This window comes from Photinus pyralis, unplaced genomic scaffold, assembly GCF_008802855.1.
Source record: "Photinus pyralis isolate 1611_PpyrPB1 unplaced genomic scaffold, Ppyr1.3 Ppyr1.4_LG3b, whole genome shotgun sequence".
Classification (NCBI taxonomy): Eukaryota; Metazoa; Arthropoda; class Insecta; order Coleoptera; family Lampyridae; genus Photinus; species Photinus pyralis.
The window spans coordinates 27361418-27431643 of NW_022170510.1; the positions used below are offsets into that span (position 1 = coordinate 27361418).

The following is a 70226-nucleotide window of genomic DNA, read 5'->3' on the forward strand; positions in this document are numbered from 1 at the left end:
ACTTCTTTATATGAACAAATGTGTATTATCCAGGTAGAACATTGTTTCCATTAGATAAATTCTTTTTTACTTTGTTTCCCTGTTTCCAACCATTCACCAGAATTGTAAATTAGTTTTTGTAAATATATTGCTATTATTTGCATTGACAAATATTTGAATGTCATTACTATTCGAGTTACTAACAATGTGTGATTAAAATTAACATTCAGATATTTGAACTGTACTGTGCTTCAGTTCCGAGAGTAACCTTAGAGCTAGATATAGTATGAAAGTTAGTGTGATTGATAAAAAGAGTGGGCAGCTTATTTACCACAGTTTTGACATATGACGACGGGCAAGGTGAAGACGAAGAGGGCAGTCTTCCGCATCTTGGTGGATTTGGAAGTAAGCTGCCTCCGGGAATTCTTCCACATGGTCTCCCGCAAGTTAAAGAAGTTCAACCCGCCGTCACGGCCGTGGAGCAGGAACAAGCAAAACATGAAGTTAAAGAAAGTAAGAGTCCACCTCACATTTAGACCACAATGACCATATCCGCAACCTCAAATTATGATCAAAATTCTTGATTCATTAAAATTTTTCTGCAACTCAAATGAGTTGCCTTCTCAGGGGCGATGCATCGCACTCCACCTCACAGACAACACTTTTTTTCGGACTTGGCACTGATACGGCGCGAATTTCTTTAAACATTTTTTAATGTACTTATCTCGGTAGCTAAAATTAATTATTTGGGTACATGATGTAAAATGTAAATGATAAAAAAGTATGTAGGGTAGTGTACACCCCTAAATTAAACACTACAGTTTAAATGTTTATTGACCAGTATCAATGGCTTCATACATTGCTCTGATTTTCGTGTGCGGGTCGCGCGCCTTAGCAAGTCATAATAAAACGTGATGTTTTCATGTTTAACGAACTTCCGGTTGACATTTATTAAAGTGAAGTTACATTGGTCGGGGTTATGGTCACAACCCATCCACCTCAAAATGACACCTGTGATTCCACTCAAAATTTACAGTTCGAGAGCTGAGTGAAGAGGAAAAGCAGATGATTATTTTATCAGAAGACTTTCAACGGTTTGTGGATCGTGCTGGAAAAATTGTCGAGCGTGCTTTAGGTGAAACTGTCGATATTTATACTGATTACATAGGCGGTTCTGGCGAAGATGGACTGTAAGTTATAAAATGTTGGCTTACGCACAATTTAATGTTTTACATTAGTGACGAAAAATCTCATCAACGAATTGCATTAAATCGATGGTTCTACGATGAGAGATGGTCAAAAAATCGTTGTGTTACTTCGTTAGATTGGTGCCCGCAGTACCCAGAATTACTTTTAGCGTCATATAACAACAACGAAGAGTCTCCAAATGATCCAGATGGTGTGGCTTTAATTTGGAACACTAAATTTAAGAAGACCACTCCCGAGTTTATTTTCCATTGTCAAAGCGGTGTAATGTCAGCAACATTTGCGAGGTTTCACCCAAATTTAATATTAGGAGGTACTTATTCCGGGCAGATTGTGCTGTGGGATAATCGTGTACAAAAAAGAACGCCCATTCAACGAACCCCCTTATCGGCAACTGCGCATACAGTGCGTACACCTTCTTATTGTTAAACTGACTATAGTAATGATTTTCCAGCACCCCGTTTACTGTGTTAACGTAGTCGGCACACAGAATGCACATAACCTCATTAGTATATCGACAGATGGGCGATTATGTTCATGGTCTTTAGATATGTTAAGTCAGCCACAAGAGACTTTAGAATTACATAGGATGCAAGGGAAGGCTGTTGCCGTAACCTGTTTAGATTTTCCACATTCCGATGTAAATAATTTTGTTGTCGGTAGTGAAGAAGGCGCCGCTTATTCTGCATGTCGACATGGAGCAAAAGCTGGAATTGTAGATACGTACGATGGGCATCAAGGGCCAATTACTGGTATTAGTGTAAATGCTGTCCAAGGTGGCATCGATTTCTCTCATCTATTTTTGACTTCTGCAATCGATTGGAGCATGAAATTGTGGAGTTTGAAGGTGTTTTGTTTCAATAAAATAGCATAATCTTATTTTTGTATTTAGGATGCCAAGCCAATATATTCCTTTGAGGATAATAGTGATTATGTATTGGATGTCGCTTGGTCACCAACTCATCCCGCCTTGTTTGCGTCTGTGGATTGCGGCGGGCGATTGGACTTATGGAATCTTAATCAAGATACAGAAGTTCCTGCAGCCAGTATATACGTCGATGCAAATCCAGGTTTGAATAAAGTATCTTGGACGCCATCTGGATTGCACGTTACTGTTGGGGATAATCAGGGGAAAATTTGGGTGTATGACGTTGCAGAGGTAAGATTTCTCCCAACATTGTGTATGCATTATTTTCATGCAAATTTATAGAACTTCGCTCATCCTCGACATGATGAATGGAATAAGTTTTTGTATACCATACAAGAGCTACGGAATAGTCAAGTGGATGAAGAATTAGAAAAATTAAATCTTTCAGTTACAAGTCCTCCATTATCAAGTATGAGTTCATTATCATTACCGCTACGATAAATAGAAATTAATATTTGCTGTGAATTTCATTATTAAATGAAGATGATCTGTAATATTCATCTTTGTAATTAAAAGAAGAAGAATATTTATTTATGAAGCCAATGTTCACTATTTGTTAAGTAATTAGATAATTTGCAGCTGTACTAATACTACATTATAATATTTAGCAGTTGTGATTCCTCGTCTATATATTATGTATATATGGATTAGGTTGTAATAATTCTTTGTCTCAGTTATGCGTAACTCCAGTGCTAAATAAAACAAATTTGGTTTTATGCTGAAATAAACGTTTCGAAAAGTTCTTCATTCAGGGTTCGCGTGAATACTCTCAAAGCATTGTCACTTTATTTTTTACCTTTTTTGCACAGATTGGCATGTACATAGCTAATTTATTGTTTTGTTATATGGTATTTAATTAAATTTTTTTACTTATTTAAACATATTTTTTATTTCTATTTTGCACACATGCTTGGATGTTTCTTTGATTTTTTGAGAAAGCATGCATAATATATCGCATATTACATACCGCTTTTTCATAATGGAGAAATGTGGTGCCTTTTTAGGAGTAACAGCAGCGGGCATGTTATTTCATTTCATAATTCCTTTCCAGTCTTACCAAGGCAATCGAATGTTCATTCACATTATACACAATTCCACTTCTTTTTACTATGGGATGTTCTTTAGGGTTCCACTTTACTTAAACACTCGATTGACTGGATGTTATACTAATATTAATCGTAAGTTAATAGTATGAACATTCTGATAAGTCTGTAATCTGAAGGTCTCGACCACCTGAAATTATAGCATTTGTCAACTGGGAACTGTTTGGGCCATTATATATCAATATCGTTTATGAGAAACTAACTATGCACTGGTTTGATGCTACTAATTCTTTGCCTTGTATGTCAATGTAAATTGTGAAAAGTTGAAAGAAATAAAGACTAAAGTTTCTTTCTGTTATGTAAATGGCAGGGGCCCAATATGCTGGTAGGCCGTAATGATTAATGAAGCAGACTGCCCCTGTAATTATCTATAACTTTCCTTTACATATTGCTATGTGCAATGGCAACTGGATACCAAACCAGCCCCATAAACACCTGTCCAGATAGCTCAACAAAACACAGGTACTCGAAAAACCTCCCACACGAAATGATTATAATTTTTCCAGTGCATGTCCAGCGTCCGCTACTGCGAAAAATCTATAAGCCTTTACTTATTATTAATCTGAGAAAACTCGACAGCCTTGATCAACTCCACAATTCCAAAGAAATATATGAAACATTTTTATTTAAACGCCTAGCATAACTAGATACCAACAAAAAAATGTATCATGAAAACTCATATCTTGGGTCGTAATTTGGGCTCGATTAAACAACATAAAATATTTACAGAGGAAACAAATCTATTAGAAAAGATCAAGATCAATAGTAAATAAATAAAAATAAGGAGCCCACAGGGCTTATAAACAAAGTACCATGCATAAGCGATCGAATCACAAATTACTTATAGAAATCTTAATTACCTACTTGTGTTAATAATCAAAAATATCCGATCATATATAACTGTGATTTTCAACAAACAATGCACAACCAAAAACTAACTGATGTTGTTTTTGGAACTTACCTTCTTTACTTGCACTGAAATTTCGATTTAGATGACACCGACTTTGAATTACAGATGTACAATTGGCTCTGATGATGGAAAAAAGTTTTATCGCGACTTAAGTCTCTCTCTTCAAATTAATTAGCGAATATCGAAATTTATCGCACTGACCAGAGGTAACATTTTACAAAAGAATGATCTTTTAACACGTAAGTTCTTTACAATCAAATAAACAAAATACAAGCGATTAGTTAAACAATGAATTAACAACATTAAATAATTCTTAAACAAAATCACATTGACTTAAAATATGATCGAAATTGCATTCCATCTCAAATTAACGACAACATCTACCCTTAAAAATAAATGAAATTCCACATACAGGATGGCCCATTGTTATTATAGGTGCTGAAGCCAAACATAACGTCTGCATTTTTCAAAAGATTGATATCGGAAAAGTTGTTTTTACAGGCCTTTAAATTTTTCCCAAAAAAAAACAAACAAATTAAATTTGGTTTCTGAAATTGCAATTGTTTCCCCTGTTAATTATATCTTATATCCAAGTTTAAGGGGGAAAAAACTCGCCCTATGTAACCTATACAAGTAGTGGTGTATCCTCACCAATCTTCCCCTTGTCACTTCCTGCCCACACTGCAGAAGTTCATTCAAATGAGTAAACATTTTAACATTTAAAAGTTCATTAATTTTCACTTGCATAAAGCTAAACAAAAATAAGGATAGATACAGGGTGTTCAAAACGTCTGAACTTTTGAGATGCAGGGTGTTAAAGTTTTAAGAAAAAAATCATTTTTTATTGTTTTCATTCCACGTGTAAAGCAAGAAAAAATAAATCTAAAAGAGAAGGACGCAGTGTAACAGGCTAACAGCTAACTGAGCATGCGCCCCCCCCCCTCTGTCCCCGCGATTAATTACACAAATATTACTTAGGGTACTTTTGACTTATTATACTACTTTTTTAGGCAACCATTTCCAATGTTGTTTGTTTACATGCACTTCTACGTCACAAATTTCGGGTGGTTGACTCGTGTTGGCAGTGAAAGGTCTAGCTAAATAGTGTACACTATATTCAACCCTAGGATTTTCAAGGCCCTCGGGGTCCGACGCCCGAACAGTCTTTTCAGACCGAGTTGCCATTGCAATCTGACAGCGAGGGGTAAACCGCGATGGGAAATCAGTGTACACGTTTGAGGAAATCTATGAGAAATCATAGGAATTCCGGAGGAACTCCTAGGAAAGCTAAGAATTCCAAGGAATTCCATGTGTATTCAGGAGGAATTCCAAGGAAATCACAGGAACTCCGAGGAAATCAAGGGAACTCTAAAGAAATCAAAGGAACTCGTGCTGCATTTTATTATTTAATTTGGTCTTAACTAATTTTTTTATTTGTTTATGGTATTTTTCTCATTTAATAATGAGTTTTTCTCATTGCAAATAGGTCTATTAAAATATAAAATAGTGTTTCGTCTAAGGTCGTGTCTTTATCCGTCCGTCCGCTCGTTTTGCGACGCTACTAGTTCTTTATCTTAAGAGCTATTGTTCTACTTTTTTCGCTATTTGGTTCGTTATGGTGTCGAGTCTTGTACCAAGGAAGGAATTTTTCTGTACCGCTTACAAAAAAAGTTATTGTAAAAAAAACAAAAAACCGTTTTTTACATGTTCCATAATTTTACCCTTTTGCCGTTTATTAACGATCCTAGAGATCGTTTATAATTTTGCATTGCTACCTATCTGTCGCCTGCCGGTTGGTCTCTCCGTCTGTTCCTTTGTCTGTCTGTCAATCTATCTGTCCATGTGAACGATAACTTTGTTTAGAAATGTTCGATCGCTTTTACATCTCCGTGAGTTATGAACTGAATTGCATGAAATTCAATATGGGCATAGATTTAGCCATATAATACGCAATGCCAAAAGTTGGATCGAATCGATTTAAAATTCACAGTGCCCTTTTCGCATCTCGACCATTTATAAACCGAATTGCAAACTTTTTTACTTATAAAAGTATTTGAATGAAATTTGATACATAGGCACTTGGAATAAAGGAAAATCAAACGCCAATTTCAAAATTTGGTTTTGCGCATGCGCAGTGCCAACTTTTTTATTTATGGAAGAATTTAAACGAAATTTTATACATAGGCACTTGGGATAAAGGAAAATCAAACGCCAATTTCAAAATTTGGTTTTGCGCATGCGCAGTGCCAACTTTTTTATTTATGGAAGAATTTAAACGAAATTTGATACATAGGCACTTGGGATAAAGGAAAATCAAACGCCAATTTCAAAATTTGGTTTTGCGCATGCGCAGTGCCAACTTTTTTATTTATGGGAGAATTTAAACGAAATTTGATACATAAGCACTTCGAATAAAGGAAAATCAAACGCCAATTTCAAAATTTGGTTTTGCGCATGCGCAGTGCCAACTTTTTATTTATGGAAGAATTTAAATGAAATTGATACATAGGCACTTGGAATAAAGGAAAATCAAACGCCAATTTCAAAATTTGGTTTTGCGCATGCGCAGTGCCAACTTTTTTTATCTATGGAAGCATTTAAGTGAAATTTGATACTTAGGCGCTTGGAACAAAGGAAAATCTAACATTAGTTTCAAAATTTAGGTTTGCGCATGCGCAGTTTCAACTTTCTTATTTAGAAAAGCATTGAAATGAAATTCTTCTCATAAACTGAAATTGAAGTAGCACGTCAACAATGGATTGCCCATGTGCAACGCTATCTTTTATATTTGTGGCCGGATTTTTACGATTTTAACAGAAGTTGCATCTTACAAATGGGAAATGAATGCAAGTGGAAATGCGCTTTATGTAAATCGTTTACGATTACTTTTTAACTTGACACTTTTATATTTTTTTTATGGTTTTACCTCGGGTTTTACTTACCAGGAAATTGTTAAATCAACGGAATAACAATGAAATAATTAAAAAACTTTAAAAAATCAGAGGAACTCACAGGAACTCCAAAAGAAAATCGACGGAACTCCAAGGAAATCAGAGGTATTTCGTGGAAGTTGGAGGAACTCGGAGGAAATCAGGGAAACTCAGAAGAAATCAAATGAACTCTGAAGAACTCGAAGGAACTCAGAGGAAATCTAATATTTATAGGAAATCAGTGTACAAAATTTGGGTTGCGGTTTACCCCCCGTCTGACAGTCAATATACCTAGCCAATCAACGATAGGATTGAAAAAATATGCATATTTTATCCAAAAAAACGATTGATTGTCGCTTACTGTTTCACCGGAAACAATCAGACATTATCTAAAATACTATGTTTTTTTAACCTACTTGGAGTTGTTAGAAAATGAAAAATGGGGATATCATAACGGATAGAGCATAAAAATGAGGATGGAATATAGTGTAAGTGTAAATTGTTGGTATTAAACACGGATTTCTTATATGAAAAACGATCAAATTTTAAAATTGATATACTTAAATAAAGAAAAAATTTTTAAAACTAAGTAAATCCATTTTTCAAATTGTGTTGTCAGAGAATGCTATATAGTACAAGTACAATATTTTTTTACGTTATTCGAAAAGAGCAATCAATTTCTGTAGGACTACATAAAATTCTGTATTCTGCAGGAAGTGATGGAATTCCTTGTGCTATTATGAAGCACATCACTAAAGATATCACGCCTGTGCTGTGTCACCTAATAAATAAATCTGCGGATGGCACATTTCCAAAGGTACTAAAATCTGCAATTGTGGTTCCGGTACACAAAAAAGGTGCCTCAAACGAATTTGGCAATTACCGACCTATATCTTTGCTATCCGCTGTCTCAAAAATTCTTGAGAAAGCGTTTTATGAAAGATTAATGAACTTCCTACTACACCACAAGATCCTGGATCCGCACCAATTTGGTTTCCGAAGAGGATTATTCACCGAAGATGAAGTCCTCTCATCTGTAAGTTGTATCTTCAGAAATCTAGAATTAGGGAAAAAAGTCACTGGACTTTTTTTTTTATTATTCCAAAGCATTTGATGTGGTAGATCATGATCTCCTTCTATACAAACTACAACACTACGGAATCCGAGGTATTGCCTACGAATGGATAGTATCTTATTTAACTGGACGATCACAGCTTGTGTCGTCGTACTGTTCAAAGACTTGCATGTGCTTACAGCGCCCTCCGTTTATATTTTACAGTGCGCCATCTATGTTCGTAAACATAAAATTCACCTCTCCAGCAAGAAGCAGGAGCAGGACAAATATGAAATAAGGGGGGGAATGACCATATACCGCGACCGGCCCATAAATATACCTTGTCGGCAAAAAACTGTTACATATTATGCCTATAAGAGTATACAACAAATTGCATTTTATCTGCCTCTCACTTTAAAAATGCAGTGAGAAAGTTACTAATTGCGAAAAGTTATTATTCTCTAAAGGAATATTTAGAGGACGTATTATAAAGAAATTCGCATATGTATGTTAAATTCTTTGTTAATTGTTTTTACTTGTTGTATTTTGGGTTGTAATGACATATCCCACAACGCTTTAGTTCAAGGGACGAATAAAAATTATTATTATTATTATTAAAATATGGTTGATATACAACAAAATTGAGAAATACCAATATTTACAAAATGTATAAAATCAGCATGCTGTGTGCTGTCATAATATGTATGGTAGGTACCTGTTGTATTACACGGGGAGATGGTATCGTGCAGAAGTAAATCTTAAAAATGAAACATTGAACAAGTTATTGTAGGTCTCTTCTGTATGATATGGCACATGTCGTGCTAGATTTCACAAATTTTCTAAATATTGAATAACGAACATTTTGTATATCAATGATATCAACCATATGCATATTCTATGTAGGCGTACAGAAAATTGATTGCTCTTTTTAGATATTGTAAAATACTGTATTGCATTAGAAAAACAAAAGTTGCATCGATTTCCAGTTAAACCAGAAGTTTGAATATGCGATCAGATAGACTGTAATGTTACACACAATTGATTATATTTGACAAATTTATTGTGTGGCGCCAAATATAAGAGACATTGAGATAACCCTCTTATCTAGAATGCTGTATACCAAAGTTTTACTTAGGTTTTTGTGCGTGTCCCTTTGGATTTTCCAAAATACCTACCCTAAGATAATCGCTCTAAACGGGAGTGCGGAAAAATCTGATCTAGACAAAATTTTGTATCAGATGAAAACAATTAATCCAGTTAGTTTTAGATAAAAAAAACCATTAATGCTAGTCTAGTGTGGAATCCACTCTTTTTATTCGTTTGCATTTGAAAAACTCATGATCATACTATTTACAATGTCTCTTAACTTAATTAAATATGAAATTGAATGAATACATACATTATTTTATTATATTACTAAACATAATATTTTTTATTTCCCACTATTTACATATAGCACCTAAAACCTACGTTTTGGCTTCATCGGAGCAGTACACATTATAATAACAAACATTTTTTAACAATAACTTGGGATATTAAATGCTACGCATAAACCTTAGCCCCCAAGGTTCCTCGTGTCAGTTTCTCTTGTCGTCGTTGCTGTTGTTCCCAAGCTTTCTTCTGTCTAGCTTCTCTTCTGCTCTCTTTCAATGCTTCCCTAGCATCGATATCGAGTGTCTGGTCTTCCCATCCCCTTTCGTCGTCCCATTCTTCCAATTCTTTGCTCTAAGATTAGACAAATTATAATTTGTTATTTTTAAACTTAAGTCTCACCATCACGTTAATGTTTTCAGGAGCCAGTGAAAATTTATTAGACGTCTCACTTTGCGTAACATTTGGATTTATGTACACTTTAGTCTGAGCTGTAATAGTGGGCATCATATCTTCGAAGAAATTTTCTTGTGTCTCTTGAGGTTCCTCTTTTACTTGACGAGCTGCAATAGCTTGTTGTCGATAATATTCTATTTGTTCTTGTACAGTTGTTGGTGTCGCCACTGGCTCATTCCAGTCATTCCAACTGTCCATTTCATTTGGGATACTTTTTTCAGAAATAACACCAACCTGGGTTAGAGGAACAAATTCATTTACTCGCTTTCGTCTTCGAAAACAACACAGTGCCCGTTTAAATATAGAAACAATAAAAAAGAAAAGGGATTTGAACATTTTAAAAATTATTTCTATCATGCTAATAACATTTTGGTTGTAAAACTAGAACAAGGAGTTAAAAATTAAAATTGTTAATGTTTACACATTACTTTGGCTTCGTGGAATGTTAGTTTACAAATAAAAAAAATGTTTGGGAATATAAAGATAGGTTAATTTGAACAAAAATTCTTGAAAAAATGAAACGTCAAATTTTACTGTCATTATTCCCATTACTTAAAAACATCTTTCAGTTCTCACACACTCAAACAAATGCCGTTTGTACAAATGGTTTCAGTCGCATTCAATCGTTCAGATAGACAGATACATTAGTGATTAGAATGATTACAGTGGCACCACGCTCAGAAAGTCCCTGACAGGGCGTGTCCGAGGGCGCTAGAAATTTGGACCGTACATTCTGATACAAAATTTAAAAACACTTTAAGGGAATTACATACCTTATCAGATCGTAGATCCAAGCTATATGCGGCTTGAAAAAAGACGAGTTTGTATAAAACTGGAGACGGAAAACGTAAAATAAAGCAAATACAACAGGAAAAGTGTAAACTAAAATAACGTGAAGCGTCAACTGTCAAAACGGAATAATTAATAATTATGCCGCGGAATGTATCGCGTGGTTTTGCAAACTTTCTATTGGCCAGCTTGAATTATTTCAAAATTAGTTCGCATATTTTCCGGGGCTTTTTTGAGCATGGTGGCACTGTAGTGTAAGCTGTAAGGCGTGGAGCACGCCACATAGAGACACACGCGGCGCATGCAACCAAAGAGTATAGTTGTATACTCTTTGATGCAACACAACATAACCCACGGCCACACACACTTTGTGTACTGTTGAAATTACTGAACAATCTGCCATTGTGTCTCAGACACTGTGTGGCGTCAGATATGAGTTCACAAGAATAAAAAAAAATGTGCTACTTATATTGTTTGCGTTTCGTCCGTCCGTCCGTCCGGACCCACTTCTGCGATTGTGAACTATTTTTTGGGGAATGGGCCTCCAGTTCTGGATTTTTTTGCCTAATTCTTTCCTGAGATGCTGTTTTTGAAAGTAAAACGTGCATAGCTTTAACGCGCGACAACCAATTGGGTTAACCTGCATTTTTACAGAATATGGTTTGCTTCAAACAAATAAGAGCTCCATAGGGCCCTTGCTCATCTCATTTTGGAGGCATATGTAGTCATCAGGGAATGACTTTGCGTAGTACGTGTAATGTATCATATGAGAAATGGTTATATCTAAAAAACCAAGTAATTCATTGATGCCGACGTTACTGTATCAACAGCAGATGTTGTGTGGTTATAACCATCAAGAGCGTCGCCAGCTGATGACCCAGAGAGGGGCAAGTTGACATATGAAGAATAAAAAAATTATTAATTGTATGTATAGTGCAGAGCACATAAACTTTTACTCTTGTACTGTCTTACCTCTATAACCACAATAATTGTAATAAGGAATTATCGGTCAAGAAAACCAGGACACTTTGGTTTTTGGAATGGTTGCTTTGCATTTTGCTACTTTTTTTAATCTACACCTAAATCTCACCTGCCCCCCTCTGGTGACTCCCTTGGTTATAACATCGTACTAAACTCTAGAAGAGACGCTGTCAATTGTTAATATATTTCTCAACGACGATAATAAAGGGGGTTGTTTACGTCTGGTTTAAAATAGAAAATTCGTTAATCCGCTTGTAAGCAAATAGGCCAAGAGTACACTTTCAAAATTGTTTTTTTCGATTTCAATAGCCCCTATGGACATTTCATGCCTTAACGAGAATACAAACGTGAAATAATTTTTAATTTCTGATGGAATATGACACCAATACCAATACCAAGTCGGTAAGTGGTGTAGTTCCGGAGCCTTTGTGATTCAGGCAGACAGACAGACAAACATCAAGAGCGCAAAAGTACACTTTTTATTATTTGAAAATGAAAGTGCACTAGAAAAGTACATTTTCCTCACCACCAGCAAATATAAGCTGCAATATATAACATAATTTATGATGTAGCAAATCCACTAAAACAATTTATGATTGATGATTGCTCACGGGTAAGTAACACGAATAACCTTCACGGATAAATAATCGTATTTGTTTAATAGTTTTCAGAATAACAGAACAAAAAAGAGAACAACCGCAAAAACATAATTGCAGGTACCCCCACGACAAAACAGTTAAAGTAATTATAAAATGTCACGCTAACGTATGGTAGGTACCCAAAACTTAAATTTCCAGACAGGTGCCTAATCAATAATGAAAAAAGTGCCTACCACAAAGTAATTCAAAATATGCCTTGATATGAAAAATGTTTCTTTATCTTTATACGCATTTGTCGCGTTTCGTAGCGGGGTCCATTTTACATTTTTGGAACGAATTGCACTTTACATTTCCACAATAACTTCCAGCACCTCCAGCTTGAAAACAACCCCAAATTAACATCAAAGAAATTTTTTTAAAATTTTACTTACAACTACTGCCGTATGATCCGCCAGACGAAGATCCCGAATATTTCGATTGCGAACCTCTTTGATTTGCGGACGTGCACGATTTTGTGTTACATATGTTTGGGCAACATTTTTGACCAAAACATTGCGTGTCGTCCTTACATATGGGGGTGCATATGGTCATTTGGTTCGATACTGGACAAGATTCTGAGGCTGAAAAGTAGACCGTTTAAAGAAAAATTTAATAAATTAGTGGTCACATACGCGATACGCCCTGTGCGACGTACAATAACGTCGATAAAACTGCTAATGTAATAAGTATTTTCGCTAAAATGTCCTAATTAAATTGAATCTACACTACGCTAAGCCAACTTACTCATATTAAGGTGGTCGTAATTACTCGTCGGATCTGCGTGTACGATGGTAGAAAGTTAAGATTTGTATGTAGGTTTTTAAGATACACTCGGAGGTGGCATTCGTTTTTGCAATTTGTTTTGTAAGTAATTTATCGTAAACGTCAGCTCATTTTGTAAAACGAAATACTTCTAGAACGAGCTTACGGTAATGCAAATTTATATGGTATAGCAGCAGATTAGTTCTGTTACACTATCATGTTTGTTAATTGCCTCGGGTCCAACTTTGAATATCAAAGAGAAATGTGTCATAGGGAATCCCAATGTCGATAATTATATTATTGTTCTGTTGCATAAATATTTAAATTGTTTAAATGGCAAATAATTAAAGTGAAAAAACAGTGTGATCCTTTTATTACTGCCAGCTTTAGGTGATAGATAGGTATAATGCGCCTACTAAGGTATGTTAGCGCCCAAAATTTGGGATAGAAGTAAATCTTATGAATGTGTTTAGTTAATAAAGAACATTTTTTATGCTCAGAAACGCAGAAAAGTGCAAATGCTTCTAGCTTCTATGGTGTTCGTCTAGTTCAGAAGTCGTTCCATGAAACAAATTTTTTTAAATATTAACATATTAGTTGAAAAAAATTCATTGTTTTGTATACGGGATAGAACATCTAGAAGACCGCCAGGAGACTATATACCCAAATTTTCAGTAGACAATTGCACTTTTGGTTAGAAGCATGGATTTTGGCACACAGTTACAGGCTGATTCAAATTCTAGGGCCACCATGGGAATCTCGGGAACTGTAAGAGATAGGTAGGTAGTTTAAATGTGGCAAAGTATTTTGATGCTGAAAAAAATGCAGTTTTGAAACTGAAAAATTCTGACTACTTTTTATTATTATATAAAAAGGATATTTCGAAATAAATGACACATTATTATGTCCACTTTTTCCTTCTATAAGATGCCACTTTTAAATTTTAATGTTGATGTTGCGTCTAAAGTCAACCAACATCAACTTTGTTTTTTCTTATGGAAGTCATGTTAACTTTTGTGTCATTTTATAGAGAATTTTTTTCTGATTTCTGACGTTTACTAATCTTCGCACAAAATCTGTCGAGCTCCCCCCCCCCCCCCCCCCCATAAGCACTTTTTATTTTCTTGAACCTAATTAAGTTACTTGAACTAAGGAACAAATGTGCCCATTTTCAAAACTCCCGGATTTTTTTTCTTCGATTTACCTTTATTTATGTAATTTTACTGGCCTATTTTTGATCCGAAGGGCTTCACACAAACAATTCGCCAAAGCATTACATTCAGATTCAGTCGAAGATAGGCCGTGCTGCATCGTTCCTCTGTGAAATCTCAATATATTCTCTTCAAATACGACCAGTGCTCCTCTGAGGAGTTTGCCTGAAACCGGTTGAAATAGTACACAGCCGAACTAAGGTCAGGACGTTTAAACATGAGGTATGTCAAGCAGCCAATCAATTCTCGGTACGGCTTATCGAGCACCTGATCTTCCCTTGGCCTCTGCAACTGCAAGTTTGGGCACATGGGGCTAGTATCCGGTTTGCGTACTTCCATGCCAAACCGACGAAGAACCGCTTCAGTAAAGTCCGGCTGATTAAGCTTCATGATGCCGCAGTTTTTACGTTGTCGGACAATAAGGTTCTGCTGGTTTGCCAGGACGAGCATCATGCGAACCGTCCACATCCTGGTCACCGGGGAATAGGTCCCACAGTAGTCGAATCCATAGCGTTGGGTAAAACCCCTAGCTACCACCCTCGCCTTCGGCTTGTTGATGCTGGAGCCATCTTTGTTCGTCCCATTTGCAAACAATGGCTTCCGATCTTCCGGCCGATCGACCAGCTCCTACGTCTCGTTTTCGGCCAATGATTTTAACTTGGTGTCTATTGCCTCCTTTCGCTACCTTCAATCAGGTCGTAGCTTCAAGTTTTCGGTACTCTCAGAAAGTTTCTCGACGTAATTCTCGGCGTTTAACGCAAATGCACCACACGAATACTTGTTTTCATCCGACTCGATGTCTGCTTGACAACCGTCGAACTCAACCGCTTCGCCATTTCTCAGAATGTCGACACTATTTTTCCGGAATACCACTTGTATCTCCAATTATCCGTATTACCCATACTTATTACACGTTGAATCGAAAACAAATTGTACCTCAGTCCGGGAACGTCAAGAGCTTCGCTGACAACACTGCTAAATCTTCTACTTCCGACCTTTGCCACTATGTCCACAGCACCAGAGTAGTTGCTCTCAAGCGTCTGTCCAAAAGCCATTTTGATTAACACTGGTTTGTTCAATCTCTTCACGTCTCGCAAGTCGCAAATGATCCGATGCGCCCGAATCGAGGATCCATAGAACAACATTCTTCTATAGCCCCGTCGGGGTGTAAATATCACAGTACGTCCAACTTATGGTGGTAGGTATGTACTTAATGTACACAGAGTTGGGCAGTATTCGATTTTGTAAATACTTTTTAGTATTCAAATACTTTGTAATTAAATACTGTAACGGAAACGCTCCAGACATGACGTCGCCTTTGGCGCTCTGGAATTTTCTACGCGCGCGATAGTGGGATTTGTATAGGAATATTCCGGTAATTACGCGAATGTTCTGGACTTACATTGCTTGCGTGTATAAATGCTTGCGGACCGAACATCGCAGCAGTCTACTACCGAACGAGATCGAGTACGTATGAAACATCGAGCGCGGAAATATAAATTGCGAAGTGTGTGATATAAATAATCGATATAAATTGTACGGTTTTTATAGTGTTTTAGTTTTGTTTAATAAATATTGATATAAATCGAACCCGAATTTATAAATCACGTTACAATACTTTTATGGAAGCAGTAGTTGTACTTGTAGCTCAAATATTTTCACAAATATTTAGTATTCGAATACTTCGCAAGGTATACATTGAGAAGTATTCGAATACTTCGCAAGGTATACATTGAGAAGTATTCGAATTCTTCGCATAGTATTGAATAATTAACCTTCCCCTTGAAATTATGGATTCTACAGGCCACATTCTATAAGAAAAATTTTTTTCCGGGTAGATCTGAGACATTTTTTTTCGGGCCTCAAAAAAAGGCAGTGTATAACCTTCCTTTTTTACCAAATTTCTTCAATCTTCAAACTGTTTGAAATTATGGATTCTACAGGCCAAATTCTATAAGAAAATGTTTTTTCCCGGTCGATCTCAGACAATTTTTTTTCGGGCCTCAAAAAAAGGCAGTGTATAACCTTCCATTTTTACCAAAAATGAACTGCACCAAAATTTCTCGGGAAAACACTTTTTCTTATTAATTTTGGTGCGTAGAATCTAAAACAATTCGTACTTTTTCGATCAGACTTCTCAACCAAAAGTTATGGACTAGAAACCAATTTCGAAAGAAAATTCAAAGGGCTGTAACTTTTGAACTAGTAGCCCAATCTTCAAACTGTTTGAAATTATGGATTCTACGGGCCAAATTCTATAAGAAAATGTTTTTTCCCGGTCGATCTCAGACAATTTTTTTCCGGCCTCAAAAAAAGGCAAGTACTTTTAAGTTATTCAATTCATTGTCACAAAATCAATTATAAAAATCCGATACAACTGGAACACCGAACGATCCTGGAGTGAAACTTTTTGACTCGATAGTTTACGTAACTTAAATTAAAAACAATAGGGACCTTTCACCAATTTTCAAAGCGATCGCACGTTTCTAAACAATCTATCATGCACACGGACAAACGGATGGTCAAAAATGGATCTGTTCCAAAATCGCTAGGATTAATTTCAGAAAGGCGTACGTATCATGTGCACGATCCTTTGAAAACTGGTACACGTATTCTTAAGGATATAACTGGTATGAGAAAGACCCTGGTAGGTACCTCCTATCCTATATAATAATATAATAATAATATTACGCTTTTACTCCCCTTAAATTTGTATATAACAATAGAAATATAAAAAAAGCTAACCCCATACAAAGTATAACTTGATTTTTTAAGTAGTATTAAGACTTTTATCTAGTATACTATTTTAAATTTTTAATGTATTTGAGTGACAAGTATTTGAATACTTTTTACTGTATTCGAATACTTTTCAAAGTAAGTTAATGAAATACTTTTCAAAGTATTCGAATACCTTTGATAGTATTAGAATACTTTTGAAAGTATTCGAATACATTCTAAAGTATTTGAATACTTATTTTTTAAAGTATTTGAATACTTTTCAATGTATCTGTATCTAGTATTCGCTTGTGCTGGACGTAAAAGTATTTAGTATTCAAATACCTTTGATTTGTGTAAAGTATTTACTATTTAGTATTCAAATACTTTTTGAAAGTATTCTGCCCAGCTCTGTATGTACACATCGTATACATAAAATTTGGTCTTCCGAGCCAGATTGTAAGTTGATGGTTGTAGATTGAAGTTATAGAACATTGTGAGTTTGGTCGGCACCGACTTGATACGTTCGAGGTTCCAGTTCCAAGATAAGAGAAAACGCAGTTTTTTGGTGAGTTGTGATACAGGACAAAGTGGTAATCCAATCTGGCGAAATTGTTGTTAAGAGTGAGCATTCCTTTCTATTATTTTCCATAGTCTTTGTTTATTAACTATCCTCGAGATCGTTTATAATTTTGTATTGCTGTCTGTCTGTCCGTGTGCACGATAACTATGTGTAGAACTGTCCAATCGCTTTGAAAATTGATGCACATGTTCTTCAGGATATAAGAAAGGTGGCTATTGTTTTTCAGCTACGTAGACCGATGGGGCAAAAAGTTACAGCCCAAAAACTGTTCAAACCTCCAAAAAGGGTTTCTTTTACACGATATTGTAACACTTGTTACAAAAATAACATATGAATGTCTGGTTTTCTGTGTTAGTTCCTAAAACCTCAGGCAGATGCACAAAAAATTGCGCATGTGCATTCCAACTTTTGTATTTGGGCAAACCCATTTTTTTATTTAAAATTTGTATGTAGGCCCCTCGAATAAAAGTAAAATTAATGCCGAATCAAAAAATTTGTTTCGCGCATGTGCAGTCGGTTTTTTATTTGTTGAGATATTTGAATGAAATATTGTATGTAGGCACCTCAAGTAAAAGTAAAACTAATGCCGAATCAAAAAATTTATTTTGCGCATACGCAATCGGTTTTTTTAGCGTATTTTCCTCAAAGTGAAAAATCGCTATTGGCTGTACTTTGCCGTCCGTCCGTCCGTCGATTTTTTTTTATTAGTATGCTGGAAATTTTTGTATATAGACTAATAGACAGCTAGTCAACACAGGCATAGAAATCAAAAGAGGCAGAGAAGTAAAATTTCTCTGCCTGTTTTCCGCTTCTCTGCCCCTAGCAACGAAACGATACTTCGCTGTTTGAATATTATCAGCGAAATGTCACATTTGACGTATGTATAAAAAAAATTTGTTTGACAAGCCATGTTGATCTGGTGGAACAGAATCAACCCCTTAAAGTGTATTGTAAAAATGAGGTATGTGTCGAGGATCGTTTGGTATTCAGTTGTATCGGATTATTCAATGAAGGTAAGTAACGAATACCACTAAAATTCATTTGTTTTTTTAATCGATTTTGTTATTATTTAGTTTAACGAGTATGTGCTGCGCAAGCTGCGTACTATTGAAAATTAATTACTAACCTGCCTTTTTTGTGTTATTTGTTTGGACGTGAAACTTTTGGAAGTTGTGAGTTGAACCTTTTTAAAAGGCATACGCTTTTTCAACCAACATTTTCAAAAATGTTCAACGGTAGTTATTCTTCTCACAATTTTCTTCGTCTTGTGTTGTCATACGTTTGGGAGCTTACCTACCTTTTACTTGTCAGCCAACTCAGGTAAAAATAGGTTACAAATAGGACAAATTCAGTCGATTGCTTTCCTATACTGATATCTCATTAATCATCAATATCCCTCTGTACTTACCAGAACGATTCCAAAACCAAAAACCTGAAATACATTTATTATTACGCTTAAATGAGATAAAAAGAACAAATCCTTACTACAAACTCTCTAAAAAAACCTACTTTTAACTGAAAGAAAATATTCCTGAAAATCAATAATAGAGCTTATCTTAGAAATTAATGGCAACAAATTCAAATAGGTAATCAAATTTTAGTTTTTTAACGTTCACATTTTTTTCTTAGTTTTTTTCTAATAAAACCTGGCACAATTTTTATAGATTGTACATAGAAAAATAAGGTCTTTCGAATAACTTAAAAAAATTTTAGGTTGAAAAAAGTTCAATGCCGTTGCGGCGCTCCAAAATTTTTGTTCAAAAATCCGGCCCAAGCTAGGAAGCTAAAAATATAATTCAATTTGAAATGCATAAAATGTAACACGTTACAATTTGCTTTCATAATATTAGGCAGGTATTGATATCATCGATACGATAAGAGCACTTTTGGAAATCAATCTTATTCCTCATGTAAATTGGAAGAAACAGCACTGACCGTTTGCACAAAGTCTTCCGATTTAGCTTATATGTGGAAAGTAATCTCTTTTATTTTTTCAGTTCCTAGTTAATTCTGTAGAGGTCTTAACCTTTTGATGCATTTTCTAAAAAAGGTTTATTGCTTAATAAGCTTAAGTCAGATGGACTATGAAATTAAATTATCTCCACTGCAGTAGTTAAGTTTAACCACTACTTAACTCTGAAAGTCGATATGCACGTAACCATTGAGTTCAATTGAAAATTTACAATTTCTTGCTATCTACCACAGGCAGGTATGAGCCAATAGTCTATTTTTGTTTCATGACAATGACTACTAAACTACTTACTATTTTATTGTTTGCTTTTCTCATTTACACATTTACATCCTAGTACCTACAACAATATACCTCCTCAACATCCTTATGTAATCAATCCATGGGAAGCCCCTTACGTTTAAAATGCGCAATTATTATTATAATTACATGATCTATCCGTGTTCGCAGTGTTTTCATGTTTACGTAGCAACATATCTAATACGTAGATCAAAGGTACACTAAGTTACCCATTTCTGGATTACTGGCCAGACATGCATGGCCTTTATAAATACTTGCATTCTCCGCTGAAGGGGTATCTTTGTGACTGTGTAACAAAAGTGGAAGTGCATGTAAGTCCAAGTACGCATATTTACAATCCAGTACAATACCATCCTTATTAGGCTTCATATTTACGAAAAAACCTTGCTATTTCTAAACAAAAATATAAGTGTACCTATGCATCGATTTACCATGCTTACATCCTTGAAGTTTGACACCCGTTGTTACGGTCGCCTAATTAATATATACTTTAATTAGAAGTAACTCCAATTTTCAACCAATATTTCTACTAATTTCACGTTTTTGATCATAATTCTTAATTAAATATGCATAGTTTTAAATGTTGTAAGAGGAAAATATTTACATATAAATGTTTACGATTTATTTAATATGTAGCTATTTATGCACGGAATATTGTACCTAATAATCACTTAATAACTGAAGCGAAAGTAAGAGTCCATCATCGTATTGGAAAATAGTACTTGGTTGCCCACATGGGCTCACCAGTAACACTGTAATTTCAAGTTGTATTATCGGATAGGATTAGTACAAGTGAACGCGCCGCAACGATTTTTGCAACATTTTCTGGAACCCGGACAATGGCTATCGTTACTGCAGACACTCGTGCAAACCCACGGACCTGTAGGGGTGGATGGACAGGTTCCTGTCTTACCGCTGCCTCGATGTGTATCTGAAATAGCAAAAATTGCATTAGTATTGAGTAAATTGAACTTGTTCAAGATAAAAGTTTTGTTTTGCAACCACCTATGAAATTACACAATCGTGTCCCTCATTATTTAGATATTTGAATTGCAAAAGAACTTCTATTAACATATTGACCTAATATTCATGTTAACCTTTATACCGTAGGTTTTAACGCATAGTCCCACAAAGTTTATGAATAATATACAGTACACTGTTAACCTCGCCTTCAATTACAGGTGCCTTAATTCGAAAATATACTAGATTTCCAAAATGCAGATCAAAATACAATGTTTCTGTATAATTTTTATTGTTGCCACGACTTGGGGGAACAGTATCGAAGAACGCATTGCAGACTTGAAATACGAATGCAGTACCCACGCGAATAGCATTGAAGAGAATCTTCACCCATGGGTTACTTTCATCCCGTTGAAGACGCGCACGTACAACCCTGGAGCGAATGTTCAATGCATAGGTGCACTTATTAGTAAGAGATATGTTATAACGGCCTCCACCTGTCTGCAGTTTGTTGTGTAAGTCAAATGTAGCCCTTTAAATCAGCTACTACTGATCAATTGTCAGCTCTGAAGTTTTCCTCGGTCATAATGATTCCAATACCTTGTCGGATATGGTACGTGCTCCCGTAAAGCATTGGACCACCTACGACAAGGCAGATGTTGCACTATTGAAATTGGGTACCGACATTCAATTCTCGGGTAAGAAAACCACGCAAGAAAAAAGTTTTAAATTTGTTTTCCAGACACTGTAAAACCAATATGCTTACCATTTCAACAATACGGAAGACCAATCAGTGATACAATTCTCAACGTTGTCAGTTGGACGCGAGAAGCAGGTCTGTATCTTAATTTTTATCCGGTGCACTTATCTCAGATTGTTAGGGTCAACGTTAGTTTCCAAGAAGATAAATGAAGGTACAGTTACACGTTGTAAAAGCTCATATCAAGTGTGCCTTCACCCGACTGGGAAACAGGTGGCTTGTTATGGTGATGAGGGCAGTCCCATTACACATTTCGATGGGTCCAATTGGGTGTTACATGGTATATTGCTTAGCGTTTTTGATAGCGATGGATCACCTTGCGCGCGAAGTAGTCCGGCTGTTGGATTAAAAATTACGGACGATATTGTGGATTGGATTGTCGAAAAGATGGATGATTAAACTTTATTCAGTTTCTTGTATACATGGTATAATTAAAACTATCATTTGTTTGTTTTGAGATCTTCGCAAAGTTTATGCTTAAATTATATGAGCTTATTTGTTTAAACTATACTCATTAATAGTCCCTGCAAAATAGTTAATATTTATATTATTCGCGTACCAATAATTCCTCTTTGAAATTGATCGTTCTAGTAGTAAGAGAGCTAGCAACGTCTACAAATTTTAGAAAGCTGGTTCTGTAATGTATTTTTAGCGCATTTTTTAAGACTTAAAAAAATGTGCTATTGTTTGCGTTTTGTCCGTCCGTCTGTCCGTGCGTCCGGATCCACTTCTGCGGTTTTATGGTCCTAGAGTGCTGGAATTTGTTGCTATTATGCCATCAAATTTCGCTGTCTAAGTGTGCCAGACGGCCATCAAATTTCGCTGTTTAAAAGCCCCCCCCCCCACGAATTATTTCCTGAGACGCTGTTTTTGAATGTAAAACGTGCTAAACTTTAACATGCGACAACCGACTGGACTTGCATACGCTGCCTTTAGCGGCGACAAGTAAAATTTTTGTAAATGGGGGGGGGAGCTAGCGTTCTACCTTTCAATTCTAAATTCTCTATAGTTTAATGAACGGTATCACCGAAATGAATTGGTTTGTATAAACTATAACTTTTCTGTGCGACTCCTTTCTGAGATCAGTAGATGGCCGGGGGGAGGGGGGAGAGGGTAGAATTTAATATGATCTTTTACGGTATTCCAATTAAAGATCTCTTATCAGGGCCTAGGGCGGGGGTAGTTGGGTAATTGGTTTTATCCTTCATGGTACTCTAATGAAATGTCTCAACGAAAGGTATTAATTTCTACCAACCATACCCTACTCCTCAACTCTTTATCGTGATCAGATATAAATAATTCCTTATATCTCAAGAACAGACTGTCGGAGGATGGTACTCACAAAGGGCGATTGGGGCGCCTGTAAGAAATATATCTATTGGTTATGTCAATACTTTACGGGCGAATATCTTTGTCGGAGGAAAGTACACACAAAGGCAAAATGAATTGTCTGGACGAGACATCTATTGGTGAAGTTTCCCCATTAATCATCTAACAAGAAAGAAATCATCGATAAATATAGCATGCTACAATCTTTTAAAAAAATGCGCTTTATCGGATGACATCGGACATACCTACCTGTAAATGTTTGATGCGGAATAATAAATGCAATTTCTCGAAAACGTGGCTGGCTTTTAGACTATAGGTTTTGTTTTGGTTTTCATTTCTATTGTCGATTCTCCACATTTGCTGGAACAATCGACACTTTTACCGTTCATTGCGCTTATAAATTCTATACGCTAAGGTGCTCCTTATAAAAACACATTTTAATGACGTGTCAAAGAATAGGTTGTGCCTGCATACTGCTAACTTTCGTATTTGTGCACGGATTTTTTGGTTAAACGGCTGAAAACGAATGTGGTTGGAGTCTATTAACGTGAAAACTACGATTACTTTTTGTATTTGTTAGAAATCAACTCATCTCGCTCCAAAAGGGCCCAGAATCTATTAAATTCACAACAGTCCCAGAAAAATCTAAACACATCTAGGGCCTTTCCAGATGAGAGAAAGCAATCTAAAATGAATGCATGCTTCCCAGAAATGGCTTTCTAAAGCAATCAAACCAAACCCTTCCAGATGCTTTCCCAAATCATTATTATATCATCTCTACAAATCATTTTTGTGCCTTAACAAGCTCTTCAAGCCATTTATATCATGTTGGAAGCCCCTTCAAAGACTAGGCTCATTCTAGATCTTTTTTGACCCTTTCTAATTGTTTCTTCCTTCGACTAGCTCTGGGAAAGATTAGATATGACTTAAGATCTAGAAAGCTTTCAAAATCTCTAGGAATGGTAGTATTCATGGAATGCACTTAAAAACTCCGAAAATGATTATAAAATTCTGAGAAGCTTTTTAAATGATTTCCAGGGTTTTATAAGCAGAAACATGCTTCTCCAGAGTTTTATAACATTTTTCCAGGGTATCCGATAGCTTTCTCAGAACCTTTTAAGCGTTCTCAAGAACTTTGAAGACGCATTCATAATTTCGTTTAGGGAACCTTTCAAAGATTTCTAATCCTTTGCTGAACATTTTAAATCAGTTTCATCGCTTTTCTCAGCACAAATGGAAATGCTCCACTCACTCCAAAGGCCAAAAAGAGAAGAACGAGCATGTCATAAATCAAAAGTATGCTGATTTATTATTAGACATCGAAAAATTTGAATTTAATCTATACCTTTCACCCCGGAAAACTTTTCGCTCGGAATATTCGTCGCCTCCAGAAATGGCGCCTCTGCCGAAATAATTTCTTGTACTAAGGGAAATTTACATTAAAGAAAGCCTTATTGGATGTATCTTAAGAAACTTGTTTTTGAAATAACTGTTGAGTGCTTTGCTGCATTCATTCGGTGTTCTCATAATGAAATGCAGATAATAAAGCAATCGCTGATGAGTAAAGTTTGAGGCCGGGACATTTCGCCGAATGCCCACAACGCCGACACGATTTTTTGAAGGTCCATATCGCCGACTAGGGACACTAGGCCTCTCTGTCGTGTCTGCCAAACGCTTGAACCTATTCGGTACAAACTTTGCACAGTTGACCTATATGCCACATCAAACAAGCCTAATAAAAATGGGTCAAATCCAACAGGGCCTGGTTACACCAAGGTGCTTGCCGCTTTTTTAGATCCGCTTTAGGAGTTTATTCTTTTCTTCATTATTGTACTGTATTGTCAATCTGATCATTGCTTTCTACAGAATTTTGGATATAGCAATATTGCACAAGGAAGGTTAATTGGAAAATTCCACCCCCTTTCTGTGTCAAATTACGTACTAGAGTAACTACGTTTCATATCCTTTTTGAATTGTAAATTAGTTTTTGAAGTTACCGAGACCTAGTCTGAAACAGATTCGATTCTTACTTACTTTACTTGTGCCGTTACGAAGAATTTGCTGGTGTTAGGTTATTACTTTCGAATCAATTTAATTACATTTGTTGTATTAGTTGTTTGCGCCACGTAAAGTAGTTTTCTTGAAGTTAACGTCACGTTTATGCTTTTATTTCACCGATTTGTACGGACAATTAGTTGTCGATCAAAATTTTGTTTAGTTAACGTAAATTGAATTATTGTTTCTTATTGAGTATTAATTACGGTTTTAGTATACGAGATTAGTGTCAGACGTTCGACATTGCTACCGTAATATTTATTTGCGACGCTATTCACTATCTCTCTTGTTTGGTTGTTTGTGTTGTTATCTGTTACAGATATAGCAGACAAGTGCCCTTCTGGGCTTAAAAGGCCGTCCCGACCTGTAGTTCAAAGTTAATTTTTTTAAATTTTCGACGACAACTCCTTGGTATAACGTGTGATTACATACTGGTTTTCGATACAATCTAATTGTAATTACTAAATTTGTTTGATAATCATTTAACAATTTATTATAGCTCCGTTGTTTTCTGCGTAAGCCTATTGTGATGTTGATAATTTTCCAGACTACGAGTTTATCCCTTTTCGCTGAAAATAGGGTGTTGACATTTCAGATCTACATAGATATTACAGTGACCTATTTGCAATATTTTGAGACCATTTATTAAATCGCCCTCGATTGTGACAACAATTATTGTTTATGTCAAGACCAAAACAAGGATCTCTTAGCCTGCCTTGTTCCCCTTTTTGGTAAGTATTCTCGTTTTTCTTCATTTAGTAAAGACTAAGTGGCGCCTGTCCGGTTTACTATATTCCGTTTTTCTTCGTTTCGACTCGAACAACATTTTTCTAACGCTGTTTAACAAGTTTGTCTAATTCCTAAAAATGCCCTTATGAAAATTGGTTTCATCCTAATTTTTGATTAAGGTTGTACTTTAGTTAAGTATTGTTACAGCACCGTTTTTATGTGGTCTGGCGTTGGAAGATTCGCTTTGGAAAATTCGTCCCCGTGGAATACTTCTTCGCAAGGAATTCGCTACAAGGAAAATTCCCGTTCGGAAAAGTTCGACCCCAGCGGATTGATCTTAAGAAACTAGTCTTAACCTCAATATTTATTCACAGGTCTATCTCAAATGGTTGCGTTAATTCAGTGATCTCATGATTCTCTCATGATATAGGTTAGGTCCATTAAAAAGCAAACAGTAACGAGTAAAAGTTCCACCTAGGGGGGTTTGGGTCCATAATGGCTATTTATTTTTGACACGTGATAACACTCAACATGTGTAAAGTCTAGATGAATAACAAACGAAATGCTACGTTGACTAAAATATTTCATGAAATAGATGCACTTTAAATTATGCAAATGAACAGTGACAAGAGAAAAGCAAATTTACTTTATGAAACAGTCCCCCAGGTGAAATTTTTAATTTTTAATTTAGCATGCGATCACTTTTAGTCGAAGGGCTAAACAATTTACCGTCAACCACAAATTTTTAGAGCGCTAATTAAAAATTGATTTTCACACCAATTTTTCCCAAGCGTATGGATTAGTTAGGCCCTTATGAGAGCTGACGTAGCGACGCCTACGTTACTTTTCGGAAGTGCAAGACGATATGGTGAGGTTCCCTGGTGCGCATATACTGCCGATCGATAAATATCCCGCGCGCGAATCTTCCATCAGGAACAAATTTTCCGGGGGTGGATTTTCTGGGGCGAATCTTCCCGTCTTCTTGTGAGTGAATCTGCCAGGAATTGAATATACCACACACTCTAATTTTCTTGTTTACTTTAAAGAATATCGTTTACCGTTTATCTTGTTTGTTAGTTTAAGAGAAATGATACCCAAGGCTACTTAAGATCAAAGTTTGCAAATCTTGTAGTCATTAATTCAATTTTATTAAGATACGGTGTTTGGGCAGACATGAAGTGTGTACAATTATATATTTTTGTGATCTACGTTAGCATAAGCTCTTCTAAATTTCTTGAACATCGCGTACTACAGACTGAGAGAAATAATATAATCAAAGTGTCTACCTGAAAATATTTTAATTACAATAAATGTCTTTTTATTTGCCTCAATTAGTTATCAATTTATGACAATAATCTCATATACTGTGTTAAGTACAATCGATTTTCTAGAAGTGGTGGATAAGGGCAATTAGACATATTTGCTAAACGCTTGTAGATTTTCATAGGTACAATAACAGCAGATAGCGTTTTCGCTGCAGTTATAAAACTGATGCATTGAATTTGATATTCTTGCTTAATTAGGTTTTTGTAGCTGCCACAAACGTTTAGTTTAGTTGGCGTTATGAAATACTAATTTATGGCGAGTAAACATCTACTTGTAGCAATCGTCTTCAGAAGCCGTTTTCGTTCGTTTTTTGACGACCATAAAAGCTGTAGGTATACCAATTTCTTAATATACGCATGCAGGTATACATTGTGCTGTGCGGGTGTAAGTTTATGTACCTAGTGTACCAAGAGCTGAAATTTACGCCATACCTACCCCAAAATGAGCGAATTTAAGTCATTACTTATTAAATGGGGACTTGATGTATATTTCGACTATTTCTTAGGTAAGTAGAAAGAGTTATATTTTTGCTACTATTGCTGTCTACCGAAATTATTTTTTAAGTTTTTAAGCTACTGAGACCCAGTTGCACCAAAAAAATTAAGCCTTGCTTAAAGTTAAGTCGAACTTAAAATCTATGGCAACGATTATTAAGACAATCGTTGCTATGGTATTTTATTTAAGTTATGCTTAACTTTAAGGGATACTTAATTTTGACGGTGCAATTGGCCCTCACTGATGAAAATTGTTCAAATTGTATGTCGTGATGTGTTCAAGGTGGAACGTACAGACACGACCGAGTATATTATGCTTTCAGATATTGTTTATGTCAATCAGTGCATCATTGTAAATAATGAATATTACATCACAATTTATTAATTGTATCCTAAGTGGCATTTTCATTTGATTTTCATTTTTTATTGTTAGATAGGTATAGGATTGTTGTTTTTAAGTGTAATATGTACGTTTTTCATTTTTTTCTAATAAATACCATTGTGAATTACGTTATTACTAATTCCAATTGCCCTTAAGGAATAGGTTTTTAACACAATTAAACAAGTTGTACTGTAGTAAGTCAATTAAAAACCATTCTAATTTAACTACGTTTCTACAACACCTCGCTTTGCTACCTACAGTTATTTTGCGGTTAAATCTTCCTAAATATATTATATACTTACAACAATTTAGTGTACTATTTAAGGTTATTTAACGTACACTTATTCTAATTAAACTGTATATTATTCATAATAAATGCCTTTAATTGTCTCTAAAGAAAGTTTATGTCTGTTGCCAGGTTTTCAAATACCTACGGTAATTGATGTAATTACAAATAAAATTAAAATTTGACTGTAATCAAACAGGTACAGAAAACTCTGTTTAATTATCGTGAATAACAAGTTGTATAGTCACATATAGTATTAAATTTTTTTTATTACTGCTAACAGATTTTTCTCTCAGTGTANCTGTATTGTCAATCGATCATGCTTTCCTACAGAATTTTGGATATAGCAATATTGCCAAGGAAGGTAATTGGACAAAATTCCACCCCCTTTCTGTGTCAATTACGTACAATAGAGTATACGTTTCATATCTTTTTGGAATTGTAAATTAGTTTTTGAAGGTAAACCGAGACTAGTCTGAAACACCGATTTCGATTCTTACCTTACTTACTTGTGGTTACGAAGAATTTGCTGGTGTTGGTTATTACTTTCGAATCATTTTAATTACATTTGTTGTATTAGTTGTTTGCGCCACGTAAAGTATTTTCTTGAAGTTTAACGTCCACGTTTATGCTTTTATTTCACCGATTTGTACGGCATTAGATTGTCGATCAAAATTTTGTTTAGTAACGTAAATTGAATTATCTGTTTCTTATGAGTATTAATTACGGTTTTAGTATACGAGATTAGTGTCAGACGTTCGACATTGCTACCGTAATATTTATTTGCGACGCTATTCACTATCTCTCTTGTTTGGTTGTTTGTGTTGTTATCTGTTACAGATATAGCAGACAAGTGCCCTTCTGGGCTTAAAAGGCCGTCCCGACCTGTAGTTCAAAGTTAATTTTTTTTAATTTTCGACGACAACTCCTTGGTATAACGTGTGATTACATACTGGTTTTCGATACAATCTAATTGTAATTACTAAATTTGTTTGATAATCATTTAACAATTTATTATAGCTCCGTTGTTTTCTGCGTAAGCCTATTGTGATGTTGATAATTTTCCAGACTACGAGTTTATCCCTTTTCGCTGAAAATAGGGTGTTGACATTTCAGATCTACATAGATATTACAGTGACCTATTTGCAATATTTTGAGACCATTTATTAAATCGCCCTCGATTGTGACAACAATTATTGTTTATGTCAAGACCAAAACAAGGATCTCTTAGCCTGCCTTGTTCCCCTTTTTGGTAAGTATTCTCGTTTTTCTTCATTTAGTAAAGACTAAGTGGCGCCTGTCCGGTTTACTATATTCCGTTTTTCTTCGTTTCGACTCGAACAACATTTTTCTAACGCTGTTTAACAAGTTTGTCTAATTCCTAAAAATGCCCTTATGAAAATTGGTTTCATCCTAATTTTTGATTAAGGTTGTACTTTAGTTAAGTATTGTTACAGCACCGTTTTTATGTGGTCTGGCGTTGGAAGATTCGCTTTGGAAAATTCGTCCCCGTGGAATACTTCTTCGCAAGGAATTCGCTACAAGGAAAATTCCCGTTCGGAAAAGTTCGACCCCAGCGGATTGATCTTAAGAAACTAGTCTTAACCTCAATATTTATTCACAGGTCTATCTCAAATGGTTGCGTTAATTCAGTGATCTCATGATTCTCTCATGATATAGGTTAGGTCCATTAAAAAGCAAACAGTAACGAGTAAAAGTTCCACCTAGGGGGGTTTGGGTCCATAATGGCTATTTATTTTTGACACGTGATAACACTCAACATGTGTAAAGTCTAGATGAATAACAAACGAAATGCTACGTTGACTAAAATATTTCATGAAATAGATGCACTTTAAATTATGCAAATGAACAGTGACAAGAGAAAAGCAAATTTACTTTATGAAACAGTCCCCCAGGTGAAATTTTTAATTTTTAATTTAGCATGCGATCACTTTTAGTCGAAGGGCTAAACAATTTACCGTCAACCACAAATTTTTAGAGCGCTAATTAAAAATTGATTTTCACACCAATTTTTCCCAAGCGTATGGATTAGTTAGGCCCTTATGAGAGCTGACGTAGCGACGCCTACGTTACTTTTCGGAAGTGCAAGACGATATGGTGAGGTTCCCTGGTGCGCATATACTGCCGATCGATAAATATCCCGCGCGCGAATCTTCCATCAGGAACAAATTTTCCGGGGGTGGATTTTCTGGGGCGAATCTTCCCGTCTTCTTGTGAGTGAATCTGCCAGGAATTGAATATACCACACACTCTAATTTTCTTGTTTACTTTAAAGAATATCGTTTACCGTTTATCTTGTTTGTTAGTTTAAGAGAAATGATACCCAAGGCTACTTAAGATCAAAGTTTGCAAATCTTGTAGTCATTAATTCAATTTTATTAAGATACGGTGTTTGGGCAGACATGAAGTGTGTACAATTATATATTTTTGTGATCTACGTTAGCATAAGCTCTTCTAAATTTCTTGAACATCGCGTACTAAACATCGAAAGAAACTGTGGTGAACAAAACGGTAACATTTATCCATGGGTGGCCTTAATTCCCTTAGAAACAAGGACTTACAACCCTTCGGCAAAAGTTGAATGCATTGGAACGCTAATTAGTGAACAATATGTCATTACTAGCTCTTCGTGTTTGGCATTCGTTGTGTAAGTTTGAGAATGCTTAATTAATTACCTATATAATTATTGAATTTTCAGGTCAAAAGTGCAGTTTTGGTCGAATCTAGAGCTCTTAGAAGTCGAGGTGGAAAGGTGGGTAGTATATCAAGCAACAAATTTGGCACTTTTAAAGCTGAAAAAAGCTGTAGATTCAGGTATGTGCTTCATAACGTTTGATTATTATAACTACACGAAGTCCACTATTTCAGATTTTTTCAGTCCCATATGTCTACCATCTGATGATTTAGCGCTAATTGAAAATATTGATCCGTATACCGCAACTTGGATGCAAAACTCTGGTTTAATGCGAAGTTCTAACTCCTACAGGTTTACATATCATATTTCAGATGATACACGGATCAAAAAGGCAGTTAAAACTACAATTGTAAATTGTCAGAAGAGAGATAACGGTCTCATCTGTCTTCGTCCTAATGGAGGAGATACTATTTGTGACCGAGACGAAGGTAGTCCGATCATGTTTTCTGATCAAAATAAATGGACGTTAGGTGGAGTTTTGAACTATGCCTACGATATCCATGAGAGCATATGCGTGAACTCGTCTTCTGTTACGGGGAGTAGAATAACAAAGGATGCGCTCAAATGGATTATGCATGTAATAAAAAAAAATTAGTTTCTTTGTCTTCATCATCATAGAGTGTTTATTATAAACAGTATTTTTGGAACACATAAATGTAAAATAAAATGTTTGTTTTGTTTTCATACAACTGGTACATGGTCTCTGGTTTTTCAACATTATAGTGCTTTTATTGAGTTGGTTATACCAACTCTCGCTCGTAAGCCGATCAAATTTCAAAATGCCGCTTCTCAAAATCTGTAGTGGTTATGAAAATTATTACTACTGATTTGTTCGTGAAAATACAAAACGCATTTGCATTTGCAATTTTCTTATATCTCTCATAAAAATTAATGTGTCAGCATTTGAAGAAAGAAGTCGAATTTGGTGTTTCGTCGGAGATTTTCAGTTTCTTTAAATAATCATAAAACTATAAACAAGGCATCTACCGGACACATTTCAATCACATACATATCAACGCCAAGTTTTGTTGTACAGCATCTTCGCACATACGCTTCCAGTGCAGCCTACCGCCCCGCTACGACCACTCCCGTTGCAGGCAATTTTTCCCACTCGTCAAAAAACGGAGCCATGTGCTTCGACGAGGCCACCCACTTTTGAAAGGACGAAATCGACCAGCTCAGCGTCCGGCTCCAAAGAAACAGGGACACCTTTGCTACAGGGGGAGTGCCATCACCATTGGCGGTACATACCAATAATACGAGGCCCTGTTAACGGATCGCATCGTCACCAAGTCTCAGGGGCGGTTTTATACATCTACTCAGGGGGGGAGGGGCGAAAATAAAAAAGCTACAGAATTGCAGATGCAGAGGTGCGCGGGAATTTTTTTAAAGTAGCTTTGACCCAATTTCAGCTTTTTTTTTGTTAAACTGTCTATTGCCGCATTCCGAATACCCAACATTCTGTACCACCAAAGAGTAATTATTATTAAGTATTCTTTGGTACCACATTCAATTAACTTAACTTGCCAAATATTATCCCAATCCAATTTAAGCATGAACTTTAAAAAAAAAGCAACAAATAGTATATTAAGATATCGGGCGATCAAAAATGAGTGACTTTCGAGTCGCCTTTGGAAGTTCGAGTTAAGTACGATTTCCCATGTAAACAAAAATTCCAAAGGTGACTCGACGGTCACTCATTTTTGATCGCTATGTACAAGTGTATAATCAAGTCTTTAAAGCACGCGCAACGAGTTTAAGGGCACGACGCAAAGCGGAGTGCCTTTAACGTTGCAAGTGCTTTAAAGATAAATTATACACGTGTATCATATAGTATTTTTTATTATACCTGCAGTATAATTTAAAAATAGGAAATACAATGAAATCATATTGACGTTATACTCGAATACATGTCTAATTAAGTGGACTGGGTGTTCGTAATTTCACGATTGCCATGGAAATGTCACTTGACGTTTGCTTATAAAAATCATCGCCTTTGTGAATTAAACGATTTCCATTGAAAAAGATAATACACCGTTCATTAAATCGCTTGTAAAATCTAAACAAACGTTGGTAGGTGTAAAATCCAACTCCAGTAAGGCCTATTATAAAGAATATGAAAAGTTGTTTCCATGGATGAATAGGAAGTTCTTACGAATGCAGTCTTAAATGCATCTATTGCTGGCATATATGAGGAAATGTCAAAGGTATTTAAATCTTCTATATTTTGGTGCATTCATTCAAAACTTCAAAGCAATGCTGCGATTAAAAAGTGGAACAAATTTGGAAGCATACCCAAATTACGCGCGTTTGTGAAAGCTTCAACCAAAGGATAGGTACAAAAGCCAAAGAAATGTTCTGCATTTACAGAAAGCGACCTAAGAGATTTTTTATTTCATCCTGATGACAGTTTCAAAAGTCATACTTGAAGTATCGTTACTTAGCAACTTTAAAGCACGTGTGTTTTAAAGGCCCTTTTTCGCACGCATTTGAGTGTTTAAAACGGAGATTGCTGATTCAGGTATAATAAAAAGTACATTATATAATCAAGGTAGAGAAGTCCACTATTATTGCCTGAGCACCAAGATTACATCTCGAGGCGCTTGCGCGAGGGGTGTAAGGTCGAAGCAAATAATAACTTCTCTACCGTAAGTATATATACTATTTTTTCACACTGCACTGAAATCCTCTAAATTAACATTTATATTGATAAGAGTAACGGTTGGACAGAATTGTTTGTTCTTAATTTAACATGTCAATCAAGTACGTGGAAGTACAAGTCAAACAGGCCGTATTTTGTTCTGTCATTGAGATTTTTCAAAGAGTTTTCGTTCGAATTTTAGTATGTTAATTTCTCTGGAAATTGCGAATGGTGGCAATTATTCGTTTTAGAGAACTTGTCTAAACGTTCATTGAGCGAAATTTCGGTTGTGTTTTCTAAAAAGTGACAGCGTGACAGTTCTCATTATTGACTACTAGTTATAATAAAAAAATTATTAACCACTTTGAACAAATGCCGAGAAAGCCTACTTTACAAGTGGAAAAAAGGTTAATAATCATGTCATCAGACGCTAGTAGTGAAAAAAGCATTTAAAGCGCCATTGTTCAAAAAAAGCAAATAAGGCAAAATAAAAATAGGCTCACACGCTTTCATTTTTCATGAAACGTATAGATCCAAAACTAATAACCCTTACATTCTGCATTCAAAATTACGTATAAGCAAAATGCCATAAATCCGCACCATATTCATTATTATGCGGTGGTAATCCGTGCTGAGTGCAGTCTATTTAATTCGATTATATGTAAACTAATGAATAAAAAAACAATTGAGCAGTATGTTTGGGGGGGGGGGGTCGCCCCCCCCCTAAAAACCGCCCCTGCGGCAAGTCTAGTTGTCGCATCATAGAAAAGTGCGAATCCCAATCGGCTTCACCTGTGCTATTGGTGCACAAACCGGACGGATCCACCTGCCTCCGTACCGATTACCGGAAGTTAAATACTGTCAATCTCGGACAGCTACCCTCTGCCACACATCGACGCCTACTCTCCAGTAATGTCAACTACAGGCAGACTATTGGCAAGTCGCCTTCATGGAAGGCGCCGTTATAAAAGGATGCAATTTGGGTTACGGAATGACCCCGCCATCGTCTAGCGCCTCATAGATCACGTAGAGTCCCAGGTAGTCAGCGTCATAATGGATTGTCTTTTCATTATGCCCTCAAACGGCCTGTCAAATACATTGACGGGGGTTATATTATGCAATAAAAACGATGGTACTTGACATAAAGTTGGTAAACAATAATCATTATATTTGTATATTGGAAATGCATTATTTGGAACGATGAAAAATTAAAATTTTGTATGCACCTCAGGCATTACTCGATATTTAACCCTCGGGCGACTTGCATACCTCGGGCTCTGTCGCCCTCGGCATAAATATCGCCTTAATGCCCTTGATACATAAATAACTATTATTTTGCCTTTATTTTTGAGTGGGCGGGGTTTCAGCCAACGCTGCTCTACCAAACAATCTTACATCTTACAGAGAGTCGAGGGGGGACGGGAGTTGGCGAAAAAAAATTCTTTTCGTCGCGACCTTTCATTATTAGAGTACTATAAAGGCCTAAGAGCATATTTATCCCTACCTTCGCCACATCTGTATGTGATGTAGCAGATTAATAGCTTTCAGACTAAGCAATACAGGAATAACTCGACAATACGAAACTAATGCTGAAACCCGAGGGCGCCGCCGCGGTAGTCCTATATCTAGATATCGGTAGATTTATAAAAGGCGGCCGAACGAACAGACAAACTACCGTTGTGTGTGACTTGAGAGATTGGTAGAGTAGGTGATGCACGTAGGCATGACACGATAATACGAAATAATGGAGAAAACCTGTAATAGACCGGGAGGCAGCGTACATAGTAACTAAACCATAAGCGACAAACCAGGTGTCAAATTCTTGACAGAATATAGCTTCCTAGCTGAAACCAAAAATTGCCAACATATGTACGCACTTACATCCGGGAAAAATTTATTCTTTAAAAGTTGCTTAAAATGATGTAAAACGTCGACATTTGATGTTAGCTTTTATTAAAAGGACCTACCATCTAAATTTCGTTAAAATTGTTCCATAAATAAGAAAGTTGCATTTCTGCGCATGCGCAACAGGATTTTTGCGCATGCATTTTGTTTGCTTTTATTAGAGGGACCTACCATCCAATTTTCGTTAAAATTGCTCCATAAATAAGAAAGTTGGATGTTGCACACGCGCAACTCGATTTTTGCGCATGCATTTTGTTTTCTTTTATTAGGAGGACCTACCACCCAAATTTCGTTTTAATTGTTCCATAAATAAGAAAATTGCATTTCTGCGCATGCGCAACACGATTTTTGCGCATGAATTTTGTTTGCTTTTATTAAAGGGAGTTACCATAGAAATTTCGTTTAAATTGCTTCAGAAACAAGATCGTTGCGTTTTGCACATATGCAACACAATTTTTTGACTTTGACAATTTTTTCTCCGTTTTTTGATAATATAACCTGGCCCAATTTTTGTAGGTTGTACACAAGAAAATAAGGTCTTCCAAATAATAGAATAAAAATTTTAGGTTGCTATTTGAAAAAAAAAGTTTGATGCCGTTACGGCGCTCCAAAATTTCTTTTCAAAAATCCGGCCCGTTATTTTTCTGTTCGGTATGCCTAAAACATATATACAAAATTTCAACAAAATCCGTCGAGCCGTTTTCTCAGAAAATTGCCAACAAACGTACGTACGTACGTACATACAGATGGAAAAAATTTTATTCATTAAAAGTTGCTTAAAATGGTCTAAAACGTAGACATTTGGTGAAATTTTGAAATTTTCAAAAAACGGCTATCGCAATAGCTACCTAGCACATGCTAGGAAGCTAAAAATTCGACAATACAGGCTGAAAGTACGTTGAAAACTAATAATAAAATCACTCGTCTGCCAGTGGTAAGTGGCAGCATTAACTTGGGGCGGCGCTGAATAGGTGACTTCTTTAGGTGATCAACTAAATTACCAAATTATAAGGGTCACGGAAAAGATTTGTATCAAGAAATCCCATTTTTTCCATAGTTTTCAAATATGCTATGGCAGACGATTTCAAGTGCAGCGTTGGTAGCGAAAGACGCCCTCCAATGTAGGGAAAAACACTCCTGAACTAAACCATGAGGACCGTATAAAAATTATACATAAAAAATTCCTCTTTTTGTCACTACTTTAAAATATATCCTGGCAGACGATATTAAGTGTAGCTTTAATAGTGGCAGACGTCTTAGAAATTAAGAAATTTAGGTATAGTAAATCCCAGCGAGTGCGCGCGTGTGAGAGATAAGCGCGCGAGAGCATAACCAACAGCGATAGCGATAGGATACTGACTACTGAGATCTTTCAAACCATTTGATTCTAAACTTCTGATTCACATAGTTCTCCATCCACTTCAATCAAACGGATTGTAGAAATTCAGACATTTTTCGGTGGCTCGCTCAAATTGCGATGAACTAAACCATGTGGACCATACACAAGTTATACATCCGATAAATGCATGGGAACCCGGTAACGCGTTACCCTGAGCGTTACACACATCAACACCCAAATTCACGAACATCTCTCGAAGATTTATGAATTTCTGCGTGTTATTGGAGAAGAGACCTACTTCCATCTACACCTTAATGGTAGCGTCAATTTTACATTTCCCAAAGCAATAACAGCAATATCCATATCGGAAGCGCTAATAATGACTTTGCTACTTGTTGGTAGTTTACCAAGATGGTAAATTATTCGAGAATCTGCCTCTTAGTGGCTGCAGCACAATTCAGTTTTTACCACATCATCTTCCCTTGTCACAAATTTATAGCACATCTTCATATGTGGCAAACACAACTTTCCTTCCAAGTAAAGCGCAACAGGTCTTTTTTGCCTATGAACGGTATAAGTAATCTATAAGAGAGGCTTTGAGCTATCATTGCGAAGTGGTTTTATGAAACTTACAGGCTGCTTCTGAGTGGAAACACAAATTGAGTAGGATTGTAATCTTTCCTTATTTTGATCCCAACGATCATGTTCTGCGTCCTTCATGGAATGGGTAACTATCAGTCAAAAGTAAGATGAACTTCTCTCGCTGACACAGCACAAATCTTGCCGAGGATGTGTTCAGAAAATCGCTCAAAGGTTTACCGGAGATCTTTTAAAAGATATAAAAAAATAATCCATAGATTAAAACAACATCTACAACTGGCGATGGACTAGGAGCACTTGAAGAAATCATACTTCCGAAAAAGTTTCAGCAAAACAAGCTTGTCGATTTTAATCATCGATCCATCAATGTTGCATAGAGACAACGGAACTGGAGTTAGAGGATAGTTTAGAACGAGCTGAAGATCTATCTTCTTTTCTCTTCAAGTTTTCTGTTTCTCAGTCTGAGAAGAATTCAAGAAATACCGACAATCTTATCGCGAAATAAACAATTTATTATTTCCCTAATTTAATTCGTTTGGTAACTCCAAGCGGTGCGTAAATCTATAGCTATCTCTGTTCGTTGTGCTCTCGCGCGCTTATCTCTCACACGCTCGCACTCGCTGGGATTTACTATACCTAAATTTTTTAACTTCTAAGACATCTGCCACTATTAAAGCTACACTTAATACTGTCTGCCAGGATATGTTTTAAAGTAGTGACAAAAAGAGGAATTTTTTATGTATAATTTTTATACGGTCCTCATGGTTTAGTTCAGGGGTGTTTTTCCCTACATTGGAGGGCGTCTTTCGCTACCAACGCTGCACTTGAAATCGTCTGCCATTGCATATTTGAAAAAATGGGATTTCTTAATACAAATCTTTTCCGTGACCCTTATAGTTTGGTAATTTAGTTGATCACCCAAAGAAGTCACCTAATCAGCGCCGCTCCAAGTTAATGCTGCCACTTACGACTGGCAGACGAGTGATTTTATTATTAGTTTTCAACGTACTTTCAGCCTGTATTGTCGAATTTTTTGTCGCTTATGGTTTAGTTACTATGTACGCTGCCTCCCGGTCTATAGGTTCTACGATTCTAGATTCTGTTTTCACGAGTTTTTAGTCTAAGTAGTCATGGACTATGATAAAAGAAAAACATAGTCCATGGCTACTTAAACTAAAAACTCGTGAAAACAGAATCTTTATAATTAATTTTTTCGCGTACAAGAAGAGGTAGAATGATTGTTTCACATGATTTAGATGCAGAATTTATATCTCTATAACTTTTATTTGAAGTATTTTTGCGTAAAATAATTAGGAAACGTTTGGGCAAAGAAAAAGTAATTTCCCATATTAAACGCCTATGTTCCACTTTTCGATTTACACCCTGTACAAAATTTCCCACTTTCCAAAAATTAGAAATTTTATGTTTACATCGCATTTCTTCAAGTTATTTAAGTATATTTTTTAAGAATTTGCGTACCATTCGAAAGTTCATTATACAGGATGACACTGTTAAAACATTCAATGGGCGATATCGTTTTTTATATTAGAGGTATCACAAAATGGCCAAAACCGTTTCGGTAGAATCGAGGGGGAAGCAAAATGGTCGTATAAAGAAGGAATCAACTTCAACCTCGTACCCCCCGCCACCCCCATGCCTAAATTTTGAATTGTGACGTATCACTTGTGATGCATCATTGGAAAGCTCTTAAAAAATGCTTTTCAGAAATACCATACACTGGTACATTTAAACTGCCCATTCACAATTTATTACACTAAAATTTGAACTTCGCAAATAAACAACTTTTATTTAATAAAATGTTCACCGTTTTGTTCTAAACAATACCACAAACGGTTTTCAAATTCATTTCTAACATTTTTAAACACTTCCCTGGAAAGTGAACGGCACTCCCTGACTATCCAGTAGCGAAGATCATTTATGGAAGCTGGTTCAGTTTTGTACACAACCGATTTTAAATGACCCCAAAGAAAGAAATCCAATGGTGTCAGATCTGGAGATCGTGCTGGCCATTCTATAGGACCTCTTCGTCCTATCCACTATCCCGGAAATTTCTCATCTAAAAATTCACGATCAGCCATAGAGTAATGAGGAGGAGCCCCATCTTGTTGAAAATGTATAAAATCTTCAATCAAATTCATGTTTCCGTCAATTGGATTTATTTGATTCTCTATTTCATGAGTGATGAGAGGCTCGACGGTATTTTGTAGCATGTTTAGGTAAGTATCTCCAGTTAAATTTCCTGCGATAAACAGAGGACCAATAATGCTATCACCTAAGATACCTGCCCAGACGTTAATTTTTTGGGGCCGTTGAGTATGCCCCTCGCGAAAAAGATGAGGATTTTTATCGTCCCAATACCGGCAGTTATGTTTGTTCACATTTCCATTTAAAAAGAATGTACATTCATCACTAAAACAAATGTTTTTCACCAGTTCCGGATTATTTTGAATATTCTCGGTCATTATTTCACAAAATTGGATTCTTCGATCGGAGTCGTCTTCGGTTAGTTCCTGTACAATCTGCATCTTATAAGGGTAGAATTTGTGCACCTTAAGAGTTCGTCGTACAGTTTCTCGCGAAGGTCCGGTCATAGTCGCTGCTTTTCGAATAGATGATGTTGGGTTTGCACCAAAATGACCTAAAACTTCAATCTGAGTAGCTTCATCCATTATTCTTGGTCCGTCTCTTTTCTTATTTTCCACTGACCCAGTTTCTTCAAATTTAGTCACTAACATTGCAACATAAGTGTGACTGACACGACGTTCTGGGTGTCGGGCATTAAAAACAGCTGCTGTTCTAAATGAAGATCGCGCTTCTGAACCATAGATGAAAATAATTTCAACTCTTTCGGCTAACGTGTACACCATTATGAAATCTTTAGTTAAATCCAAAATTTGTAATTTTCTTGCCAAGAAATACTAAAAACGAGACTAAAATAATAATAACCGATCAACAAATAAAGCAATAGAAAATTATTATTTACTAAAAATTGCTGTCATTGTTTTTCCAAAGCATCACTAGATCTAAGAAATTTTTTTTTATTTCAAACACTGACAAATTCATCAAATACTCAAATTACTCATTTTTATTACATAAATTGTGAATGGGCAGTTTAAATGCACCAGTGTATGGTATTTCTGAAAATCATTTTTTAAGAGCTTTCCAATGATGTATCACAAGTGATACGTCACAATTCAAAATTTAGGCATGGGGGCGGCGGGGGGTACGAGGTTGAAGTTGGGTCCTTCTTTATACGACCATTTTGCTTCCCCCTCGATTCTACCGAAACGGTTTTGGCCATTTTGTGATACCTCTAATATAAAAAACGATATCGCCCATTGAAAGTTTTAAAAGTGTCACCCTGTATTTGCCGTCTCTCAGAACAAAAAGAAAGTCAATGTTGTCTTTAACAACCACTCTATAAACTGTTAAAGCTGTATAATGTATATGCGCGAGAAGTGTAATAAAAATTTCGGTCGCAAGGTATTTTAGTTATTATTGAAGATAGAGACGAGACAAAATATGTATTATGTACCATGAAACACGCTCGGAAACACGGTAGTTTTTTTACTAAAACATTTTTTCAATCAAACAAACCGTTTAAGAAATATAATAGGTTAAAAATTTATAGAAATGTAACGGGAGCGCGTCAGAATAGCAATACTACTGATACCCGCTTTAACACGCACCCTGTCGCATAAATTCGTCTACGATCTACGTCGACACAAAATCTCGATCATATCGGTCTATCTGTCGGTCTGTATGTCTCTCATTTCCTACTAAATGGATGAATCGTTTTGAAACAAATTTGGTACTTACGCATTTTCTTAGACTTAAAATAAAGATCGGTAAAGCTTTTCGGCAGAATTTAATTTAGGCGTTTATTTATTTACAAATAATCTGTTCCACTTTTTAATCGCAGCACTGCTTTAAAGTTTTGAATGAATGCACCAAAATATAGAAGATTTAAATACCTTTGACATTTCCTTCATATATTCCAGCATTATGGATGCATTTAAGACTGTATTCGTAAGTAACTTCCTATTCATCCATGGAAACAACTTTTCATATTCTTTATAATAGGCTTTACTGGAGTTGGATTTTATACCTACCAACGTTTGTTTAGATTTTACAACAATCGATTTAATGGGCGGTGTATTATCTTTTTAGACGGAAATCGTTTAATTCACAAAGACGATGATTTTTATAAGCAAACGTCAAGTGACATTTCCATGGCAATCGTGAAATTACGAACACCCAGCCCACTTAATTAGACACGTATTCGAGTATAACGTCAATATGACTTTTTTTTCACTACTAGCGTCTGATGACATGATTATTAACCTTTTTTCCACTTGTAAAGTAGGTTTTCTCGGCATTTGTTCAAAGTGGTTAATAATTTTTTATTATTAACTAGTAGTCAATAATGAGAACTGTCACGCTGTCACTTTTAGAAAATACAACCCGAAATTTCGCTCAATAAACGTTTAGACAAGTTCTCTAAAACGAATAATTGCCACCATTCGCAATTTCCAGAGAAATTACATACCTAAAATTATCACATTTTGAAAAAAATCGAACGAAATTACTCTTTGAAAAATCTCAATGACAGAACAAAATACGGCCTGTTTGACTTGTACTTCCACGTACTTGATTGACATGTTAAATTAATAAACAACAATTCTGTCCAACCGTTAACTCTCTTATCAATATAATATGTTAATTTAGAGGATTTCAAGTGCTAGTAGTGAAAAAATAGTATATATACCACGGTAGAGAAGTCTATTATTGCCTTCGCACCTTACACCCCTCGGCGCAAGCGCCTCGAGATGTAATCTTGGTGCTCAGGCAATAATAGTGGACTTCTCTACCTTGATATATAATGTACTATTATTGTATTCCCTATTTTTAAATTATACTGCAGGTATAATAAAAAATACTATAAGATACACGTGTATAATTAGTCTTTAAAGCACTTGCAACGTTAAAGGCACTCCGCTTTGCGTCGTGCCCTTAAACTCGTTGCGCGTGCTTTAAAGACTTGATTATACACTTGTATCTTAATATACTATTTTTCTGACTATTTGCAATCCCCGCGACCATCGCGCCCTCTTGATTCAGAACCGGCATCTAATTCTGCACAAGATCCGCATTTTTCAAAATGTACATCTTTGAGTTCATGACATATATCATGTTCGAATTTTGACTCCCAGATTCCCTACTACGAGTATAATGAAGTTTTGCGGTGAACCTTATTACAAAAAATTAAGAGGTTTTTGGTATTTCAAGTGCTAAAGGTGGGTAGAATTTTTGAGTTCGATTATAGCTTTGGATGGTATATCAAGATAAGAAACTTTCTCTAATCAGGTTTCAGCGTGATAATAGTGACTATAGACTCTGGAGCGGATTGGAGTTCGGAGTACAGTTCTGGTTGTTATGAAAAGTCATTCAATTGGTCTAAAGTTGTCTGTAATTGCGTGTTGGTTAAAAGATAAGAGCATTTTTAATATTCCAAATGTCGAAGAAAATATTCAACATTTTTATACAAATTTTGAGTTCCGGTTAGTCTCGTCACAGATATAGGTACGTAACGTATATCTGTGGTCTCGTATAGCCCCGGAAGGAAACAAATAAAGTTAGTTGGAAATGCAATTAAATAATCTTCAATCTTTATTTTTACGATTTCGTGAAGAGGTAAGTGGGGTAGCCTATAAACCTATAAATTATTTTTCTGTATTTTCGGCGATGTTTACGGTATCTCAGGGTACTAACAATTTCGTGCTGACCATAGTTACTTTTTTTTCAGTTGTAATTATCATGTAAATACCAGAAATATTTAAAATGTTTATTCTAAGTATTTTGCGGTTTCGACGTGCCAATCACTTCCGTTAAAAGTTGGGCCGTTACTCGTGGTTAGGTTTTATATGGAACTAATCTTTTTTAGGAAAATTCGTCACAAATCAGGGCAAGATAACACAAAAGCTTGCGAAGTTTATTAGAACATCTAGAAATCGAGATAATTTTAAAATATATAGTTGGTTTCTCTGGTACGCTTTTTATTACACAAATGTATCAGTAACAAATGCACCGGGTGGCGAGAATTGTGTCACCAATGTCCTACTAATCTTACGAACTCACTGAAAGGGAATACAGCAAATCAGTGGTGGGCCAAAGCAGGGGGGGATAGTCGGAGTAGGATTTTTTTAAAAGTTTACCTTCAAATTGTCTTTTTGGTCAGAACTCTTCCGTAAGGTTTATCAAAAACTCTGAATCTTTATGAGGCTTTCCATAAGTTAATTATTATTGCAAAATTTTATAAATGAGGGGATCTTTTATTAGTGTTAATTAACAATATACAATGGAAATAATTAAGTTAATAAAATGTTTCTTCTTCCCTCCTGTAAGTAACTGTAAGGAAATGAGTAAAGCCACGCTTTGATAGGGGAAGCTCATATATTATATGCTGAGGTAGCTTTCCAAAAGAACATTCTGCGTACCAACTCCAAGTAAATTTTTGTAGAAAACATTTAAATTGTACCAACACCTACCTGCGACAGGCTGCACAACGGGGGGTGACTCTGGTTGTGATGGCATTATTGGCTCCGGTTCGACCGGCTTACTCACTACAGCTATTACTGGTGGAACACACACAAAACCACCACACTCATTTTTGCAACATTTGGCATCGCCCCTACAGTGGGCATCTTGAAAGCACGTATACCCGCAATGTTTTAAACTGTTCCTATCAGGACAATCTCCCAATTTTTGTCCGAAAATTGCAATGATGCTTGACGCAAAGAATAACAAAGCTAAAGGATGTTGACCCATTGGTAATGACTTTGGAACTGAATGCAGACGGTCAAGTTGATCCCCTTATATAGCTTCAGCCGTAAAAATTTAGCACACGTGTAACTTGTAAGGTACGCAGATATACGGAAAATCGCATATTTTACAGTTTTATCTATTGCGAAAAGGCAGTCTGAAGGGAAACGAGTTTATCATATTGGAATTTACGAGAAATGAAATATTCACGCGTTGATGTAATTATTTAAATAACATGTTTTTTTTTTGGTATCTTAAGATTAAGTACATAACTTGTGACGAAGACCGAGAATTCATACAAAACACAAGGTTGTGCAGTATAAACAAACTTATGAATAGTTAAATAACTTAAACTACGTCTTACTACTCTCAACATCTTTTAGTTGCTTAGTTTTGTGCAGACGTGCGCTCCGCAGCGATTCTTGCAGCATTTCCGCTTTCCTCTGCAGTCTTTGTCGGAAGAACAAGTGCTGGTACAAACCCAAGGGCCCGAAGGACTGGCGGGGCATTGTTGTTTAGAATTATCTGGAAACAAATAGAAGTAAACCACATACAGTACACAAAAAGTCGATTTTTTGCGAGATTGTTTGAATCACAAGATTTATACCCTATTCTTGAATCCACTAGAGCAATTTAATTACGGAAAAAATCAACCACAACGCTACACGGATCTACCACAAGTCATCTTTCTCACCAAGTATATGGGTCATGACAAGGGCGGATTTGGCTATGTCGCAAGGGATGAGTAAAATGTGTCGCGTCGGTAGGGAGTTGTTTAAATTTAATAATGACTTAGGGGATCATTTAATATCGCATTTGAAAGCAGTCATTTTAAAAAATAATCGTAATGTAACCGGTAAGTTGTTATAATGTATGTAAAAGAGCATAGATACATCCTTATGGCATCGAATACAATTGAAGATGCTGCAAGTAACTTAATTACTGAGTTGGTTCCAATAAAATCCAGAAAAAATTATTGAAATGTGTTCTGCTCCCGTGGAAAAGACATCGAAAATTATATTGAAAACGTGTTCTTGGCATATGATTGTGCAAATTTTATAACCATGCAAAAGTTGTAAGGATACATCCTTATCAATTTTAAAGTTGCCGAAGAACAATTAAAGAGAACACACGTGGGCGTGGTTCTGAAACGAAAACTTTTTGGCCTTATGGGTTATTTGGAAAGAACGTCTTTGGCCTACCCTACAAGAGGTGGTGTAGTGGTTGAGGTGTAGGCCTTGGAAACAAAAATCATGTTTTCCACCTTGGCACAGGAGCGCTCGCTCCGCCATCTTGGATGAAAATTACAACAAATCGGTTTTTTCAAAAAAAAAAAGGTTCAAATAAATGGTAAAGAAGATAAAATTCCTCTTTTTGTAATAAACTTTTATGTACTTCTAATACCTACGTATGTTCCTAGTTACAGCGCAGGGGCGAAAAGATGAACATTATTCCACAAAAAGTTGTAAAACTCACAATTTTTGTGATTTTTCGAATCGAACAATTTTGTCTCCATTTAGTGTTCCACACCACTATGAGGTGCAGAACGTGGCGCGTTTTCATTTTGTGGTAGTCCTAGTCTCGATCGACCTAATCCACAACGTCGTGAAATGACGCTTGAACCAGGTCAGGCGATTATATTATCAGCGTTTTCCTTTCTTTGATAATCCTGGCCAATTTATGTTGACGTCTTGATTGCTATAATCATGAGTGCTTCTGACAATACATTGTTCTTCCACTGCTAAGTCATTGTCATACTCGTCCTCACTGTCGAATCGAACTTCCGGTACATTTTCGTATGAGTGACCACTGCAGAAGTCACACACAACTGAGCACTTCAATCCAGATTTCCTGCAACCACATGCTGCTAGGCATCCATTTGGACAATTACATGAAATGAATTTCAGTAAGTTGTCTGCTGCTGGTTGCTCTCTCATGGCCAGTGGAACTCATCGCCGCGCATCACGCATATTTCAGGAGATGAGTGACCCACGAGTACAACCACATGTGTTATACACCATTTTAAAGAGCCCAACGAGTTCTATCACTTGTGAAAAAAAGAAAAAATCAACTTTTTCTGGTGGTACCGAACTTGGAAAATGTAACAAACCACAAAATTTAGAGCGCGCAGAAAAGCGTGTTTCCTGAAATATTTCATCCAGTTAAACAGAATCTACAAGAGCTATCTCTTCCATTAAAACAGCGTTGAATTCAGAAGTCTCTAGGGCTTCGAATAAACTTCATTTCATGTCGATGCGACAAATACTCTCCTTTTTGATATTAGGCATCGACCACAAAATTTGCTAATGCTGCATCGAAAACTTCGACATGCGAGCAGCTATGTGATTTATTCAATATTTGGACATGTATTCATAAACCGAAAAAAGTTCTTAAAAAAAGTGTTGGTCATATCTGGGTATTTCAGAAGATACGAACTTTTTACTGAATGAGTTCCGTGTGACATCGGCGCCGGCGTCCGCTCATGCACGTTTTTTATCGCTGCCTGTCGCCTACTTTGTAAACTTGAATAGTTATGTATTTATTTATTTATTTATTTATTTATTTATTTATTTATTTATTTATTTATTTATTTATTTATTTATTTATTTATTTATTTATTTATTTAGTTATTTATTTATATATTTATCTATTTATTTATTTATTGTCCCTTAACAGGCCTCCGCCCAATTACATAGTGCGCGCATAATACTTTTTAGAGGAGCTCCCCCAGAAGGTCTTAAGTTGTTATATACTTCTCCGGCAATGACCTTACGCATTAGGAAAACTGCAGGAAAATCTAATTCAGAGTAACCGGCAGAACGCTCGAAACTGATCTAAGGATTTTCCCATCTCTGTCACAGATAAAAAATTCTTACCTCGGCCCAGGTTCGAACACTCGACCTCCCTGCTATGTAGCCCAATGCTCTACCACTAAGTACACAGTATTTTATTATATGCTATACGACTTATTAACCAGCGACCCAGCTCGTTCATGATTTTGGACTTTTTGTCCGTCGAAACATGATAACTCGCGTAGCCTAGTAATTAGCAAAACATTAAATTCGCGAGCCTAGGGCAAACATACTGCAGCAATATAGTGACTGGATAGCAATCTTCATAATGTGACTTCGGTGACAAGAAGCAACGAGTTTTTTTGTTTGTTTCGGCTCAAAAGCCATGGTATGTATTTGTATAAGTACCCACGTTGAGTTTAAAGCATCTCTAATTGCGCAATGTAAGTCGAAAGAGTTTGACAGTTTGACAAATTTTTGAAATTATTACTATTAAAGGACGCTCCGAATATGTATATGTACTCGGCCTTACTGCTAGAGAAGTGGAGAAGTGAAGGCGCTTCTGTGTACTACAGAATGCAGGAATGGGACTTCGAAGATATAAGGTGTCTGTTTTTTCGCACTTTACTTTTCTAAACCTAATCCGGCGATTGCGCAAACGAATTTTAAAACATTCATTCATTGTCGTTATTCTACTACGTGTCTCCATAGTGTAAGAGATAGAGAGAAAGTGAGATTTTTCAGCGTACTAGGCTTTCATTTCTGAATGATAAAGTTTCGTTTAACCACATCTGTGGTTTAACTTACGTTTTGGAGCAGTGTGAGACTTTACAATAAAATTTTTACCTGGCGGTGATGGTGGTGATTGTGGCAGTGGCGGTGGTGGGGGTGGTGCAATCGCTTCTGCGTTTGGTTGCGTGCACACAGTTCCACCGCACTCTGTGTGACAGCATTTCGTATTGCCCGAACACGAATAGTCATTTGCACAAGTCGCTGTGCAAATCGACAGCTTCAAACGTGGCGGACAACTTCCGGGTTTTTGACCTAGGCATATAAAAAATGTTAGGGCAAAATCTGTTTCCGCTGTTAGATTTATTACTTGCTGGTGGCGCAGTATCCAAAATTGGATCTACGCACACAAGTCCATAGCAGTTGGTTCTGCAGCACTTTGCATCTCCAGCGCATTGATGGTCTCCGTCACATGCCTCTGTACACACAGGTATATTTAATCGTCCTGGGCACCTTCCGGGTTTTTGCTGTGCTGCAACTGAAACCCAAAAATTTGCAACGAGTGATCATTTTATAACAAGCACCTACTTGCTAACTGAGTTACTGTTTCCATTTTTGGTTGTACACAAACGGCGCCACCACAATCAGTTTTGCAACACTTTCCGTCACTGGCACATTGGTCATCAATGACACAAATTTCCTGGCATACCGGTATATTTAATCGTTTTGGACAAAAGCCAGGTTTTGCACCTAATAAATCCAAATTACTCAAAATGAATCATAATAAGTGTGGATTACCAGATGGAGGTGGGAGATTAAATATGGGATCTATGCAAACGTATCCGTTGCAATCTGTTTTGCAACACTTAGCCTCTCCACTGCATTGGTGATCTTCTTGGCACGTCGCTCTACATTCTGGAATACTCAAACGCGGAGGACAATAACCGAGTTTATTTCGTGTGATAACTGTAAGAAATGAAATGATTATACAATATCAAGTAAGTCTGTTTTACCGGGATGAGGTCGGTAAGCCTCCACGCAAACGGATCCATTGCAGTCCGTTCTGCAACATTTTGCCGTCCCACTACACTTTGAATCGTTGAAACATGTTTTTTCACACACAGGTATCGGTAACGGTTTTGGACAATCGCCTGGTTTTCTCTGAGCTTTACTGACAGTGGTAAGTAAAAGTAAGTAGAGGTAGCACAAGAATTTTTGACCCATTTCTCCTTGAGCGGTGTGGCAAGTGTGCAGGACCAGGAAATGAAGTGTGTTTTAAAAGATTTATAAGAAATGTAAGTATTTGACAGGAAACCACAGTGAACTTTATAATTAAGCGGTTGCAGCTATCGGTTAACTCCAAGCATTTTGTTAGACATCCCACGCAACATCAATTTTAGTTACTCCCACCTTTGCATGTTTTAAAAGTGATGACAAAACTTTTGCCGAAAATCTTTTCAACTGTATCCATACTTATTAATCAAACTATAGTTAAGGAGTTAACCTAGACGGTGGATTCATACTTAATAACTGCTAGAGAATCCTCAAAGTATTGAAAGAAAGGGAGCTGGGTTGAATAAGAAATATGGGATGCTTCAATAAATAAGCAAAAGCACGTATATGTACGGATGTTAGCTACTATTTTAGGATATTTACACATAATCCCTTAGGTAGCTCCCCTGGGTGCACACATACTTTTCACTTTGTTGGAAAACCTTAAGGTTCGTTTTCCGAATAAATTCAAGTTAGGTATATGTTTGAAAACTATTCCTTTCAGATGCCTACTGTGATTGAGACTCAATGTGTACAAATCAACCCTTGAATAGTTTCAACAAAATTTCTACACACTAATAAGAAACACTATAGAAACTATAACAGATAAGGTAGGTAGTTTAAATTTGGCAAAGTTGTGTATTTTGATGCTTAACAAAATGCCGTTTTGAAAGTACAAAAATTCCCACTACTTTAGGAGATATCCTGAAAAATGGAAATTGTCCAAAATCGTTTATATTTTTTACCCAAGTTATAAAAGATATTTCAAAATAAATGACACATTATTCTAGTTTCCAGTTTTAAGCCTGACGTTTCGTCTCCGTTTAACCATCATCAGATTTGTTTTTTCTTATGGAAGCCATTTTTTTTCTGATTTCAGCATTAGTTTTTAAATATTGTTAAAATATCTTCTTTTTTGCCTGGCAGACTTTGTCTTGGGTAGTGTATGTTGGTAGTTTTTTGTGTTTTTACGAATTAATTCTTATTAAAAATAGTGATATTTACATTTTTGAAATCACAATACAGTTTCTGAGATCCCCATGGTGGCCCTCGAATTTGAATCAGCCTGTATATTCTACATAATTATTAATCATAAAGTTGTTTTATGGTAAATATATGATCTTACGTACTTAGGCCTTTCCTGAAACAGCTCAGTGCTTCAAATTCTTGTTTTCCTGCAACATGCGCTCCCAGATTTTATTATATACTTTTGTATGCTTATTTTCCAGTAACCAGGAATTTTATTGCCGTTCCAGACTTTATTAAACACTTATGATTAGGGGAGACCGGGGTATAATGATCCCCCTAAGCTTAAAATTTCAATAGGTCGGCATCTAAGTGAATAACAAATGTTGTTCCCCATAAGAGTTATTGACAATACTTAGGGCGATTATAATAAGCATCATTTTTAGTTCACCCGAAAATCATTTTTGGAATTTACTAATTTTTTTGAAAGTCTATAAAAGGATCATATTACCCAATAGTGTGAGGTCAAATGATCCCGTTCATGGGTAAAAATGATCCCCCCTCTATATATATATATTTATTTATTTTTTAAACAAAGTAACACAACTACATTAAGTAAAACAAAAAAAACATGAAATTCTGTAAAGTATTTAAAAGGAAAAACGTAAACGTAATTAAAATAACTGCCTTTTGTACTTGACACTTGTACATGATTGGCATAAATCACACGTGAAATGGTCTTCGTCCTCTTCCACCCCTGCACATGCATCGTGGGCCCATCTTAAACATTTGCTGCACTTAATCCATCCTTCTCCATCCTTGGCATTGGTGTAGGTTTCACAACAAAAAATGCATTCAGCATCGGATGCATCACTGTCGCTACTTATTTCATTGACCTTTTCTTTCTTCTTTGTCCGTTGTTTGGGATTAACATTTTCTTTGTTAGCCAGCTTTGGTTTTTTATTTTGTTTTTTCTTTTCTTCTGCCTCATCTTTCTTCAGTTTTTCTTCCTCAAGCATATTTTTATAGGGCGTGCTTGTAAGCAACACCGTACCTACTGATTTTCTTTGGCGAACTTGTCGCTTTCCTTTTATTTTAGGGAGTGGATGACAGACCGTTGGTGCCATAATGAATGAACTTTCTCTGACCTCATCTGGAATAGGGGAATCTAATTGGTTACTTGGACCTGGAAGAGGCGATTTTTCCAACGAGTCACCGTGGTTTACTGTTTCTCTGGCAGGAGAGTTATGTGGCACCTCATTTAGAACAGAACTAGGAGAACTTCTTTCAGCAACTTCATCGTAGCGTTGATCAGTAACATCTGCAGCAACGAAATCCGCATCTATAAAAACATCGGGGTCGTAGGGCACTATTCCTGTCTTCTTGAAAGCATTAATTGCATTACTGGGCATTGCAGCTTTCAGATATGCTTCTGAAAAAATTTTTCCTATTTGGAACACTGTTACTGTTCGACCTGGGTTGTTGTTCATCCACTTCTCTAAAGACTGATCCATATATCGACTTAACGGGTACATTACCCCAACATCCAACGGTTGGAGTTTGTGCGTTGTATGTGGTGGTAGGCATAAAATACAAACACTATTTTCCCTTGCCTTTGTTACCACATTTAAGTTTTTGGTGTGGGACAAATGCCCGTCTAAGATCAAAAGCACAGGCTCCTCTTTTGAAGGTTTGGTGAAATTTAAAAAGTGATCAAACCACCGTTCAAACATGTCAAGCTTCATCCAGCCACTCTCGTTGCATCCAAATATACTGCCTGGCGGAGTGCCGTCCATTAACTCTAATTTCATACGTTTTCTACTAAAAATAAACATGGGAGGCACGAAAACTCCCCCTGCCGAAGTACAAATTACTGCAGTTGCCGATACTCCTCTCTCAGCAGACGTAACACGAGCTACTTGTTTTCGACCCCTTTTTGCGAAAATTTTTGAATTTTTTCCGGGGACAGTTGATACCGATGTCTCATCGACGTTATAAATCTTGTGAGGAGGGAAATTGTGTTTTTCAATAATATTCTTCAACAATTCGAAAAATTTCGTTACAACTTGCTTATTGAAACCTCTTGCCCGAGCTGCAGAGGTTGCTTCTGGATTTCTCAAGGCAATCTCAGGATGTCTTTTTGTAAATCCAGCTAGCCAATCGTATCCTGCTATCTGCTTTTCGCGCGAAAAGTGGTGAGGGATATGATTTTTTTCTGCAAGTTGAAATGCCAAACGCCGCAAATCTGTTGTAGTCAGACCATACATCCTGCTTTCTAAATCAAGAATGTGACGTATCAGCTCGTTTTCTTGATCATTTGTAAACGTTGTAGTCTTGCCGCCAAGGTGTTTAATAGAATCCTTCGCAATCACATTCTTGTTCTTAGCTCTACGCTTCAGAGACATCAAAGGGACCCCAAATATTCGTGCTGCGGTTTTAAAGGGCATCCCATTATGTAATACTTCTTGTAATGCAGTGTCCATGTGTTCTGCATTCCAATTTTGGCGATTACTTTTGCGGTGATAAGTGCGAGGCATTCTGAAATAAAATGACCTAGGTAAGTATAGTTGTTTCCCCAAAAATAATTTAACTACATGGGGCGAGATGATCCCGGGATCATTTTGCCCATTTCTTGGTGATCGTTTTACCCCACAAGCCAATTTAGTAAAGACCATCACCTAGAAATTTTACGAAATCAAATTTTCGCTACGCTAACATACTAATTACAAACTTAATCCCAGGGTTGAGCAAATAACCAGACGCACGTTTTAAAAAATGCTTCCCCTACGTTATGTACACATTTTAAAGTTGCACTTACCTTACATCAACAACTGCTAAAACAAAAATGGCTGCTTCCCTTCGTTGTACGTTATTCGAACTAACAAATTACATTTGTCCGGCAATGCGCCTGTAAATCAGTTTGTAATTATGTGTCAAGTTGGTAGATGGTGTTAGTGGAAACCTTTAAAATGGGAGGAACCATTTTACCCCGAGGGATCATTATACCCCGGTCTCCCCTACTTGTTTTGCTATTTTTCCTAAGTTCTTCAGCACCTTCGCTATACTACCCCGTCATCTTCTTTCTTTTTTTTCTGATTTAGTATTGCCCTTTCTACCTCTTTTATTTTTTGTTGTCTTCTGGGTATTCGTAATGGCTAACTTTTTCTATAACAGATTCTTATTATTTAAATTGGGCTAGCTTCGTTTTGGCAAGTTCATGAGAAGAATACTTTAAGCGTGACGCGAGATGAATTTACTCCCGTGCAAAACGTACAATCAAACCGAGAGATAAGAAGTAGTCACTTCAAAATGTGGTATCTAATTGCGCTTTTATTGAAAGATTCCAGGGTCTCTACAACTCTCAAATTAGATTTGCTCGAACGCACTGTACTATGCTATACTGTACTATATGTTCCAGTTCCAGTTGGAAACTCGTTTCAAATCCGCCACGTTTTAGTCAACCCGTATGTGGTCACCAAACCCTTGCATGCTCGATCAGTTGCCCTGTATGCGGAGGGCCTTAGTAAAACAATAAGCTCAAAATGCGTTAAAAAGTTCGCAGGGAGCCATGGTCTAAATTGACAGAAGAGCTCATCGTTCAGTATCATAGTTTAAAGACTGAAAAAATTATCGAGAATTTAAATAGGACCGATTTCAAGGTACTTGAATCTTTCTGAAACAAGGCCAGTGTCTGTCCATATGGGAAGGAATCATGGATGCATATAATGATCCTTACTTCATAAACACTTTAGACTTTTGCGTATTTTAGATGTATATTGAATAAACCAGTAATAGCATATTATGTGTACATATATATTCAATTGCGACAAGTTCACAAACTTTATAAAGTTATTGAGATCATTGATTACCTACAAGTTATTAATGTCGCATTGTTCTTTCATAATTACAATTATAATAAATGGTCAGGAAACGTAGGTTTTGCAATTGTACTTATTATGCAATCGCTATCGGTAATTTACCGTGTTATTAATTATCTATATTAAAAATTTTAAAAAAATCTACTTACCAACGAAAAAGTTTAACGTACCGTGACATATATGCTAAACTCAAAGACCTTACATTACTGTATGTTCATTATGATTTATTACGACGAACTTATAGTTGGGGGTGACATTTCTTCGGGCAGGGATGATTATATATTAGATTGTTTGAAATTAATTCTGTAGATGTTCGTTTTGTAACTGATTTTGAGCCGAAAACGTAACAATAGGTAAGCATTTAGATTTCAATTAAATTAGTAAATAGTTAGGTACTACATATACCTAATCACAGATTTAAGTGTATAATCTGGTAACCGGGAAAACATTTCGTAGAAATCCCCTTTCTCAGAATTTACAAATTATTGAAGGGGTAAATTACTTTTAGCTTCCCTTTTCACCTTGGCGAAAATAAGGTGTAAATTGGTAGCACACTGCAACCATAGATGTTTCAAAATTTGTTACTTAATGGTGTGTTTTTGATTTCTGTCACCAATTTTTGTGGACCTTCCGGAGAAGTTATTATTGCTTCCATCGTCATTAGTAGTGTATTGGCGTCAGCAATTAGAATATAAACATTAAGAATGGCGCTTGGGATATTTTGTGATATCATATTGCTGTGTTTATTTCGTCTGGCAGGATGAAATTTTTGGAAATCTTAATTAAGATGGAAGAGCGCGGTCTCCTTTTTCTAGAATTAAATTTTTAATTAAATGTTATTAATTTGTCGTTGGTCTATGTAACGGCATGGGGATTATTGTGTCATACGAGAAAGCAGTCAAGGTTGTTTTTGTTTACATTTTTATTTTATTTAACGTAGAATTTCTGGCAATTGTTGGGTCTTTCTCTGTTATCAATTCTAAATGCTTAATTTATTTGACAGGTGGATGTGATTTATCGCCTTTTCTGTGTAGTTAAAGAGATGAAATTTTATTTTTTCCTAGAATTTAAATATCTTAATGTCTGATAACAAATTGATTTATAAAAATTATTCGACCTCTATTTTTTGGTCTATTAACGTACGTTGAGGGGATAGTCTTTGTTGTCAACTGTGTATTATTGGTTTGGTTGTTGTAATTTAGATTTTAGGAAGAAGGGTTTTCGCTTTTAATAGGACGTTAAGAAGAAAAGCGTCGCTTTTAGCCAGAGTTTATGCCGTACTACGTTTCGTTGAGATTGAAATCGGCTATTAGCCACAACCAGAGCAGAGTTACGTCTCGTTTTAAATCAGCTTTTTGCTACGTTCGGCACCGAGTTACGTTTTGTTGGAGAATTTATTTCGCTTCTTGCGAATTCCATCGTTGATTTACGACCAGTTAGTACTCATTTGAAGCGACAACCAGCATTGACAATCTCGCCTAATGTGAGTTCGAAGAAAGTTCCGTTTGCGTAGTCGGAAGCCGAATTCGCGGCTAGTTTTTGTTCTACGTTTTGAAGTGTCGGCCATCAAAGGTTTTGCAAGGAGAGGTATTTGTCGGCGCCCCCATAAGTGTGTTTTCAACGTGAATCAGTTTGAAGTTGAGTTTTTTTTATTGGAACGTCCCTATCTACTAGAAGAGAAGATGCCGCCATTACCGATTAAAGTGTGTTAATTGAAAATTGTAATTTTTTGTGAACTGTGTCGGATACCTTTTATTTGGATTACAACTTATTCCCGGGCAAATAATGTAAGTAGTTAAGATTCAATTTTAGTTTTTTTGTAATAATTGTTTGTGTTTTTGTACCATTTTCCTTGTGTGTGTTAAAAATTAAATCGCACTTTTGTAATTGTCACATTAATTTTCCGTGTGTTTCATTCACAACGACGTCTTTTCTAATTTACCTCTGTTTTCATTGGATGCTTGCCCAAGGTTCATTTTAATTATTCAAAAGTTTGAAGTTCAGTTTGGAGTTTAAGGTAGGTATTTGGTTTGACCCACTATCTGTTAGAGGTTAACATTAGGTTAACTGAGAGCAGAGTCGAAACTCCTCTGTGCTGGGGAGAAGTTTTGTGCCGGTTATTTGTTTTGATGTTTTGTGTACGGTCCTTCTGGCCTACGGACCAGTGCACACAGCAATATTAATATTACCTTCTGGTAAAGAGTATGTGCAGATCAAGGAAGTAGGAACAGTCAAAAAGAGATATTTGGTTTTGCAGAAACCTATACTATAAGGTATGGCAGGAAAATTCTTCTAAAACGATTCTTCGAAAGTAAATATTACGAAAATAATTCTGCGAATACAATTCTTTAATTCAAAAAGTTCTTCGAAAATGCAATTCTTCGAAATAGATTCCTTTAATAAAATTTTTTGATCCGGGAAGTTCTCCCGAAAATATAAACCTTCGACATAAATTCTATGAACCCTAAATTTTTTGGGGCAAAAAACAGCAACAAATAAGTACCAAACTATTGAAATTATGAAAGATCTACGATCGCTACGGTTTTACGTACAAAATGGTCTTGTAACGGTCCTTCCTTACATAAGCCAAATAGTTTCTTTTTTATTCATTAATTAGAGTTCGGGACTCCTACCTGAAAGTTACAAATTCAATTGTGTTTTAGAGTACCATGAAGCATAAAACAGGTTATACAGTATAGTATATTAAGTATGGAGAACGGTAAGGGATTTTTACCGTTCGAAGACAATTGTTTGGAGGAGGAGCGAAGCGACGACTCCAATATTATTGTCTGAGAACGGTAACCCTTAACGTTCGACGTGCTTATAACATTTTTTGCGCGATCGAAATTAAAATTATCCAACCAATAGGTATAACTATGCACTAAGAAATGAACGAGCAGAATAAATCGAAATGATCAAAGTGGTATGGTGTACATCACTAGGCAACCAGTTTAAATGTCAAAATTGAAATTAATAATTCCATAAAAATGTGCATGTGTCTGATGTAGTTTACTAGCTTTGCACATCCTTTATAACTTTATGAGCGTCTTGCTATAGGAAACAACAGCACAAATTGTACGATTAATGTACCTAACAATAATTAAAGATTAAATGTAATGTAAGACTGTTGATTTTTAAAAAGGCGTCGGTAAGTATTTTTGTTGTTCTGTTTTTAGATCGGTAAGTAATTTTGGCGTCGTCGTAATCATAGCAACTGGTAAATTCTACGTACTGTCATGGAAACACCCATGGTAAATAGTCAGAAATGACCGATCGCGCAAAAATATTTATTAAGAAGTAGAAATTAGAATTTAGGTGGGTTTTTCCTTATGTCTACTTTTAAAAGACAAAATCTCTTCTGAACTTTTTAAAAAGAATAAACATCTGGCTGTCATATTAATTAGTTTGAATATTGTTGTTTTGGCTAAACAGAAAAAATGTTTTTGCACTCGCGAGGGTAAAAATCCGTTTCTATGATCACAAAACAGGGACAGAAATTGCATTTCAGTCCCTTGAGAAATAATGATAATGAAAACTCCCTGATATTTATATAGGTTATATTAACTCAAACTTAAAAAGGTACATTGTTTATATTTAAATTAAACGTTATATTTTCACATTTTGTAAAATTTACCGCTGGAATTTTATTAATCAATTGATTCGAATCAGAACTGGCTCCCGATGTTATATTGACATTTGAGGTAGTGCTACCTTGAATAATCTGATTTGCAATCTTCGTTTTGTTGGCCACAGAGTTCTCAATGTAGCTTTCCGCGACTGTGGTGGACTTCCACCCACCATGCCGTTTTATAGTGGTGATGTCAGCTCCAGCATCCGCCAATAGAGTGGTGGAGGAACGCCTCATGCAGTGCCCCGTATAGAGTTCTGGGTTTGGTAATTTTAAGTAATTGGCGATCATATTTGGCACCTTGCCAAGCGTGTTTTTCCCAACCGGCTGAGTACATTTTCCGTTCTTGTAGAAAACAAAAAATCGTCCATGGTTAGTTCCAGGTCGAAGGGACGTGTATTTGCGAATTATCTGAAGAAAATCCACTTTACCGCCTTCATTACTCGCTATAACGAACGTTCTGGATGTTTTGTTTTTTGTATGTGGCAGGGTAATTATGAAAGAAGACCCCACATCTTCAACGTTATCCAGTGTCATATTGACCAATTCGTCAGTGCGACATGCCAACTCAACGCAACCTAAAGAGGAAATGGTTAGCAATGTTTAATACGTTAAGTAAACGCAATTTTACCTTTCGCATAAGATGGGTATCATCGTCAGCTTCAAGCAAGAATTTTTCCACCTCTTCTCTATTAAATATTTTCGATTTTTTCGGAGAATATCCATCAGAATTCCTTTTTAAAAATGATATCAATTTTGGAAATTTGTTGATGTCAACATTGTCGTAAATGAGCATACAAGACCTCACCATGGAATATTGTGCCCATACCGTTGAACATTTGTACTTTTTGGCTTTTTCGCTAAAGTAAACCAACATAACATTGTCGGTGACGGTCGCGACATCTTTTTCTATGCACCAGTCTTTAAAACCTTTATATGCTGCTTCATACAACTTTTTCGACTTATCAGGTAGTAAATTCACAACAGCAGCGTTAGCGGCGTTTGTAATTTCATAAGGTTCTTCAGAACAACCCGCAACTTCCATTTTAATTCACGCACTTTTTCAACAGCAAACATTGTTTGTTTATCTGTTGCCATGGTTTATCTGAATTCTCGACTAACATGATTAAATTTTAATTTATTGGTTGCCACGGTTATACTTAATTCTCCACTAACCTGATTAATATGTGGTTATAATCTTCAAAGAACCATCAATTCATTTAAAGAGTATAGGTAAACGTCGACGCGAATGCAAAAAATAGTATATACACCTCTGGAGCGAAATGCCATTTTCCCTTGGTGCTTTGTAGCCCTCGGGCTCCGCTTCGCTTCGCCCTCTGGCTACAAATCGCACCGCGGGAAAAATAATGCATTTCTCTCCCTTGATGTATAATGTACTAATCTTTTACGCTCCTTTGTCATTTAAAAGTAGACATAGGGAAAAACAATACACATAAATCCCTATGTCTTATGTCTACTTCTAATGAATAGCACTGTATACCATACAGTAGGGTAAGCTGTGTTTATAGTGCACGCATCCTAAATTGCAAAAAAATTGCTTTGCATGAAATGGGGCGTTTTGCGTACTCAGTATAAATCGGAGCTAACCCAGAATTCTAACTTTTGTAGTTTTGCTGTTAGTGTTGCTAATTCAGTTGCAAATGTAGGGGGAAGAATTAATAGACAGGAAAACATTTCCGTTTTTTGATCCGTACTTATGTGATTCCTGATTTATCCATTCGACCCGAAATTACAGCCAATTTAGTTGTCTCAAGGACAAAAGTATTCATGTTTACATTTATCACGAGTCCAGACCAAAAGTCAACTGCAATTCGTATGGAAGATACTCATAGAATCATTTTCAAAATTTTTGCCAAAATTCATAACCCGACTTATTTATTTTTAGATGCCGGTTCACGAAGTTTGCTGTATACGATCATCTCGAACCAAATACCTAGGTACTTTATCTCGTTCCATGATGATTTAGGCAAGTTAACTCAATCTGTCCAGTTGAACTAAAGATATTAGCACAGATTTAAATATAATCTGTGATATTACTTACTTCTTTGGCAAACAGCTTTGCACACGACCTTTGAGGATTGATTGCGAGCGTTCTTCTGTCATTTTCCTTTTGCCTTTTATACCACGTATTTCTTAAGCGCGAATGCTAGCTTATCAATTTAAATTATCCAGAAAGAAGATTTTTTCCTGGCGTGCTGTTTGTGGAAATTACTTCTCCTGGACCACCTAGTGATGCAGGTTTTCTGTATATAATTACCTTATGCCCTCTAGTTGTGCAAAGTTTGGCACCGACATTCCTCTTACTTTCCATTTTTATTTATTTTAAACAGACTTCGAGGAGTGAAGTACCTAAAACTGTTAACAGTACTAGTAAAATGGTTATAAACCGGTCAGCAAGTTACCTTCGTCTGGAAGGTTTACTATTAGGATTAGGTGTACTAAAAGAAATATCCCATCGTCCAAATTTATAATACCCTACCGATCAGTTAGGTACAATGCGTTTTTCTAGAGTACAATCTTGCTTTGTATGAAAAATCTGCCGATTTTAACGCGGAAATAACATGTCATTTGACGAAATATGACCATGATATTGATATGCTAATAAGAAATGTCCTCACATATTTCTTTTACGTAGTTTTTCCAACACAAATGTTGAATTTAAAAAAAGCTTAATCCGACTCCGAGATGCGTGTTGGACAAAAAATGAGACCTTGTATTACAAAAACTAACCTTGCTCCAGATCAACCCATAGGTAGCGTAGGAAGAGGAAAATATCTTTTGATGATTTTTACCTTTAAAATGTATTCATTTAGAACTCCAAACGAGATTTAATAAATGTTTATTTGAAATCGATTGCTTTTATAATTTGTTGCCTCTTAGGCCCGGTTGTATAATGTCAGTTTAAACTTCAGTTTATAGTTGAATTGTGGGTTAAAGGATTTGATTGGCTAATATTTCACAAGCTGGCCAATCGTATTTCTCAAATCTGTCGGTTAAACCAAACTGAAGTTTAACCGGACATTGTACAACCGGGCCCTGAATTATTTTGCATCAGAAATAGGTAAATTGTAAATAAGAAAACATAGCATGTCTTACAATTTTCTTCAGCAGATGATCTGAAAACACTTACTATTATGTCGCATTTTTTCTAGTTCCAATATAAGATATTTAAAATTTTAATAACCTGCCAAATTATGCCCAGTGGATTTGCTTGTTTACTTGATATGAAATGAGTACTAATACGTGATTTATTATTACCTGTACAAATATATAAAAATTGAATACAAGAATACATACTTTTGAAATAAATTACGTGGTGATATAAAAAATAAATTAATAGTACAACTATGATTACAACTATTAAATGCAAATACGAATGCAACGTCAAACAACAATTAACTATTCACGTTATTTACTGACTCATTCGCGGGTGGCGTATAATTCATGTATTCATGAAATTCGTCAGTTTGTGGCGATCCACGTAAGGGTTGAGCGTTTGTGCAATCACCATTAGTGGTAACATCAACACCTTTGTTAACGCCTACCTGTGAACTTTCATGTAACAATCCTAAAAATATGCCATAAAACACAAATGAACCAAGCATTAACTGACATACCATTAACGGGTAAACCGGACGGTGGAAATTGGATGTAATACATGTCGTCTGTTGCACAGGGAGGTCGTGGTGTTGGCTGGGGTGGACGTTCCTGCAAAAATGTATTGCTAGATTGAACGGTATGAGTGGGAGTCGCTTACCTCTATCGTAGGGAAAGTATTTTTAGCTGAATATTTATTAAGAGGGTGAAATGGCCTCGGAGGTGGAGGTACAGTGTAGTTCAAGTTGATGATGGCTTTATTTAGATCATTTCGAAAGTCGTCATCATGAGATTGCCCCAAAATATTCTGAAATTAATCAAACTAAAGAAAAATGACCTTCCAAGACGTTGAATACCTTTCTTTCTTCGTGATCGGAATGAGTCCCACTATCACCCATACTACAACCACTAATAGTGCTCATACGTCCAGATGATCCAGAACCTAGATCACAAAGTATACATTTTGGATATGTCCATTTTATGGTATTTACTTACTTGAAGTACTTTGAAGGCTTAAGCTGCTGATTGGTCGATTATTTTGGGTGGAGGTAAACGGTATGCTTGAGGTAGGAGTGGTTGCAGGTGTAGAAACGGATATAGAGTTTTCGACTTTAGAGTCATCTTTAGATCTTCCTTTAAATAGTTTTTTAACCCGTTCAAAAGGGGTAGCTTTTTTCATGCTGGCCTTCATCTCCTGCTGAATTTTGTCGTATTTCATGCGCATTTCGTTTAGTTGCTGCTGTTTCTCCTTAAAAGACTTTTGAACATCATTACGGTTTTTCCACTCCTCAACCAACTTTTCCACTTGAGATATTGAATGCACGTTGTTTTTAAAATCGTTAATGATTTCCACAAGTTCCTTTTGTACTTTATCCTCGTAAACCTCAAAACTTTTTTGCGAAATCGAGGGGCTCGAGTCCTTAGATGCGCTGGGGGAGTCGTTTAAGTTTAGAGTTAGGTTTTGTAATTGCCTATCTGGACGAGAGTTGACTGTTATTTTTGCTAAAATTCGACGTTCAATAAATATTTATTTAAAAGGTGGTGTAACAATCGTACCGGGTGTACTATTCATTGCCATGTAACCATTAACCGGATGATGTTCGGGGCATGCCAAAAGCTGTGGATTTAGAGGTTTTGGTGGCGGGCAAGTCTTATAGATGCCATTTATTTCATTGGGCTGCAAGTACCCCGCTTCATCCTCTCCTGGAATGAAGGCATTTGTATTTGAATTTGAATTTGAAATTTTACCATCATTATTTATTTGCTGCTTGTTCTGCTGAGACATTTCCTTCAACTTTTCGTACACGTTTTTAAACTCGTTCATTTTCTAAAAATGCACAAATTAAACATTCGAACTCGTGCAACCCACCCTTACGTACCATGTATCCGCTTAATAAGTGTGCCAAATCATTGTGACCGGCGTATTGAGCAATTTCAGCAGGAGTCAAATCGCACGAATTTTTGATATCGCAAGCCACATCACCTCCGGGACACTCAAGAAGAGCCATTGCCAGTTTTTCTAAACCATACCTGGCAGCAAAGTGAAGTAAAGTTGGGTATTCTTCATTTGCTAAAGATATTATTGATTAGATAATTAAAGTTTGCAAATTATTGCATTTACCATGACGATGTGCGTATACGCTAGAAGCGAATATTGAAGATTGATTAAAGAGTACATTGAAATTGGGGGGTAAATTTTTCTGAAACGAATATACTAGGCAGTTGTCCATATGTTCCTTATCTGCCGGGCTAAAGCCTAACGCCTAAAAGCACACGTGTGTCGGTATCGCAGAGTTTGGAATTATTACATTTACCTGACACATAAATTCCACCGGGTTATCGTTAGCTCGCAAAATTTGTTCCAGTTCTCTCAAACGACTTTCACATTTTATTGGGCTGCTACCGATAATGCTGCCATTCTTTTCAACCAGAATGTGTACGATTGCGGACACTTCTGTACAACTGTCAGGTATGGTAATTTTCAACGTGTACGGATTGCGGCGTTTAACTGATTTTATTTCAACTATTTCGTTGTTGCGTTCAATGGACACCTTTACAATGTCTTCTCGTTGTAGTGGATGTGTTAAAATGATTACGACGCTTCCGTGTCCCTGAAATCCACAGATTTATGAAAACTAAGACGGTGGTGGCGAATTGCTTACCTGGCGAACTTTTTTGGGAAGCACTGAGAACAGTGATTTTTGTTGTGGAGCAATTGAGGTTTGTTGCTTCCATACTCTGGACAGTATAGAAACGGCGGTACTGAGAAATTCCTTAGAAAAATTCTCGTCTTGATCTAAACCAACGCTTAACCGTTGCCACTGCGTGTATGTTGGCAGTGCTGAAAGCAATACTAGGAAAACAGTTCAGTAACTAGGGGGTTTACCTTCTTTATGTACATTTGTAAGGTCGTCGTCTGTTACACCTAATAATAACGCTAGAGTGCGGTCAGGTAAAATAAGCTTTCCTAACTTTACTGCGGACGTTGGATTATTTACTATCATCTCCAAAAGACTTGGACATACGACTATTAACTGCAGCTTTACGCCAGATGTCCGCTCCTCAATAATTTTTACGTCCGTGTTCGTTGCAATTACCTCTTCAGCGCCCAAATGGAATATTCTGGAAGGATATTGCAGTACAGCAACTGATCCTTTTACCACCCCCATCACTTACTTGAACGATTTCCTACTGGCCTGTTTACATATATTTTGAAAATACGAATTAAAGTAATCCACCCATAGTTTCGCGGCGGGACTTTGCTTCACTGATATTATAAGTATGTCATCCATATCTCCACGTTTTGTTATGGGTTCTGAAAATAGATAGAACATTAATATTTAAGTCACAATGATATTGTTCTCTTACAACTACTAGTATTTTGAATACAATAGAAATCGAGCTGGTCAATACTTAATATTATTACGCCGTGTACGCAGATAAAGAGTAAAGAATGCTATTATTTATGTAAGACTGAACTGTGTATACTATATTTTGGGGGTATTTCCATTTATTGAGAAATACGTCATTATAATACCGGTAGTTTATCTCGACAATGGTCGATAATAACATCCTCTCTCTTGCGCTGGAACATGCAAGTGTTTCCATTAATTTTGAAACGCAACTTTAATAGTTTTAGTATCATCCTTTAATAAATATATACCTATGGAATACAAATATGTATTGTTCTACGTCCAACCTCGACAATAACCAGTTGTGTCCAGTACGAAATCATAAAAACTAAATGATTGCTTCAGTGCATCTTGCTCTTATTGTTACATTAACCCAAAGGATCGTTTGGTGCCAGGCATGCACTATGAATTAGTGTAAGCGTGAGAGGATTATACAGAAATAGTTATCCATTCCAGTTCCACGAAATCTGTGTCGGTTATATAAAAATACACTAATTAATAATTTGTATCGGCTAATAATACCAGAGGACGCATTTCTATTATGAGGGTCAAAGACTAAGATAGCGTGTGATAAATTACTGTTTAAAGTAAACACGATAATTCTATTGTGATTGATTTTTTTTTGTAGTATACAATAGCGTTCCTTATGTTTATCTCAATTGAATAACTTAGGCTTTTGTAATGGATCCTTGAATGGACCAATGTTTAAGATGACAAAAATTCCATGAAGTACCTGCTATATACATTAGCATTGCGAGCCCCGTCAGACTTGGCCAGTTTCCATTCATTCTTCTCTATTGCCTTTTCACTTCCCTTGTTTATCTTCATGAGTTTAGGTCTTTGTTCTTTTCGTTTTTGCTCTCCTTTTTTTAGTGATTGTTTTCCATATATCGATTTTCTGCATCTTAGTTACTGGCCTTCATTTCACATTCACTAATCATAGAAGTGAAGTTGTTAGGACCGCTGTATTTCATGTAATTAATTCCTTTATTGCTTGATTGGTTATCCTTGTCCGTGTCTCCATTTGAGCCGCCAGGGGTTAGGTCAAGTGGGCCCGTAGTGTTACTCGGCCCTCCCTTGGTCCATTCTTAAAAAAAATGATGAGCGTTCCTATGAACAGATTGCGAAAAGCGTCGTGAGTACAGTCCGTGGATGGATTATTACATTTTAAGGCCTGATGATGGCTTTTTGCCGAAACATGCGCTTAATAAATTCAAATTTTATGGGGACGGTTTTGTGAAGTTTGTTCCAGCCATCATTTTACTCCATTTCGAGCATCCCGAGAGAATGGATACCCAACAAAAGTTACACAATACAAGTCTAGTGAATTATGACCCACCCTAAAACATATTGTTTCCCAGGTTGGCCCACCCATTGTAATATTTCTGGTGGGGCCACTGCGTGCCTCTAAAAACCTTTGAGCAATATTTTCTTTTCTTTTGCCTTGCTTCAAGATTGGTATGTGTTCCCACACTTCATACCTTGTCCATCAGTCCTAGTAGGACGTCTTCATTACTGGTTTTTGTGTGAAACATTGGATCTGTAAATTTTGTACAATCAAAATTATATAAATTTATTGTCTGCGCGTATAATGGTTTGTGTTGTGTCACACTTCGTTTTTGATTGATTTAATGTGCAATTCCAGTTTTATAGCTATTTCTCTTCACCCTTTTGCTATATCTACATTGTTAATGTTTCTATTCCAGCCACCTTTGTTATATTATTTTAATCCTAACATCTTTCATTATTTCTTACAATCGCTTCCGTTTCAATTTAGATTTCATTTATTTCAACATTCTTTATGTTCTCCACATTACGCAGTACTTCAATTGATATTTTGTTCGTATTTCTGACAGATTTGCTTTCTGAGCCTGTCTTTTGTGTACCAATTTTTTTTTGTACCTAGTTGATTATATACTCCGACTCTGCACCGGTCGATCCACTTGCCTGTTTACACTTTGTTCCTTGTCCATTTGGTGTGCTCTAATTAGTCCATCTGGTTCCTGTTGAATGTTTTCCTCTTTTAGTATTAGTATCTCTTAGTAGTTTTACGATTCTATCCTATTTTATTCCCTTCCTTTCGATTGAACATGTAGCATAAAAATGCCCTATGTATACTTTTTATGCATTCGTTAGCAGAATTTTTTAGAGTCCTCGCTTTGGATATGAATTTTGGAAAAATGTTTAAAGTTTATAACCTTGTTGTGGTATATTCGTCTGCATTACTGTTGTTGAAGTAAAGAAAGTAAAGGAAAAGGGCACTTTTGAATTTAAATACTGTATATTTGCGTCTTTGAGGTTGCTCTAGAAATTTCATACACTCCCCCTTTCTTCCCAATTCTCCATTTTTTGCTGTTCCATTCCACCCATTTCATTTTCTTGTCTTCTTGTTTGCGCGTGTTTTCTTTTTCTCTTTTTAGTACAGTAAAATTAGACGAAAAAATGGCCAAACCTTGAACTCCAAAAATAAAAAGGTCTGATTGCTGAAAGTTGTTCATCGCTCTTAGCTCTAAATGTAGTAAAAAGTCTTCTCCAAAATTCGGGTTCAGGAGAGGGAGGGCGGGAAAGCTGTAAAATTAGCTCATTTTTACCTTTTTTGTAAATATATCCGAAACCGTTCCTTTTATACCAAAATGTGTAAAATACTTTTTTAAAGGAAATTTAATTTTACTGTTTATTTTATTTTACTGTTTATTTTATTTTGTTTTAAATAAGCTTTAATCGAGCTTGGAATTTCAAATTGTGGATTTTTAAACAGCACACATATACCTAACTTATAACAACCGTCAATAATTTGACAAGGTTGCCCCTGCGATCGCAGGACATTTGGAACACCTTGTATGCACAGCCCCACTCACGGACGTACGTTAAACGTGCCTTGTATGTACATATAATGTACCAACATAGTACGTACGCGTATCCACAGGATTTGTACATTGGACGTCCAGTGTAGATCCAAATGTCAACGACATGGACAATTTATGTACGTACAGTAATGAAGAGTTTACCTTAGTTTTAACATTTCCCCCTGCACCTCCAAGTACTTCCACTTTAAAATTATAATTAATATACACCTCCCCTCCCCCAAATACTCCCTCCCCTAAGCTACATATGTAAATTGACGTATTGGAATTTTTCATTTGCTTAGTAAAGCTATAATCTATAAATTACATTCGATGATCCGTTTTGAAAGCCGTATACAAATTAGCAGATTCTTTTTAGTGGTTCATGTAATTAACTCAAAGTATTAACAATCAATTTTATTCGGGATTCATCATTCATTAAGAATTTTAGAAAATGCGCACCTTGAATTAATAAGATTATTTAGTTCCGATTTAGTAGTAGGTACACATTAATTAATATGCAGGTACATCAGGAATTGATATTATTACGATTGTATCATAAATAGAGTATCCGAGTACGTTACATTCCATTTAACATTTCGGTTTTTCGATTTGCATGTCTATTCCTGTAAAATTTTTCATTACCAACTATCGATCACTTTATCATTATAAATTAAATAATGAAAGTAAATTAGCGATCCACAAAAAGCACAAGCAATGAAGCGAAAGGATGTTCAACACAATTCCCAAAATTGCATGCATACTTGTTTGGATAACTGAGTCCGAGTTTCCCATATCTTTCCTCTGTATTAATAAATGGAGATTTCTTGGAATGTAAACTACAATTGAGAGGAACTTGAGAATGCAAATTTAGAAGAAAGGCAGGTATAGCGTATAGCGAATTATTCTGTTTTATTCAGATTTTCAATTTTATATTTTTTAATGTACAGCAGTTACGGAAAGAATTTTTTATCCACCAAAACGGGAAATTATTTACCGAGGTAATTGCATTTTTATTTTACGTACCGATCAGTATTTACACCATAACAAAGCTTGTATATGTAGGAGTAATGTAAATGATTTGATTTTGACATAGGAATGCAAACGAGTGTTCCTACTAACATTTCTATTTATTTTTGAGGGTTGTTGAGTACTGAAGTTTACTTTGGTACCTTCACTTACAAATTGTATACATAAAATTATACTTACTCAAATACTGTTCCTATACGACATGGATAATAATCCGTTAAATAGTATAACACTTTATAATTACATTAACTACATTGACTACAAGCGAAAATAAATATTAGTCACAATACAATTCGCGACTCGATTAAATGAACCAATTAAATAAAAATAGACAATCTGGTATAGGAAGTAAGCTTACACTGTGGCGAAATTTTCCTGTTTCTGCTTTTGCAATCCCACTACGATGACGAAAACCCTTCTGTATTAAAATCGGGGTGTCACTGACATTATTTATGATGCAAGTCTGAATACACAATGCTTCAATTAAAAATTTCGCTTTATGACTCCCAAATTAAAATAGAGAAACGTTAATAGTCTACTATATGATTGAGGAATGCTTCTTACTCATCTCTGACGTACCTACATGTAACAAAGTAAAAAGATAACATTTTCGTTATGAAACTAGGGAAACTTTGGCGGCTTTTATTCTTTTATTTTAATTATTAACTTTTGTCGTAGTAAGGAACCCAAATTCACAAAATACGCTGTCGTTTGTAGTATGTAACTATATTCCGCGGCACTAGTTCGGACACATTGTTGATTGAAATTGAAACGCTACAAAAACGGAAACTATGAGGTAAGTAATATTCCAAACAACTTCGACAATTCAATTCAATAAACCAAGAAATTCAGAAACATTAAAAAAATTCACGAAATTGCAGAAAAATTCAAAAATTGCAAAATTGAGAAAGTGGCACGGGACGATATGTAGATCTGAATCACGCATGAGAATTCATGAAAAATCGGTTACGGAGTAATCACCCTTCGCGTGAACCATATAGGGTTCCAGACAAAATGTTCACCCTGTATATATCTTCAAAACAACATTTTTTAAAGAAGATTTTTATGGTATCCAAAATTATAAAAATTAATATGAATAAACTATAATAATATTAATATTAAATTTGTAGTCAGAACGTACTTCTGCATGGTCAAGGGGGGCATTTGAAATTTATTTCTAAATTTGAGGGTATATCAAAAGCTTAATAAAACATGTAAAAACAGTTTTGTATGCACCTTTTAATTTTGAATAACTTCAAACTGTAGTTTTTTCTGTAAAATGTACAGGAGGGCAGGATATTGCATAAAACTAATTTCCCATGTTAAAATCCCTATGTTCCTACTTACCGTGCATCACCCGGTATAGGTAACCTCTATCCAGCTTGTTTCAAATTAAGTCTGCACTATTACTAACTTTCTTAGTTGTAGAGTTAGAAAGACTGTGAAATTTATCACAATTGTGTATTTTTTTCTACTGAATTAAATCTGCAATTAAAAAAAAATAAAACACACACACATTTTTCCGATCATGTCAATGTAACTTTTGTATATGGGACATTCTGTAAATTATTTAATAATAATAATAATAATAATAATAACATCATAAATACAAGTAACGCAACTTGCACTACAAAGACAGGTCCACCCAATAAAGTTACACGTCCTAGCACAGTTAAAAAACAAAATACTCCTTCTTCACAGAAACACACCACATTATCACAACCCACTCGTATTCAACCGAAACGCGAAAACCTTAACAGAACAACATGCTCACAACATAATGTAATATCTCCACCAAAAACCCAAGCAACCACACAAATACAACCTCAAGAACAAAGAAACACCATAAATACAAGTAAGGCAACATATACCACAAAGACAGGTCCACTGAATAAAGTTACACGTCTTAGCACAGTTAAAAAACACAAAACTCCTTCTTCACATAAACACACCACGTTATCACAACCCACTCGTATACAACCCAAACGCAAAGGCAAAGAAACACTTACACAATAAACTCTATTTAATAAAAGTACAGAAATTATTATAATGATATTTTTGTTTTGTTTTCTTCTTTCCTGATAGCGTTGACTATTGTGGCCATTAATAGCTATGTTGGTAAGTATGAATTACATACTATCTCTAGATTTCCAATGTGAGTGTGTGAATATTTATTTTATTTTTTATTTTTCTTTAGAACCCTACATAACTTCACCAGACACAGACACTAATCGTTACTTGATTTTAATCCGTGCGATTAGTTAACCAGGCTAGACCTGAGTTCTCACAAGAAACACCGACAATAATAA

At 36.0% G+C, this 70226-nt stretch overlaps 9 protein-coding genes across 14 annotated transcripts in view; 3 read left to right on the plus strand and 6 right to left on the minus strand.

The window, feature by feature from the left end:
- LOC116166757 (cytoplasmic dynein 1 intermediate chain-like) overlaps window positions 1–2992 on the plus strand; it is a 4606-nt gene extending 1614 nt beyond the window's left edge. The window contains exons 2-7 of one of the 2 annotated variants that reach the window (XM_031481856.1): window positions 316–492; window positions 1016–1169; window positions 1218–1590; window positions 1640–2032; window positions 2078–2344; window positions 2396–2992. In XM_031481856.1, the coding sequence (XP_031337716.1) occupies window positions 316–492; window positions 1016–1169; window positions 1218–1590; window positions 1640–2032; window positions 2078–2344; window positions 2396–2554 (1523 nt within the window). In that variant the 3' untranslated portion in view covers window positions 2555–2992. The remainder of the gene's footprint in view (window positions 1–315; window positions 493–1015; window positions 1170–1217; window positions 1591–1639; window positions 2033–2077; window positions 2345–2395) is intronic. The other variant, XM_031481857.1, reaches the window with a different exon arrangement.
- A 6402-nt stretch (window positions 2993–9394) lies between these two features.
- Window positions 9395–10457, minus strand: LOC116167060. Its single transcript, XM_031482296.1, has 2 exons — window positions 9884–10457; window positions 9395–9835 (listed from the first exon to the last, which is right to left on the minus strand). Exons 1-2 carry the CDS (start codon window positions 10292–10294, stop codon window positions 9653–9655), a joined length of 594 nt encoding a protein of 197 aa, XP_031338156.1. The 5' UTR covers window positions 10295–10457; the 3' UTR covers window positions 9395–9652.
- Window positions 10458–12347: 1890 nt separating this feature from the next.
- Window positions 12348–13288, minus strand: LOC116167061 (WAP, Kazal, immunoglobulin, Kunitz and NTR domain-containing protein 2). The gene is made up of 4 exons (XM_031482297.1): window positions 13090–13288; window positions 12978–13040; window positions 12738–12926; window positions 12348–12683 (listed from the first exon to the last, which is right to left on the minus strand). Exons 1-4 carry the CDS (start codon window positions 13091–13093, stop codon window positions 12589–12591), a joined length of 351 nt encoding a protein of 116 aa, XP_031338157.1. The 5' UTR covers window positions 13094–13288; the 3' UTR covers window positions 12348–12588.
- A 6438-nt stretch (window positions 13289–19726) lies between these two features.
- On the plus strand, window positions 19727–22110 carry LOC116166787 (CLIP domain-containing serine protease B15-like). 2 transcript variants are annotated; one of them, XM_031481923.1, is made up of 5 exons: window positions 19727–19825; window positions 21067–21360; window positions 21410–21543; window positions 21588–21680; window positions 21727–22110. In XM_031481923.1, the coding sequence occupies exons 2-5, from the start codon at window positions 21101–21103 to the stop codon at window positions 22002–22004; spliced, it is 765 nt and encodes a 254-aa protein (XP_031337783.1). In that variant the 5' UTR covers window positions 19727–19825; window positions 21067–21100; the 3' UTR covers window positions 22005–22110. The 2 variants fall into 2 exon arrangements, with proteins under 2 accessions (XP_031337783.1, XP_031337782.1); XM_031481922.1 differs by lacking the exon at window positions 19727–19825 and adding an exon at window positions 20058–20196 and having other exon boundaries at window positions 21727–22024.
- Window positions 19868–44360, minus strand: LOC116166788 (WAP four-disulfide core domain protein 2-like). The gene is made up of 2 exons (XM_031481924.1): window positions 43977–44360; window positions 19868–20816 (listed from the first exon to the last, which is right to left on the minus strand). Exons 1-2 carry the CDS (start codon window positions 44254–44256, stop codon window positions 20656–20658), a joined length of 441 nt encoding a protein of 146 aa, XP_031337784.1. The 5' UTR covers window positions 44257–44360; the 3' UTR covers window positions 19868–20655.
- LOC116166785 (spaetzle-processing enzyme-like) lies at window positions 26040–31593 on the plus strand. 4 transcript variants are annotated; one of them, XM_031481920.1, is made up of 5 exons: window positions 26045–26958; window positions 30697–30874; window positions 30926–31038; window positions 31090–31185; window positions 31234–31593. In XM_031481920.1, the coding sequence occupies exons 1-5, from the start codon at window positions 26892–26894 to the stop codon at window positions 31515–31517; spliced, it is 738 nt and encodes a 245-aa protein (XP_031337780.1). In that variant the 5' UTR covers window positions 26045–26891; the 3' UTR covers window positions 31518–31593. The 4 variants fall into 4 exon arrangements, with proteins under 4 accessions (XP_031337778.1, XP_031337779.1, XP_031337780.1 ...); XM_031481921.1 differs by having other exon boundaries at window positions 26047–26958; window positions 30926–31041; window positions 31096–31185; XM_031481918.1 differs by having other exon boundaries at window positions 26040–26958; window positions 31090–31593.
- A 113-nt stretch (window positions 44361–44473) lies between the features above and the next one.
- On the minus strand, window positions 44474–49090 carry LOC116166784 (WAP four-disulfide core domain protein 3-like). The gene is made up of 6 exons (XM_031481917.1): window positions 48785–49090; window positions 48570–48737; window positions 48360–48521; window positions 48142–48309; window positions 47889–48086; window positions 44474–44775 (listed from the first exon to the last, which is right to left on the minus strand). Exons 1-6 carry the CDS (start codon window positions 48993–48995, stop codon window positions 44630–44632), a joined length of 1053 nt encoding a protein of 350 aa, XP_031337777.1. The 5' UTR covers window positions 48996–49090; the 3' UTR covers window positions 44474–44629.
- A 1459-nt stretch (window positions 49091–50549) lies between these two features.
- Window positions 50550–53020, minus strand: LOC116166500. The gene is made up of 2 exons (XM_031481464.1): window positions 52828–53020; window positions 50550–52547 (listed from the first exon to the last, which is right to left on the minus strand). The coding sequence occupies exon 2, from the start codon at window positions 52544–52546 to the stop codon at window positions 50684–50686; it is 1863 nt and encodes a 620-aa protein (XP_031337324.1). The 5' UTR covers window position 52547; window positions 52828–53020; the 3' UTR covers window positions 50550–50683.
- A 7746-nt stretch (window positions 53021–60766) lies between these two features.
- Window positions 60767–70226, minus strand: part of LOC116166846 (phosphoinositide 3-kinase adapter protein 1) — a 12291-nt gene continuing 2831 nt past the window's right edge. The window contains exons 2-14 of the mRNA XM_031482021.1: window positions 63810–63948; window positions 63520–63755; window positions 63296–63474; window positions 62948–63244; window positions 62755–62896; window positions 62513–62703; window positions 62382–62460; window positions 62190–62336; window positions 61629–62135; window positions 61490–61575; window positions 61294–61440; window positions 61154–61244; window positions 60767–61104 (exon numbers count right to left, since the gene is read on the minus strand). Of these exons, the coding sequence (XP_031337881.1) occupies window positions 60932–61104; window positions 61154–61244; window positions 61294–61440; window positions 61490–61575; window positions 61629–62135; window positions 62190–62336; window positions 62382–62460; window positions 62513–62703; window positions 62755–62896; window positions 62948–63244; window positions 63296–63474; window positions 63520–63755; window positions 63810–63948 (2414 nt within the window). The 3' untranslated portion in view covers window positions 60767–60931. The remainder of the gene's footprint in view (window positions 61105–61153; window positions 61245–61293; window positions 61441–61489; window positions 61576–61628; window positions 62136–62189; window positions 62337–62381; window positions 62461–62512; window positions 62704–62754; window positions 62897–62947; window positions 63245–63295; window positions 63475–63519; window positions 63756–63809; window positions 63949–70226) is intronic.

Coding starts and splice junctions, on each gene's coding strand:
- LOC116167060 (XM_031482296.1), bottom strand. CDS start 10,294: ATGATAGAAATAATTTTTAAAATGTTCAAATCCCTTTTCTTTTTTATT. Junction 9,836..9,883: donor CTGAAAACATTAACGTGATG/GTGAGACTTAAG, acceptor GTCTAATCTTAG/AGCAAAGAATTGGAAGAATG.
- LOC116167061 (XM_031482297.1), bottom strand. Junction 12,927..12,977: donor CGTCGCACAGGGCGTATCGC/GTATGTGACCAC, acceptor TCTACTTTTCAG/CCTCAGAATCTTGTCCAGTA. Junction 12,684..12,737: donor CGGATCATACGGCAGTAGTT/GTAAGTAAAATT, acceptor GTTGTTTTCAAG/CTGGAGGTGCTGGAAGTTAT.
- LOC116166787 (XM_031481923.1), top strand. CDS start 21,101: ATGCAGATCAAAATACAATGTTTCTGTATAATTTTTATTGTTGCCACG. Junction 21,361..21,409: donor ACCTGTCTGCAGTTTGTTGT/GTAAGTCAAATG, acceptor ATCAATTGTCAG/CTCTGAAGTTTTCCTCGGTC. Junction 21,544..21,587: donor TACCGACATTCAATTCTCGG/GTAAGAAAACCA, acceptor TTTGTTTTCCAG/ACACTGTAAAACCAATATGC.
- LOC116166785 (XM_031481918.1), top strand. CDS start 26,892: ATGAAGTGTGTACAATTATATATTTTTGTGATCTACGTTAGCATAAGC. Junction 26,959..30,696: donor CTCTTCTAAATTTCTTGAAC/ATCGCGTACTAC, acceptor AATTTCTTGAAC/ATCGCGTACTAAACATCGAA. Junction 30,875..30,925: donor TCGTGTTTGGCATTCGTTGT/GTAAGTTTGAGA, acceptor TTGAATTTTCAG/GTCAAAAGTGCAGTTTTGGT.
- LOC116166788 (XM_031481924.1), bottom strand. CDS start 44,256: ATGGGTCAACATCCTTTAGCTTTGTTATTCTTTGCGTCAAGCATCATT. Junction 20,817..43,976: donor CGTTGTGCAGCCTGTCGCAG/GTAGGTGTTGGT, acceptor TTGCTATTTCAG/ATACACATCGAGGCAGCGGT.
- LOC116166784 (XM_031481917.1), bottom strand. CDS start 48,995: ATGGGTCAAAAATTCTTGTGCTACCTCTACTTACTTTTACTTACCACT. Junction 48,738..48,784: donor GGCTTACCGACCTCATCCCG/GTAAAACAGACT, acceptor CATTTCTTACAG/TTATCACACGAAATAAACTC. Junction 48,522..48,569: donor TAATCTCCCACCTCCATCTG/GTAATCCACACT, acceptor TGGATTTATTAG/GTGCAAAACCTGGCTTTTGT.
- LOC116166500 (XM_031481464.1), bottom strand. CDS start 52,546: ATGCCTCGCACTTATCACCGCAAAAGTAATCGCCAAAATTGGAATGCA.